This window comes from Cololabis saira, chromosome 8 (genome assembly GCF_033807715.1).
Source record: "Cololabis saira isolate AMF1-May2022 chromosome 8, fColSai1.1, whole genome shotgun sequence".
In the NCBI taxonomy this organism is placed as follows: domain Eukaryota; kingdom Metazoa; phylum Chordata; class Actinopteri; order Beloniformes; family Belonidae; genus Cololabis; species Cololabis saira.
Window position 1 is genome coordinate 26,893,376 of NC_084594.1, and position 70,857 is coordinate 26,964,232.

The window sequence follows — 70,857 nt, forward strand, 5'->3', positions numbered from 1 at the left end:
GGCATTGAATGGATTTGTTGTGGTACCTCGACTCTGGGAACCAGCTGATACCACCCACAGATCCAATACTAGTATTATCTTTAAAAAGTTATTTTCCTTTTTAACTGATATTTAGCACCAACCTTGTGTGATTGTTAATATTATCATCATTCCCCTTTGGCTTAATAAAATCTTGTGCTCTTCACATGATGGCTACTTAAAAACCTGATGAGGTTGCTGGTGTTAGATTTAACAACATTTGTGCCACCTGTGGAAACCGCAGCCTTGCACAATGAACGCGTCACAGTTTTGCTGGTAGGATTTTCCAGTAAAATAACTGTGTTGACGACATAATACAAATACTGTACTACACACCTAGCTCAGTCCAACAACTCATGTGCCCCTGCATCGGTACTGGGCAACTCAAAACAGGAAATTGAAAGGCAGTATTATGTAACTCTTTTAGCATTCTGTTTATAAGTATTAAATATTTTGGATGGCGCAGAGATTTAAATGGTTGCAGATACCAATACCCTTATTTTCTGCAGAACTGCTAAGTATTGCTGATGTTGGTATCAGAATGGGAACAACTCTAATTTTGAGAATGAAAACTGTATCAGGCAACATAAATTAACATAATTTTGATGAGGTTGAGGTCAGCTCTTATTGAATACATTTTAATAATCCACCATACTTTGGGTAGGCTTGTTTTTGTTTTTTTTTCTCTTCTTTTTTAAAAGCTGTCACAGAGGTTTCCTTTCTAGGTGAACAAAAATAAAGAAAAATGCAAGGTTGTCAGAGATGTGCAAAAAAGCCCCAAAAAACTATTATTATAAAGAAACCACAATGAAAGTGATGACAATAGTTCTAAAACGTCCATCCATAGGCTACATATAGTACTTTAAACATTGGTTAGATGAGAGGGAGTTGAGTTTGCCTGGGAAATGAAGAACATATGATATTTTAGGTTTGTGAGATTGCTGTAGGGGGTACAATTATAGCAGGCTGGAATTTTACAAACAGGGCTGAGTAGCTCCTCTAAATGATAGAGCTTGTGTGGTAGCTCTGCAGACGTACAATATATGGGCACTGGAGGTCGGAACCACCACAGCGTGTCTGCCTGACTCTTTACTGTAACATATATGCATGCGTGGGTATGCACTACCGGTTAAAAGTTTCACAACACCGCAATTTTCCCTTTTTTTAATTGAAATAGTCTCATAGAGTATAAACAGCTGACTTTAAATAAGAAAAAATATACGGAATCAATTTGTAAACCAAAAGGTTTTTTTTTTGTAAATGCTTGACACATCAAAGTATCTGCCGTTGTCAGAGATAACAGCTGAACCCACTCATTATTTGGCTTTCTTTCTACATTAGAAATCAAATATGCGTCAGAAAGTTTTTCCCAACTTCATTGCTGAAGTTTCTCATTAATGCGTCACACTTTTAGGTTGCTTTTCTTTCCCTCTGCTGTCCAGTTCATCCTAAACCGGCTCAGATTAAGCTTAATATCTTGTTCTTTTTTCCTAACGTAGATCTGGCATAGCTTGGACGTATGTTTTGGGTCATGATCTTGTTGCAGGATGAACCCCTGACCAACTACACACCAGAGGGTACTGCATACAGAATGCATGGTGGCCGTTTTTGTTCAGGGTGCCTCTCAGTCTGTACAAGTCACCGACCCTCCAGCAAAAACAACAGCCCTAGACCATCACACTTGGTTGACAGTCGATGTCACACACTGATGTATAACACTGAAATGTACATTGTTTTTCAGTTGTGGGTACCCAAACCCTTTTTTATTCTTTACCTTCTGGCAGTTCAGCACTGATTCCAATGTAGATTGTGATTTATTATTGTGTGATTATATAGAAAAGAGACAATAAACATACTAGTATCTAATCCAAGGACACTTCCACATAATTAGTGCTTACATTGAAGTGTTTTTCATATGATGACAAACACTGTCTGGACTGTCACTCTCACTAACATATGGACATCGCCTACTAAATGCCCCTCACAGCCACAGACTTCATAGCTGCCCCTCCTTACCACACACGTTGCACTCCTCCCACTTCTGCAACATGCTGCAGCTCAGTATGTGGATGGACTTCACCGTGTTAATGAGCATGTGTATGGTACATACCAGCATTACAAGTGTGAATCTTTTCTTATTGCTTATCTGATTTAAAAAAAAAAAAAAAAACTTTTTTATCATGTCTCTTTATAAGTAGCTTTCTGAAGTCTGAAGTTGTTGACTTCTTTTGTTTGTTGGTTATATGCATTTAATCGGAAATGTCTGATTTCATGGTTTGCCCTGGCGTTTTGGAAAGTCAAGAGAGTCTGTGTCAAAATGAAGGAGTGATTTTTCCAGTTCAGGTTTGCGCAGGGGATATATTTTTTATTGATGAGGTTGTAGCTCAAAACTGGCTCAGAAAAATACATTTTAAGTGTTGCAGTAATATATCAGAACTTATTCAGTCCAGCAGTATTAAACTTGTGCTGAGCCTGAGTCTGATCTGGAGTCCATTCAGAGTATGTGCTGTAAAGTATCTCACGGGCCCTGTAGTCAGTCATACATAATTTTCATAGTACAGTAATTTATCATATGAAACCTTTTTAAAGCAGCATAACATAGTGTTTAAATGTTGAAATATCAGTTTCTGTTTCATTTCTGTTTCTTACTTTCACGAGCATTGTCTAGCTGTCACAATCTCCCATCTCTGCTATCAATAAGAAAACCAGCTAAAGTAACTTTGGAGTCCTGCCCTGGTTGTCTCTTGCAACAAATGCACTTCATAAATTTGGAGTACAATGTAGATGATTATGAAACTAGCTCACAGCGCTACAGTGGACATCATGGCAGAAACAACTAAGAGAACAAAATGAGAGGGTAAAAACAAGACAAGTGACTGGTAAGACCAAACAAGAGTAAATCTTGCACAATGTCTTAAACATACTGACATGGACTCGCTGAGCTAGACAAAAAAAAAGAAGAAGCAAAAGTGCCTTAAAAAAGTAAATGGTAGTGTTTTTTGCTGTATTTATTTATATATGCACATTTAGTTTTCCAGCAGCTAAGTAGGAAATCATACATTGAAAAAGGGTTATCTGAATGGATAAGGTTCAGAACTTGTGTTATAGCCACTGTGTGACTTGTGTGTGAAGTAGATTGAGCGTGGTGTAAATCTATCCCATATGCCAAGTATACAGTTTTTAGTAATAGGAGGAAGCAAATAGCCTTTATATTGCTGAAATGTTAGCGACGGTAGACGACTCATTCTGAAGCTTCAAGATTGTCAGTTCCGATTTAGTTTCATTATTGCTATGAATTAGTTTTGATACTCCCTTGATGAGGCTCAAATTCAGAGAAAGTGTTGAAGGGAATCAAAGTATTTGAACATTTCAAAGTGTGTCGAGAGTAAGAACTTGTTGTCATGTGGTATTTTGTTCATTATGCAAGTTGTTACAGCACAAACACAGCAGTAGCTACCGTGCACAAATCCCCTCTCAGTCACACAAGAGCAAACCCTTGTGACACAGTGGTGAGTGTTAGATGTAGATTAGCATGAGAGCCACGCAGAGTTCAGAAAGTTATTTCTTTATATTTTGGTCACTTTTTCTTTCTCGTCGAAAGCTCTCTCCTGAAATCTTCTGAATGTATTTTGTTCATCGTCAGTGTTGATAATCAAACTCTTTGATTCTGTCTCTGCTCCGTGTCACAAACACACGAGTCAGTTCCTGCTCAAACGTTTTGTTCCACTTCCTCATCTGGTCCTGAGCTTCCTGCTATGGAAGGACAGGAAGCTTAGCAGTGGGACACTTGATGTTTTGCTTAATATAGAGTGAAGGCCAGTGTTGATGAGTTCAGGAAGATTGGTGTGTATGTAACACTCCTCATTCTTTACACAGTAAGGCATCGATTGCAGAGCCCCCGCTGGGACAATTAATGTTATTCTCATGGTAGCTGTATTAGTGGATCATTTAGCTGGTGTTGTTGTTCAGGTTAAGATGGCATGATTTATATCCACAAGTGTTGGGACCTCAGTGCGTCTCACATTCTTGTCTTGAAAGGTATGTTGTCAAAAATGTAAAGCCATAACACAGCAGGTTTTCTGTTTCTCAGCTGGTCATGGCTGTCAAGTCGACGCAGAATCTACAGCTGTGATTGCACATACCCAGCCTTTGATTAAACACACCCAAATTAGCTATGTGGAGAACTTGCAGTCCGTCTTGCCTATTCCCCAGCAGCTGAGCGCTCAAAATCTGCAGAACCCCCACCCCCATGAGTCAAGCGAAGTTTACTCAAAGCCAACGTAATATTCACCATTTCATCTGCAGCTGGCTTGCTTTTAATCTCTCAGTTCCTGTCTGTCTGTTATTCAGCGAGAGCGAGTTAAATTTTATTACTTGTTTGTGACATTTGAAATTTAGTGATTGAAACATTTTACAGGGAAATGGGTGTGGAACCTTAGGCTTCAAACTTTCTGAATTGTCTGAATTAGAAGCAACAAAGATGTTTTGAATGAAAATGTTTTCATCTTTAATAGTGTGTCATTTTGTGGTGATTCATAAATGACATCATTGAGATAAGAAACGTGGGAATGGAGACGTGTGAAGCGTAAATGCGTAAATGCTCCTGTTATGTACTAATATGAAAAGGCAAAACATTTAAGGTAAAATATTAGCAGTGGAGATGCACCGATTGCAATTTTTGTTGCTGATTATGATTTTCTTTAAGGTCCAACCAGCTGATACAGATCTTGGTTGATGCCAGATTTCTTTCTTTGAATTATAACCAACTATTTATCACAGATGAAAGATCAGAGGCTGCAGGCTGTACTCTATTGGCTTTGTTTGTAATCTTTTAATGTTTATTGGCTTCAGAGAAATGCCAATGCTGGATTAAATTTGACATCTAAAACGTTTTGAGGGGAGGGGGAAACGGTGCGTGATTGTATGTCTGTGTCGGTGAGAATGCGGTATGGAAGGGTCCTGCCATGGAGGATTTGAGCCTCCATTGGCAGGACATCAAAAACTTAATAATTTATCAATATTATATTATACAAAGATGGTTATTATTATTATTATTATTATTATTATTATTATTATTATTATTATTATTATTATTATTATTATTATTATTATTATTATTATTATTATTATTATGTATAGTATATTATATTATTATTAGTATAGGTATCGGATAGGTGAATGGATGAATGAATGGGATGCCTGGGTCTGGGGCCCTCCGTTGTCGGGCCTGCGCGGGTGTCGCCTTGTTGGGGGGTTCCCTCTCTCCGGGCCCGTCTCCGGTCCCCCCCGCTGCCTCTACGGCGGGGCGCCCCTCTGGTCTTGGAGGGCCACTTTCGTGGGGGACGGGTGCGCCTGCCCGCGTCGGCGGCCGGGGCGGCTCTGTCTCTCCGGGCAGGCTGGCCCCCTGCCGGGTGGGGGTCGTTGGCCTGAAGGGTGAGGGCCTCCTGGCCGCGTGTCCGGCCCGGACCGGGTGGCCGGGGATTGCCTGGGTCGCGGTCCGCCGCCGCAGGATCCCTGGCTGCTTCTTTCCGCGCCGTGGGGGCCCCGCCCGCGGGCCCCCTCGGCCGCCGCCGGGCGGGGGGGGGGCCTCGCAGGCGGTGGGTTGCCTCCCTCCTACTTCTCCCCTCTGTGGGGTTTGCCGGTGGCCTGGGTTCCGGGCTCTTCCTTGTCGGCCTCTGGTCTCGCGGGTGGCGGGGTCGCTCCCCCCCCTCCCCCACTATAGATACACTTCAGGTGGAGCTTTGTTTGGTTTATTACACACACACACACACACACACACACACACACACACACACACACACACACACACACACACATACACACACACACACACACATACACACATATAGTCATTTAGTCACATGCACACACACACACACACACACACACACACACACACACACACACACACACACACACGCATGATCATATACATACACACACACACACATAGACATACACACTGGCTTGTTCACCTGCATGCTGGCTCTCTAGTTTTTGGGTTTAGGTAGCGGTAGCGATAGCTTAGCTCAGACTGCGATCAGATCTCAAGATTTAGGTCGATTGCTGTTCGTGTTTTGGTTGGCTCCGTGCCGGTTTCGTGCTTTGTTTGTGGTTTTTTGTTGCAGATTTCCAGTGCTTGACGTGTGCCTCCGTGTGTTCCTGCTTCCTGGATTGGCAGTGGATGTCGTCACCCCCCCCCCCCACCCCCTCCCCCCCCCAAAAAACAAAAAAAAAAACAAAAAAAAAAAACACTGGGTTTGTATGTGTATATTTATGTATGTGTACGCATATGTGTGCGTATATATATGTATATATTACATATAGTAATAATGCACATATATACACTTTTGGTTTCTACCGTCATGGTATCAATCAATAATATGTGTGCAGACAAGGTAAAAAAAAAAAAATAAATAAAAAATAAAAAATAAAACGTTTTGATTGTTACAAATCCTAGAGTTACTTTTTTCCCCAGGCTGTACACATTGTATTCTATTGTAATTCTGCATTCACTGGGAAAATCTACTCTCCAGCGACTGAGTATTCATTATGTGCTTAGTAATGGGGAAATAAGTTGGTAATTTCTTAGTATTCTGTGCTTCTAAGTCTGCTGCAGTATCGGCCGGTATTGAAGGATTCCTGTCAAATACCATCAGACAAAAATTGGCTGATGGAAAAAACACCAGCCAATCTACTGATGCAATAATATGCAGGTTAACAAGTAAGCATGAACATGTTTAGGTTCTCATTTTTTCAGGTTGGGTTATGTAAAGTATTTCTGAGTAGTTAGCATCTTGTAGTTGTAGTAGTAGTAGTTAGTTCAGCAGCAGTCGCAGGTCTCATTTTGGAGGAATCAAGGAGGACTTCTAATGAGGAGCCATAACAGCTACTTGTTGATAGAGGAACCAATAGACTAGAGCACCAAACGTTACCATCTATAACAGCTCAGACCTAATAGGTTTTATTGTAGTTCAGACAAACATTGTATTATGGATTTTAGACACCATGTCACTTTTTTACCAGATTGTTTTATAGATTGGGTTCACAAAACAGACATTCTGCATCAAAGGAGCTGTGGCTTGTGAGGTAGATCATAATTCTGCAACTAGAGGTTCAGTAGATCAGTTCCCAGCCTTGCTATCAAAATGTCAAAATATCCCTGGGAACTGGCCTGAACCCCACTGGCCTTGATATATTCCCTGGGGTACGACTGGAGAAGCAAAGCACTACATACTGTATACAGAGTTGTAGAAGTGTGAATGAGAAACGCATTCTAAAGCACAAACGTGTACAAGATTAAAAAGTGTAGTCTCGTGTAGAGCATTGAAAGAAAGTTTAGTTACGAAATAAAAAAGCACTAAGGTTTGAGTGAACACTGTGACTGCTGCCCTATTCAGGTAAGACATTAATCACTTATGAGTACTTCACATAATCCTAAACGTGAAAAGGTAATATTCCTTTAACTCAAAGTAGTGTTAAGACATAGTGCTGGACAGCCTTCCTAGTATTCCTCCTGTAGTTGTTCAGATCCAGTTAAGCATTGAGAGGTTTTGGGAGCCTCCAGAGAGTTCTTTCAGATAAACCGGCCTCTTCTCAGGACCCCGACACTCGTCACTCACCAGCTCACCGATGGCAGATACTTGGCATCCAACTTAAAGCAAACAACTGGGGATGTAGCAGCTTCCTTGCTGCTCTCAGCCATCTTTATGCGATCTCCTTTTTAGTCCGCATGGTTTCCTCCGAGTGCCGCTAGGGGTCACAGCACAGGCCCCGGAGTCTTTGTCTTGCCCCATAATGGCTCCATTCTCCCTCAGAAGCATTGACTCCCAAGCCCGCCAAACACTGGACACCATTGTGATGAAGGGATGCAACATGAGGCAGAGACATGGGAGTGTGTAGAGTTAAGCTGGAGTACGGTCACAATCATTCTGAAATATTAATTAGTTCACACTCGCGAACATAACTTCACCACTATTTAAACTGTAGTTTTACAACTGGGATTTAAGATCTAACTATGATTCAATACGTGGACTTAATCGTTTTCTGTTCATGCCGCTGACTCATTCATTCTGTCAGGGTTTAATTTAATAATGTAAGCTAACCACAAAGTTTCATTCAGCTTCTTGGATCAGTATCGGCAAAACAGTTGTGGTGTTTTTTTATTTATTTTTGGTCTAATTGTTTAATAGTCTAATGCAATGTTTATAGTTTATTATATGTTTAATCATAGAAACACATAGATTTCAATCATTTTTACTTTTTTTGGCCTACCCACGAGTCTTATTTTCAGTATCATTATTAGCTTTTCAGCACTTTCAACTGTGTAAACTAAGATTAAAAGTGGTCAGGAAAAGAAAGAAAGAAAGAAAAGGAAAAAAACGTAGAAAAAAAGCACACATCATTTTCCACTCACACAACGTTGCTGGTTCAGGAAGATCATCAGTGTCTGCTTTAAATGCACAAGTGTCAAATCAGATGAAAGCCAACTGGAGCAAAATGCATGAAGACAAACTAGCACCAGCAGCCTTAACATGACAACATCATTATTTATTTTGGTCCAGTTTGAAGTTTTTAACTTCCACATTTAAACGTGAAGAAATCCCTCCTTTTTCTTCCCTTGTGGCTAAAACTATGGTAACAGGGTGAAGCAGATCAGCAAACAAATCAGAGGAACCAAAACAAAAAGGGGGAAAAAACGAAACCTCTCATCCTCTGTGAGATCTCAGTGGGCTGGAGTCATTGCTTACACAATTACAGTCATATCCACATCTGCCACATCTGTAAGAAATTTAGAGTTTACTCTGAATCTCGTAGAAGTTACGAAGAGAGACACATCGACACACCCGCCAGCTGTCGTACATGCCCTTTTCTTGCTGCTCAAAGCACTATGTATAGTTTTCTTTTGTCCCACAGCACATGTTGCTTTCATTACATCACTTGTATATGTTTTTGAACCCCTCCTTTTTGTTTTTATGAGATCATTTTGCAACAATAATTCACTCAGCAGATTTATAGGACATTCTACAAGTTCATTGCCATTTCAGTTTTAGTCGTACTGTGAAGTTATAAGCATTTCCTGAGTTCTGTCTTGTCTTTCGGTGCAGGGCTGCAGCATCACAATTGTCACTGATAGGCACTGAAGGTTTGTGAGCTACTTAAGAAAAAGAAAATAAAGGGAGAACTTTCCGATGGTCTCATTTTTTCCACGTAAAGTAATTCACGGGTAGGACACGGATTGCAAAGTCTCTTCCCTGAGAAAGAGGCACAACAATTTTGTCACTTTTTAGCATAAACAAGAACATTCAAGTTTGAAAAATGTGCAAGGCATACAAGGTGGGACAAAGGGAAAAGAGAGAAGTTGTTAAGCACAAAAGGCAGGACTGACTGTTCTTGGATTGTTTGTCTCAAGCAGACAACGTGAACAAGTTGTAATCTGATCCCAACAATGGTGAGCTCATACCGAGGGCCTGCCGGCAGTCTCAGAAACAGCATACCACCCATACGCCTTAAGCTCTGCTGCAGCCCTCTGTGGGTCCCCATAGGCCTGTTATCTGCAATATCATATCATCTTTAAAGTCTACGAGAGGCTCAAACACAAATCATAAAGGACAAGGAAATAAATGTAAAGTGCGGGGAAAATGTTATATACCTTGTGTGTCCATTTTATACTGTAGTGAAGGATGTGTACCATTGTTGTGGGCAAGTTATCAAACCTCATATCTGAGTCCAGTCCCCAGCGTTTAAATGAAGCCCAGCTCATTAAAGATAATCTGAGTCGAGGCCGAGTCCACTTCTCAAAATACACGTTGAGTTTGAGTCTAAATGACACAGCTGTCAGCTTTTTAAAGACATGTAGTTTGTAAAACTAATTTCACAGATTTCCAAGTATGCACGTTACATATTTTTTCCCAAGTATCTACATATATATGGTAGGTTTGTGCCAAGTTTGGTAAAAAATAAATCCTTTTTATGTGCAATTAGTTTTCTAGTTGTATATGTAAGAGTGAGGGTGAACGTGTCCTTCAGTAGTCCTCTTATATTTCAAAACAATGTTTACAAACCCTTGCAGCACTTCCTTTCTGATTACCAGATCGCTAAATTAACTACCCCAATTGCACGTTTATAGCCTAAGCTTAGCAGCTTGTCCAAAAGTAACTTGCAGTGAAATCAACTGAATTTGAATTACAAATGAGCAGTTTATCTGAAAGGATGACAGCAGGGAAGCAACCTGGGGAAAATTATGGCAAAAATAATCTGCATCTTGCACAAAAGTAGTATTGAACTTAATTTAGATATTATATTATTCAAAATCATTATGACATAAAATGACTTGACTGGACTTGAGTACTACAAACCTGACTTGTACACGGTTTCTTTTTTTAACCAAAGTATTAATTTCAATTGAGGTCAAAATACATTTTATCTAAATGAGCTTTTAACACACATTAAACTGAAAATGAGTTGGAGACGGATGGTCTTTCACTTGATTGTAAATAAATGTAATTAAAAAAGGGTGAAAGCAAAGCTTCACAATTAATACAATAATAGTTTGACTGAAATTAATAAAATTGTGTGGAAAAACAGATAAAGGAAACCCATGCTTCTCAGAGGACTTCTCTCTGGTTTCATGACCCTAAAGTTTTCTGAAGGAACAACACTTGCATATGGGTTGTACCGGGGGCAGGCTGGATGTTTTCAGGTTGCCTTGACATCAGCACATACAGAGCAGCCTGAAAGAAGAGTTCACATTCCCCTCCATGTTGAAGTTAATGGTTTCTCTGTATTACACAAAGATATTTGAAATGTTACTTTCTTATTTTTGATCAGTGTTTTCTTTTTTCTTACAGCCACTAATTCTTTACAGATGGACTTGAGATAATTACAATTGAAGCCCTACTCTTTTCCTGAACTCCAGCCAGTCCCAGAGCCCCCATCATTCATCAGAATGACTGATCCCACTGGGCTGCGATCTGAACTGGAGGGGACAGGCATGGCGGAGGTCGACACCTGTAGTTTGGAAATAGAGAGAAAGTATGACATCATCCCTGCCGTCATCTGCTCCATGTGTTGCCTTTTTGGTATAATCTACTGCTTTTTTGGTGAGAACCCCTTCCAGCTCACGCACATTGATACAAAGTGCTGCAAGTTGTCACATATTCTCACTGTGGACACCTGCCAACACGTGTAGTGCATGTGTCCCATTTTGATCAGCAGAGGTGTCAAAAGTATTCACATTCATTACTCAGGTAGAAGTATAGATACTAGAGTTTAAAAATACTCCTGTAGAAGTTGAAGTATCATCTCAAGTTTTTTACTCAAGTAAAAGTATAAAAGTACTGGTTTCAAAACTACTTAAAGTATAAAAGTAAAAGTAATGTAAGGGGGAAAAAAGCCATTAAGGACAAAAGCCATTGAAAATGAATGCATCTTAGTATAATGCAAATATATTAAAGAACCATATATGTGTACTATTGAGCATTAACATGTGTTTCAGAGAGCAGCAGATATGATGACTAGTTGCCCATAAGTATTGTAGTGGTGCAAAAAGTCAAACTTCAGAGGCATTTTATCATTTATCCTAACCTTTATTGGAATGTACATCCAAGTTTAGTTGCAGGAATCTGAGGGAACGGATGTAAGAACAAAACTGGACAAGAACATCTGAGCCACAACCACAACCAAATTCACTCTATCCGGATGGAGCAATTTAACTGGATACTTTTTTTTTAAAGGCCGAAATGAAGTAGAGTAACGAGGCTGTTTTTAAAATGTAAGGAGTAAAAAGTACAGATAATTGCGTGAAAATGTAAGAAGTAAAAGTAAAAAGTCGTCTGAAAAATAATTACTCCAGTGAAGTATAGATAACCAAAATTTCTACTTAAGTAAGGTAACAAAGTATTTGTACTTCGTTACTTGACACCTCTGTTGATCATACAACTGTTCATACTCCTATTCTTTCCTAATCCTGATTCTCCGCCTGTGTCTCTCCCCCTGTAGGTTACCGCTGCTTCAAGGCTGTCATGTTTCTGTCTGGTCTGATGTTTGGCTCGGTCATCATCTTTCTGTTATGTCATAAGGAGCACGTGCTGGACACCCAGCTGAGCGTGGAGGCCAGTGCAGGCATCGGCCTCGGCATAGGCCTCCTATGTGGCCTAGTCACGATGCTGGTGCGGAGTGTGGGCCTCTTCATGACGGGCCTGCTGTTGGGACTCCTCCTGGCCCTCGCCGCCCTGCTGGTCACCCACCAGTTCTACACGCCGACCACAGTCTGGGTGCCCCTGGGTGCTTTACTGGGAACAGGCATGCTGTTTGCCGTGCTCACACTGCAGTGGCAGAAAATGTTCACCATGCTCTCCACTGCTGTGTTCGGAGCCGCGATCATGACAGTGTGTGCAGATTACTTTGTGGAGATGCTGGCTTTGGGCAACCATGTATATGACACGTTGCGCCTCACGCCTGGGCCGGCGCTGTGCTGGTATAGCTGGGTCATTCTGGGCATCTGGCCTGCTCTCAGCCTAATAGGAGTACTGGTGCAGTGGAAACTGACAGACGACAGCTTCTCACACACTGAGGGTGAGGAAGAACTACACTTCCCACAATTCTTGACTTTAACTGTTTGGGGAAAACACATTCAACCTTCAGTTATATCTAGGGCTGGGCGATTTTGGACAAAAATAAAATCCCGATTTTTTTTTTTTTTTTTTTCTCTGAAAATCCGATTTTCGATTTCGATTTTTTTGGTAAAACTACAAAAGACAATGGAATAAATTGTTTGTTTCAAATATTTTATCTTTATTTTTAAAGAAAAATAGCCAACAAATGTCCCTATTGGGAATGAAGTGTAATTGAAAGATACTGTAAATCCTCCTTGAGTTTAGTAAAGTGACAACATTTACAATTTTCTTGACCAAACAAAGATGACTAGACGAGCTCTGTCTGTAATGCAGCCAGCTGCAAAAAAGGAAAATCGATTTTCCGATTTTCCTTTTTTTAACATCGTCTTGATTAATAAATCCGATTTAGATTTAAAATCGATTAATCGCACAGCCTATATCCTAATTCCAAATATAAAGTACAGTTTCATAGTTAATCACATCTTTATGACAGGAGGGTCCCAGTGTTCATTGACGATACGACACTTGTGGTCTAATGAAGACCACAAGTGTCGTATCGTCAATAAGGTTCTACATATCAAGGAGCAGAAGTTACTAAATGCCTTCTCCAATTTTTTTATGTGTTTTGTTGAATTAAAGGCTGGATTTTACACTTCAAGCCCATATTCATTATATAAGCGCACATTGAATATGTTTTAAGCAACTAATGAAACAAAAAGTTGTGATTAAATATTTCTGGATGTATGAACTCTGCTGGACCAATCTTTATCCAACCTCAACCTCTGAAAAACAAGTTGACCTCGCTCAATTATTTATGTTTAATTCAATTTATAAACTATAATTTATCATTTGATAATTTACATTTGTGGTAAAAGTGTTTTTAACCAAGATTTTGAACTAATGAGGTTCTAAATACTTCTTTTTAAATCCTCTTGGTCCTGCAGTTGTCATCAGCCGAAGGCAGAAGAGAGTCCAGCTGATGCGGATCCGAGAGAAGGACGCCAAGAAGCGACAGCAGGCAGGTGGGCAGGAAGGCACGTACCGCCGTAAACCCACCCCAGTGAAACGTTACGCTGGGGATCTACTGGCACCGGTCAGTCACCCAACATGGCGTGTGCTGTAGTGATTTAGTTTTTTTTGTCTTTTCCTTAATAACACAAGTTACGCTTAAAAGTAAAACCAAAATCTCAAAAAGTGTTTTTTGTAGGATGTAATCAAGTGGAACATTTCCTTTTTATACCTCACCGATCTCTCCTTATGTTGTTCTTCTGCTCAGAGTTACCTGCAAAGTCTGCGGGACAGACAGATGGGCACAGGCACTTCCCTTAGCAGCCAAGGCACCATGAACCAGACCATGATCGACATAGACTACGATACTGGATCCACGGCCCCCCTCACAGCCACTACGCCCGTCGTCAGGGTCTGAACCTCACAGAGACGGGACATGGGACTTTGTTGCGCTCTCTGGTTATCTTAACTGTGTCTTCCTAATGTAGAGTAGAACCAAGAACCTGCTCCACTAGACTGAGGCTTTTATTACCGTGAAACGGATGTGGAGCAAGGACGGTTATTCTCCTTTAGTGAATCCTGAGTGTTCAGTGGAATAAAATGCTGCTCGCCGGTGGGAAGAGACAGGTGTCCAACTCCTGTTTGATGATGCTAAAACCACTGTGACCTCTGTTTTTCTCAGAGAAACAATGAAAACGGATACTAACAAAATAAAGACGTTTCTACTCCCCTTATATTAACTAGGAAAGCACAAGTACGAGCCTTAGAAACATTTATTTCTGTTCTGGTGTTTTACATTACGTGTACTGTACTTCAGAAGTTAGTCGTGGCCATCAACTGTTAAGTTACTGTCCGTCTCACTATCTTATTGGTTGAGGATTTGATTGAGTTTGTCATTAAAGTGAATTTTTTTGCATATTATTTTCTTCCTAGAGGAATTCTTTTGACAGAGTAAAACATGTGGACACAAGGAGTTTGACAAAATGAGGCATGTGTCCCAGCTGCACTTCAGACCAGTTTTTGTTTTGCAGTGTTTGCTCATCAGAATGCAACCGCGGAAGAGTCTGTTGTGTAAGCTTGTGGAGTAACCTTTTTTTTTATAAATATAATTTATGTAATGATTAATTACCTGGTAGTGTTTCTTAAAAAAGGACAAAAAACAAAGCATGTTTGTTAATGTGTAGGATTTTCAATAATTCTCCATTTGTTCTTGGGATTTTACAGGAAGAGTACGCTGGTTTCCTATTTGTGTAAATACGTGTTGATAGAAATTTCACAGTTAAATAAATCTGTTTGATAAAAATGGTTTCAGCTCCTGTTTGTCCGCTCAGACTCTAAGCAACACTGGCAACATCACTCATTAGCTGTTTTCTTTTTTTCAGAGGGCACATTGCAGGACAGACTACACTTTTATCACTGAATGTTGAATATTTTATCTCCTTTTGTGGTTAAGTGAGCAGCTATTCAATTCATTGAAAAAAAATCAGTTTTATTGTTGGGACTATGTATCATTTCACTGTATAAAATGTTCACTTAAAATCCATATACAAATCCACATCACATGATCGCTCACAAATTAGTGTGAATAATGACATAATTCAAGCATGCACTGAGAATACAAAACTTTAAGTGTATAAAGCCATCATCATATTACATCTTGTGAAAGTATTTTGACGTGTATGCAAAAGAAACGAGCAGAAGCTTTGATTTCTCCTCCAAAACAATGATCAGTTAAAAGAGCGACACACAATACAGTATAAATCATCCTGCTCTAAAGGGTTAGCTTGATTACAACTGGATCCAGTGAAATAAAATTAGTTCTCACACTAGTTTTTGCTAATGTGGTCAGTGATAATTCTGCAACTGATGTTGCATGTTTGTCAATGCCCTGGGAGTGGAGCCAGCACTTCTGCGCCGGACCTTTTGGTACCTGCTGCCTCCTGATGGTTGAGCCCTAGCATCGCATCCAGCGCTCCCTCTTGCTCAACGGGTATCCTCTGTCAGCTTTGAGCTGCTCATTCACTCTCCAGTACTCATCGCCCTTGAAGAAGAAGACCTTGCCATTGGTCCAGGTGAAGGCTGCGTCAGGACTGGAGGGCACTCCGCTGAAGAGCATGCTGAGCGGCTTGGGGTAGACAGTCAAATCATTGTACTTCAGCTCATCAAACTGCCAGTGCTCTGAGCCCTTCATGTAATAGCAGCAAAGAAAAAAAGGACAAAAAAAGGACAAAAAAAGCATTTATAAAAAATAAATAAATGGATAAAGACATGTTTGAATTCTACCTCTCCCCAGTGGCGTCAATTCAGTGGAAGCTAAGGTACGGCAAGGTTACGAGTCACAGAACTTAACTAGAGTATCAATCAACACGTCCAGCAAATACTCATCACAGAAGTCTGCTATGTAGCTTATCTGTGTGGTCAAGAAAATTGGAACTTTTTCAAATGCAGTCTCGCTCACTGCAAAAACTCAAAATCTTACCAGGAATATTTGTCTTATTTCTAGTTAAAATGTCTCATTTTTAGTCAAAAAATCTCATTACACTTAAAACAAGAGTCATTACCAGAAAATACTTGTTATTTGACCATTTTCACCTGTTTCAAGTAAATTTTCACTTGAAATAAGTAGAAAAATCTGCCAGTGGAACAAGATTTATCTTCTCATTACAAGCAAAACAATCTTGTTCCATTGGCAGATTTTTCTACTTATTTTAAGTGAAAATCTACTTGAAACAGGTGAAAATGGTTGTTTTTGAGTCTTGTCTTAAATGTAATGAGATTTAAAAAAAAAAATTAGACTAAAAATGAGACATTTTAACTAGAAATAAGACAAATATTCTTGTTAAGATTTTGAGTTTTTGCAGTGTATAATAACTAGTGAAATCGATCATGTTGTTCTTATTTGCATTTGTAGTTATTCCATAAATGTATTTAAAAAAACAAACATTTACATTTAACCCTTGAAGCAAAGGTGTGGCGGCTGCCATACCTTGCCATACCCAATTGGCGCCCCTGCCTCTCCCCATAGATACCTTGATGAAGACCAGCTTCTTGTTCACCTTCAGGTACAAGGCTGCGTCGATGTTGGGAGGGATCTTTTTCACCTGTTTAGGGTAGCCGTAGTCAAGCATGAACCTTGTATATCTCCACACTTTATTGCCTGGGGCCAGAAAGAATTCAGAGCTTTAATATTTGGAGGGGACAGCTGCAGAGAAGAAAGAGCCCTGAATGAGCCCGGCTTTGGCAAACAAAAGTTACTCTACCTTTAAGGAAGTATGTCTTGTTGGTCCTTTGAGAGTGGACGGCAGCATTCAGGTTTCCAGGGAGTTCCCTCCACAGTCTGCTGGTCTTCATCGGCGTGTTATAGCCCAGATCAGAGATGGTCCACACATACTCACCACTGAAAGCAAAGGTTTTCTCCCATGGACCTGATTGAGCATATATTGATATGGTGATGCCCCAAATTTTGACCTTTTTTTATAACAAATAAATCATGTTAATGTAAAAAGAAAAAGGCTTTGTCAAACTTGATCTCTGTGTAATCTGTTGCAGTTTTTGGACTCTTGATTTATTCACTTTAAAATGTCATAAAATGTCAAATGTCATAAAATTATAACATGCCTTTATTCATCTTGATAGGCTCATCCAGGCCAGCTGACAGTCTTGCCTGGGCCCCGGACAAAATAATCTAAGATGGGCCCCCTGCGCCCGGATATTCTCCTCTTCCTCTCCTCTCCCTCTGCTCTTCAGGTTTTTATACAGGCTAATGGACGTTAACATTAGAGATAGCCACTTAGGTTAAGTTACAAGGTTGGTAAACGTTGGCTGCGCTGTTTCTTACCTTGCTCTAACCTGACTTTATTAATTCCAGCTTCACCGTCACCACCTTTTTAAAATATTTGTGTAGAGAATCTCTGAGGCCTCTATTTTCTTCTTCTCTTCTTCTCTTTTCTCTTCTTTTCTGAGCCCCGGACTTGTGCTGACTGGACATTTTGACCATTCTAATGGTTGAATTAAATGATAACATCAAATTTTGATCAGCGGCCAAACCATTTTTGTGTTGGGGGTTCTTGACCACAAGGATAATTAGGAATAAAACAAATAACAAGTTTTTATGTAACTCAAATACTACATATTCTTTCCACAAATAGGCATATTTTGAAAAATTTTGAAAAATGATTCCATAATTTAATGAGAAAAAAATAAATAAATAAATTATTTTTTTTTTTCAGTTCTGGCCCCCCCCCTCTACCCTGGGCCCGGGACAACAGACCCGTTTGTCCCCCCCCTATCGGCGGGCGTGGGCTCATCTATAACTTACCTAACATGACGGCATCAAGCACGGCGGTGCACGGATCAGGTACAGTCTCAGCTCCGTTGCTGCTTTCGGTGGGGAACGGGCTGTCTGGAGTGGTTGGACTGGCTAAAGTGCTGGTGACCCGTTTGCCTTCAACAAAGAAGAAATGACAAATCTTAAGAATATTCTCCTTGTGTTGACATGATTAATGTTTTCAGGGCAAACGAGTACAGTTTTATCATCATACTGTCAGGTGAAGTTAAATGTGCACTGACTGACTTCAGGCATTTGGTCTAAACAAGTAAACAACTCTGCAGCGGACATCACTATTACCAATTAAAGGCAGGGTAAGGGATTTCTGGATGAATTCACAGCTCCTCCCTCTCACTTTCTCCGGTGATCCCAGTATCCCCCATCATGAACTCTCCCATGCGTCTCTGTTCTACGCTACTTCATGTGTGGGAGCACAAGTACTAACACTCCCCCTGTCTGTGATTGGTTGAAGTAATATTTGTTATGGTTTGGGGGGAAGGCTGCTTCCTGCACTTTATTTCCCTTTTACAGAGCCAGGCCTGTCTAAGGGCTGACATAAAAAAAAAAGAGTGAATTCCTGAGTTGAGCTAGCAGATGGTGAGATCTTTAATGAATGTGATTGAAGTGGGTTAGAAATTGTAATAAATTACTTATACCTTTAACAAAGAGTAATATATATTGAAACACTTTATAACCACTTTTGTAATGTATTTCTGCTCACCGTATAGTGCCTGGATGCCCCTCACATCATCTGAATGCAGTCTGAAGTTGGTACGGTAACCAGCGTACACCGGCGCCATCAGAGCGCTTCTGAATTCAGAGTGGCCCAAACCGAGGGCATGGCCTATTTCGTGGGCTGCTACAATACGCAGATTAGTACCATAATATGACCCCTCAGTCCAGAACTCGTCCTCATCAAAGTGGACAATACCAGATTCTGGTGACTCAGCGTGAGCCAGTACGTGACCTGCAGGGATGCACATACACAGCAATGATTTCACAATCCAAGAGCTGAGTGACGGATCTCTGTGGATGATTCACTGGTTTGTGTGGAAATAAACAATAAATGCCTTTAAACTGAAAATTTACCGCGGCCATCAAAGGGGACGGGACAGTAGCCGTCTTTTTTATGAAAGGAGATTCTTATGTCTGCTCTGCCGTAGTCGACCTCTCTGAAAGTCAAAGCTGCCACTTCAGTCCAGTACTTGAAGGCGGACCGAATGGCTGTCCTGACCTCAAGCTTCAACATGTCAGGCGTGTAGTTATAGATGCGGTAGGTCAGGCTCCTCTTTCTCCAGCGACCTGTAAAAGACCAGAATCTTTAAGAAAATTTGATTCTTTTTTTATTTACTGATAAATCAAACATCAAGAATTCATGGACTTTTACACTTCTCTGATCACTTATCTCTGTCTTGATCAAACAATGGATCATTAATCTTCACTGTAATTACAACAATACAGTGTCTGGCAGAGCGTTACCTAGAAACTGTTTGTGTCAGCTTGTCCCATTGATTTCACTTTCAAAAATACAATTTTTCTCAGCTTGAAAACTGAAAATAAAAACATATTTCTCATTACTAGAAAAGCAGTAACATTTCTTTTTTTGTCACTTTGTGTTTATTAGATTTTCCGTTTATTACAACTGCACATTTTTACCAGATCACAAAAAATATCTGTATATTCACCGTACAACAAACAAACAAATAAAAATAAAAAGTAGAAAAACAAACATAAATTTGTGGGTTAGCACATTAATAATCTATCCAAAAAAAGAAAAGAGGAAGAAAAAAAGAGGTTCGCATCCTTATGCTTTCTGTAGATAAAATGTCCACTTTTGCCATCTCTTCTCAAATAGCCCTTCCCTCAAACTCAAAAGTATAATCAAACCATCTAAATACCACAAAAACACAAGACTAGAAAATTATATTTTCAACCAAGTTATGTTTATGTTGTTAAAAGACAAAGACGAAGGTCATAACCACAAATGTGTGCATGTGCAGCTCACCCATAACTCTGTACTTGTGGAACTTTTTGTTGAAAGGGTCCTCCATGCCGCAGCGGGGCTGTCTCATCACCTCCATGGTAGCTTCATCCAACTCTCCAGTAGGTGGCAGGTCGTTCACCCTCTGGAAGACTCTGACAGGGCAAGAAGTAGTCAAACATCTGGAAACCAATAATGAGATGTAACAAAACAAAAAGAAAAAAAAAAAGAAAAAAAGGACAACCTGAGAGCTTCAATGACCTCCTCCAGATAATGAGGGTCTGGTGGATCAGCAGGCTCACTCAGGTAACCGTACTGCCTCAAATATGCCTGTACAGGTGCACACAGGCAAATGTTTAGTGTGTATATATATGAAAACTTGAACTTTTTTTGTCTTTTTTGAATAAAAATACATACATTAAATGGAATGACTGTTGGGGGAAAAAAAAAAAAAAAATCTTACCTTTGCTTCATCTAATTCTGTCCACTGCACCACTGCACTTAATGCTCCTCTGAGGCTGAGCAGCAGCAACAGCAGTCCTGAATAGTCCATCATCAAATTTTCATCAACAGATTTGTGTCCCAGATAGCCACGGCTGCTGCTCTCAAGCCCTGGGAAGTGTTCAGCAGAGCCTCGCAGCAGAATCTTTGTTTTCCTGGCGCTCGGGGCAGTTTTAACTCTGTCGTGCATGAGTCAGCCCTGTGGCTGGGATGATCCACCTCTGAAGAATGAGAATTACAAAAGCAGCCACTTGAACTCAGCCGGCACGTCTGTCTGCTGTTAAACTGTACAGCTGTTCAGGGAGGACTTGCGGTTGCGGCTGTGCTCCACGCACTTTTAATCCATTTATAGAGTCAAGTTGACATTAGTGAGCTGTCGTTCACCTTTGTTAGAAGCTACAGGCGTGAACACACTCTTGATAAAACTGTACTCGTCCCATACTGCTCACTGGTGTTTTGTTCAATCCCGGGTCTTAATACATACTGTAACTGAATGTCCTGTGTATCACAGTTTAATTATAGCTTTAAATCACAGGAGTGGCCTCACCTACTCTGTTCACATTCCTGTCTTCTTCACAAAAACCTTTATTTTCAGTTGGGCTGGAACATTTATACGATCAATAGAGAGTTTACACGTCTCACAAGTCTCTTCCTCAACATTTTTATGTATTGATCATATAAATGTTCCAGGCCAACGGAAAGAAAAGGTTTTGTGAAGAGAGTTAACATGTCTCACGAGTCTCTTCCTCAACATTTTTATTTGAGACTGAAGAGATACATTACAACCCCCGTCATACCAGTGATGGTTTGATGCGGAGAGAAATGTTTATCTTATACAATCTGATCATTAGTTACCATACAAATAATCTTACTATATTTTACAATTCCACTATTGTAAATAGTTTAAGTAAGAAACAGTTGATAATATAATGTATAATAACCCCAAGACATGCTCTCTGGTCCAACATCAAAGAAAAAGGCAATTTTTGAAACTGCATACAAAGTACTGCAGTTGCAGTTTAGTACACAGGATGTTCTGTGTCCTGGTCGTTGGTGTGTATTATGCCACCGTAAAAAAAACAATCATGGTACAACACAAACAAAAACAAGTGGTATGCTTGCTCCAAAAGGCTTCTGTTGTAGTGGTGCATTATGGGATGCAGTACGTGTGGCAGACACATAATATCAGTCCTTCATAATATCAAGTAAATGGACAAAATCCTGCAAGAACTGAATATCGAAGCTCCACCAATGACCACCAGGGGTTGGCTCCAAAAGCAAATCAATCAATTTCACTGACCTCAAAGTTAAATTATCCAGTTTTACAGCAGGATAAAACATATTCACAAGCAGAGACAAATACGGTTTTAGCTTCTTGCCGTAGGTTTCAGATCCATGACAACTCTCTGGGGGAGGATATTAATGTGCTTCATAAATAATAAAACGCCACAATTGTATCCATAATTAGGGGGTTGGTTTTGAGCTGACAGCAGTCTGTGGTGGTAATGGTTAGCTGTCATCATTTTAGCCACGTAACACTTTTCAGTGAATTTGACATCTGAGATATGAATTTATGTACAATCATATCACTCTTATTCTCAATAGACAGTATGGCCGGTGCTGCTAATTGTGCCAGGAGATTTCTGCCACTGACTCCGAGTACCCCTCGAAAAGTGGACCAGTGAAGGCGCTGAACTTATCTAAGGTGAGGTGGCCGCCTCAACCAAGACATTTTTTCAGAGATAGCGAACCACCTGGGTACTTTTCACATTACTGCAGACCATGCAGTACAGTAATGTAGTACATTGTACTAACTGCTACCATGAAAAATACAAAAACGTCCAAAAAAAGAAGTTTGCAGCGGTTTATAACTAGAAGAGGTGGTATAGCATTAAGTGAAGGACTCATGTAATTTTCCTGTAGGTGTTTCTGTTACTTAACAGGTAAGCTAAGTAAGTATTTTCATTTGATTCTGAAAAATCAATAATTCTTGTGGCTTTTATCCAGGTAATTATGCAGTAATGCCATCCCATGTGCACTTTATATTTAGGTATTTGCCAATATATAATCAGACTGGTTTTGTTCATAGATTGTCAATGGTTTTGTCTTACTTAAGAAATTAGTTGATGTATCATCTATCTTTAAAGAACCGCACGTGGGTGTTTATTCCAATACAGAAAGTTTATTAGCACTTGTCTACTTCAACAGCAAATTGTGTTACTATTTCTATCTAGGAGCTCATTTTGGCATTGATATTGTCAGACAAATTTTTTTATTACATTTGGTGTTTATTTAAAGGGATAGGAAGTCAGGGCCACATTTATGCCCAATTTATAAAACCATGTTTAGTGGGCATAAATCGTAAATGTTAATTTGCTGATGACTCAGTGGTATTCAGACATAAAGACCTCACAAAATACATAAAGAGCCATGTACGGTGCTGGTGCAAATGTTGGCGACGCGCTAGCAACTCAAACAACTGGCCTCAAGATGTGACTTCATGTCTGGCATCATGTAAACTCACAGGTACCACACTCTGTCTTTGAACACAAAAGACCAACAACTTCCTTTTTACATCCTGCAATAACGTAAGTGCATAATGTCCAGTTAGTTAGGATTATACCTAAACTAGGACTTAGAATTTAAATATATTTAACCAAAAAGCTTTTTACATTCTTCTTTTAATACGCTCACATAAAACCCTTTTAGAGCTTACACCTCGTTCCTGCATATTTCCCAATGTGTTAAAACTATAAATACAAAAAAACTGACTGTGCCCGTTTGCATTTCTTATCTAGTGACTTGGAGAATCGTCATCTTCAAATTTCCTGTATTTAACCCTGCTGTGAGTGTGCCGAGCATTCAAAGAGAGAAAGAAATGACAAAACAGGAACAAAGAAGTGGGAGTTTAGTAAACTCTTCCTTTTTTTCGGGGGGTGGGGGGGTGCTCTTGGAGCTATTACACATACTTTGAAATACAGTGTCAAAATATTGTTCAGATTTGATGCAAGTTAACATTTTTCACATTTTGGTCATCCTATACTCCACTGCATGCAGATAAACCGAACAAACTGACTCACAGAGCCGGAGTATCCGCAGAACCGTTCTGCTTACCCCAGTGGTCGTGTGTTTATGAGTCACAGGCACGTCACATTTTTCCTGAAGTAAATATTACTAAGAAAAGAAAAAAATATCCCAGGAAACATGGAACATCTGGACTGAATCCTATCCAGGCCGAGAAGGAAGCCCATTTATCAAAAAGCCAACATAACGCCCAGTTCATTAAAAACCGGAAAAATCATTTACATCTGCATTGTATGTTGCTCTAGTTTTATACTTACATAACTCCTTTTCTATCAAGCTAAAATGCTCAGTCAAACATTGTGCAGGTAGTTTTGAGTTAAAATACATCTCATTTTCCCCAAATACAGATACTGTATGTGAAAAACTATTTATGAAAAATATATGCTTGCTAAAACAATAAATGACATTTTGAATGCTTTTAGTGTTATTTTTGTTATAAATTACCTGTAATAGTAAGATTTTATTAGAATACATTTTTAAAAAGTTTTTTTTTTTGGGTTAATTGGCCCGGTTAAACCTAATTTCTGTATTTGAGTCTAATGTTTAGATCTCACATCAATGTCAGCATACAAACACGCGAGTATGATATTTCAGGTTACCTTCGGTTTTTCAGTGTTTATTTTAGGAAATACACACGTTCACAATGAAAGAAAAAAAGGGGTCTCTGTCATCAGTTTTCTGTCATATTTATTTTGACATGAACAATTTTAATATGCAGCTGTTCACAGAGCAAAAGCTTTGCTGCGTGTCATTATTTCCTGCAGAGCAACATTCACTGTGTGCATTGGTCTCCGTCTCTAAAAATGGCTCAAAACCTGGATGGGATATAACAATTCAGCTTGAATAAACTGTTTAAATCTGTCTCTTCATTCATTTTTGAAAAAAAAGAGCTTTTCAATATAGCACAAAAAGTCTGTAAAATTAGAAAACTTTAATTTGTCATTAACAATATGTACTTTTTCATAGGAGACACATGTAAACCATGTGTCTCCCAGAAGTGTGCTCGACATGATGACACTTCAACTGGCACCTGCCAGGCCAGAGATGTGGTAGCAGAGCTCAGATCTCTCTGCACCAGCGAAAGACAGTTTTATTTTTTATAAAAATCACCAACACAGAGATGCAAGCTTCACCTTCAACAAGCTGACTGCTGAAGACAAACCCTCTCAGTTACAGCTACTGTGTTTTGTTTAAGACACCCAAACCTCTCTAGTGAAAAGTTTGTTTATAAGTTGTAACTTGCACAGGTTACGTCACAAGGACAAACCTGCAGAGAAGATGAAAAAGCAGCCTTACTGAATCCAGTTGTTAGAAGAAGCTCAAATATTTCAATACTGACCTTCATTTAAAGCGATAACGCGTCCTACGTTGCAGCTTAACGGCATTTAAGTTAGATTCAAAATCAGTCCATGAAATGTATCTTCAAAATATTCCTGCATGTTTTCCTTTCAAGAAATTAGCTTAAATAAACTCATTTAACTACTAAAACATTTACAAAAATAAATGCTTTCTTCATACAAAGATACATAATCAAATAAATCATATATATTCAGTCTTCCCATGACTCCAGACTGCAAGCAGGCATGATTTGGTAGTCATTTACAATCTCCAACTTTGTTTAAAGTAAGTACCTGATTGAATCCTTCAAATCTCACAGACGAGGTTGCATACTGTTTATCCTCAAATAAAAACTTGGATTCAAGTAAAGTCCAGGCTTTTGATCCAGTTTAGGAACAGCCTGTCAAGCTAGTGTTTCCTTTCGCCTGTTCAGTACTTTGTTTATTCAACTTCTTGGCACATAGTATAGTTACTCTGGATCTACTGCAGAACCTGTAATGCTTTTGAAGCAAATTCAAGTGAAATAAAAAAGGAAGGTTCTGCACGTGTCAGAGACTACAGGATTACCACAGGACTGCATGGACTTGCAGATGCATATGACTGCATACGTGGATGGAAACAAGACCTAAGTCCGTGTGAGGATGTGCCGATATTGTTTTGGGGGCAGAAAAAGGGCATTATAGAAAAATATGGCATATTAAAAATGGGATGGCCTTTCATGAAGGTCTTGCATCTTCAGAAGTTGAAGGAAAAAAGCCCTTGGTCTTTATTTGAGGACATAAAGTCAAATCTTCAAAAAGACTTCAACAATACTGAGTAATTCCTTATGTAAACTGTTTCCTGTTTAAAACTAAGTTTGCTCAACTCAGGGTCAGTTTAAGGCGTAAATATTAGTCAGTATGAAGCTGGAGTCTGTGTTTCTCTTCAATCCTCTCTGACGCTCACCTTCACTCGGTGCCAGGCGTTGCTCAGCACGCCCCTCAGATTCCAGATTGGGGGAACTGTGTCTGGCTGCATGTTGTAGCTGCTGTCAACGGCTTTGCAAATGATCTCCAGCTCCTGAGCGTGATGAGGGAGAGGAGCAGTCACCTCCCACAGCTTCCAGGCCCAGGCCCGGCCCGGTGGAGGTGAAGCCTCGGCAGCCTGTCCCGTCTCACTGCTCTTCAGCTGGGCAACCTGCCACGTCTTCCCTCCATCCAGAGAAACATCTACGCGCACCACCTCTCTACCCCCGCCGCTCCACGCGTAACCCTTCACAGTCAGCGTTTCATCGCTCCGATCAACCACGCCGCCGTCTGCCGGTGCGGTGATGGCAGACTGAATGGGCAGCTCCTGGATGGCCGGAGCAGATTTGAAGTCCACGGTGTCCCAGTCGGTGCCGGGGGAGAAACCTTTGTAGTCGTTCTGCTGCCAGTGGCTGCTGCTCTCCTCTGAACTGACGATTATCTTTCCCAGCCATTTCACATTGCGTGCGCCCACTACGCCCGGTACCACAACCCGCACTGGGAAGCCGTGGTCCTGCGGAATATCAGCACCATTCATTTCATAAGCCAGAAGCACATCTCCTTCCTCACTGACTGCCTTATTTAAGGGGATCGATGCACCGTAGCTAGTCCCTGTGGCGTCTTTATCCAGCCCCTCAAACTGAACGTGGCGAGCACGTTGGACCACGTCTGGCCCGTAACCAGCAGCCAGCAGCACATCCTTGAGCCGAGCACCGCTCCATTTAGCATTACTGATGGCAGCGATGCCCCAGTTCAGTCCCTTCACCTGCTTCACCTTATTCATCTCGCTTCGGCGGTTGCCTGCACACTGCAGCGTAGCAGTAACGGTGTGTTTGGGGAATCTGGTCTTCAAGTCTTCTAAAGACAGTGTCAGCACTCCGCCTGGCAGTCCCTCCACACGGAGCTGATATGTGGCCGGGTCCACCTGAGGAACTGGTAAATGGTTTCTTTTGAAGAAGAGTGCAGATGGGGTGATGTAGCTGTCTGAGAGAATTTCAGGAGGCGGTTCGGCATTGAAGGGTTTGAGGCTGTTGACGCGCAGCGCTGGGTGGCGCTCGGGGTCAGAGGAGTACGGGTCAGACGACTTCACGGCCTGCTGCTTCTTCAGGTCTTCTTTGCTGAGCAGGCCAACCTTATATTTACCACAAAGATATAGACTTTATTAAACAACGTGCAACTAACATCACACCAAGAGATCGCGTTTTTGCTGACATTGGTAAACTTAACCAATTAAATATCTCTGTCTATAAATGAAACCTAAAGTCTAGTGTTTTTTTTTTTTCATTGACCACGTGAGGGAGTGCCGGTTTGCAACCTCCAGATGTTTTTCCTTAGTATACAGGATGCAGTAGACCTTTTCATCTGTGTATGCAGCAGCCAAGACAAGGCAAACAGTGCTAAGGGAAGTTTCATTTAACCCCTTATAACCTCACTAAATCTTATTTTTGTGCTTCTAAGGAAAAATGAACTAAAAAAAAAAAACATTTGACAAATTAAAGTTTCTGTTTTTTTGTTTTTCAAATCACTGACTGACTTTGTATTATGCTTTATCAATATAAAAAAGATATATTTGAAAAGGTTTATGCAAAGTTTGCATCAATCCAGGTTTGACAGGTAAAAGCATGAATATGTCTTTATGGAACCTTTTAATACAAATTAATAAAATGTAATACAAACTTGGTGCAAGGCAAGGCAAGGTTATTTGTATAGCACAATTCAACAACGAAGTGGTTCAAAGTTCAACAGAAATTAAATAAAAGTGTCTGACCTTGTACTCGGAGAGGAGTTCCAGCACGTGTTCCTGGTTGTGGACAGCATACAGTGCCCAAAAGGGTTCGAGGGCACCACCTGCTGCCAGCAAGATTTTATCCCCACCAGGGTGCATTGCCACAAACTCAGTGATGTCGTAGACATTGCCTTGGTAGGTGACCCACACGCCATCGTCCAGAGAGCGGTGCTTTGCCACCTCCGCCTGGCTGAAGACAGGAAGAGTGGAGCCCTTCCCTATGGTCTGCCCACTCACATTTGCCTGCTCGGCCTGCAGAGAGAGAAGGGAATTATACATTTATAGTATATATATATATATATATATATATATATATATATATATATATATATATATATATATATATATATATATCTCAATAAGGTAGCAATTATTGAAAAAAAGAGAGCATGGGAGAAATGTCAAGCATTCTCTGTTTCTGAACTGAACTCTCACCTACTACTATGTAACACATCATATATAAATGGTTGAAAGGTTTACCTACATTTTTTTATTAATTTTTTTTATTTATAAGATTTTTTCCAGTATAAAACACATACAAAACAGCAGAGACAGAATATAATGAAAAAAAAAAAAAAAAAAACAGAACAGGACAAAACGAAAAACTGCCAGAAGGGATATAGTCACATAATAGTAACACTTATGCATGTCAGCTCACATACAGAGTCAGGGTACACAGGTAGAAAAAAAAAGTCCAGGACAGAGTCCGCAGTGTCCAAAGAGCAAGGTCCAAGTGTAGACAAGGGGGCAGAAACTTGACTGTGTAAAACTTAACGTGGACATAACAAGACAACATGGGATGGAATAGAAGAATCCAACATCACTGGTCCAGAGGACCACCATGTCTACCATTTTTAATATACTCAATAAAGGGTCCCCAGACATCTAGGAACTTGTAGCGGGTGTCTGACAGAGTATAACGAATTTCTTCCAGGTAGATACAAGATAGATACCATGTCGTTCAACCACTTCTTGAAACAGAGGGGAGAAACTGATTTCCAATCTCTAAGAATAACTCTTTTTGCTACCACCATGCCGAACATAAGGGCTTGCTGCAATGATGAGGGAAGAGTGAGAGAGAAAATGGAGCAGCCAAATAATATCAGATGATTGTCAGGGGTCAACTGTTTACCATATAGGTTAACCTACATTTAAGATAAATTTTCACCAGCTCAAATTCAACCCAGCTATGAGAGCAAAGGCTCTTCCAGCAAGTAGTAGCTGCACATTCCTTATCAGTGTATCTTTTATTTCATTTTACATAAAGCTTATTACTTGTTAGACACTTTGAGACCAAACACAAAAAAACAGCTCTAACAACCTAAATGAGATCATCTGAATTCAATAGATTCACAGCTATGGGTGTCTTTCAAGGCACATCTGGAAACACAAGGGTCTTGTTACAGGATACCATCAATAATATAAAAAGGAATCCACCAAGACAACATAAATAGATTCATAGACCTTCAAGTGTCTGGTTCATCCTTGGGTACAATATCCAGACCTCTGAAGGTCCCAATTTCATCTGTTCAAACAGTAATATGCAAAGAGAAAACCTCATGGGAGCACACGGCCATCCCAGCACTCAGGAAGGAGAATGCTTACGTGTCCCTGGGATGAAAGTGCTTTGATATGAAATCTGCACCTTAACCTTAGAACAATAATAAAAGACCTTGCAAAAATGCTGAGTGAAATTGGGAATACAGCATCGTTAATATTCACAGCAAAATGCCCTCAGTACCGACATGAAAGAGGTAAAGTGAGAGAAAGTCACCGTCTTAAAACTACCATAAAAAACCAAAGGAGTGTTTGCAGCTGCAATCCTGCTGGGGATAGTGGAATTACATTTTGGAGATGTGTGCTATTATGGTCTAATGAGACTAAACTGAACTATTTCATCATTGTTTTTTTTTTTTTTCCAATTTGGAAGAAAAAGGGGTGAAACTTCCCAAATATGCATCAGACTGTAGTGCTGCTTTGTTGGAGGAGGAACTGATGCACTCCACAAAATAGACTGCATAAGAGGGAAATAAGGTTATGTAGATGTATATAGGGCTGGGCGATATATCGAGATTTTAATATATATCGATATATTTTCAAACACGATATGGTACGAGACAATATCGTTTATATCAATTTAAAAAAAAAAAAAAAAAAAAAAAAAAATTACATTTTTTTTTTATTTTGATATAGCTTATTTTGTGACAAATTGACTTGAATGTTTTATTTGAGATTTGCACAAATGTTTTGTCACTGTCAACCTCAGTAGAAAAGTCTGCCTGTTACTGTCTACATTGTATTAATTGCACAGTGTATTTTAATTTAATTGTTATGCAGGAAAGAGATATTTGTTTTATTTTATTCAAGAAGCATTTTTATTCTATATATGCAGGCAGTTTATTTTTATTTCATTTGTTTTATACATTTTGATATTGTGCAGATCTCTGTTAATAAAGGACCCTGTGTGACATTCGGCACGAGGCTTTGTATTAAAACTGACTTTTTTTTTAAGGGTTTGCCTCAGAAAAAAATGAAGCTAACAGAGATGCTATGCTATAATGCTTTGGGGGAAACCCCAATTAAGGCACAGAAAAAATATCGAGATATATATAGAGTATCGCCATTCAGCTAGAAAATATTGAGATATGACTTTTGGTCCATATCGCCCAGCCCTAGATGTATAGAAGCAACATTTCAAGACATCAGCCAAAAATGTTAACGTGTGGACATGGGAAAGTCTTCCAAATGGACAATGACCCCAGGCACACTTCCAAATCAGCTGGACAACAAAATGAAGGGAATTAGAGCGGCCATCACAAAGGCCTGACCTCAGTTCCCCTCAGAGTCAAGGTTTAAAGATAGTCCTGTTAAATATTAGACTAGTGCTTGTAAATCTCTGAAGCATCAAAGGTACTCCCTAATAAAATACATGATTTTTTCTGACATTTTATGAAAAGTGAAGGAAAAGTTTACTTTCAGATATTGTGAAATAAAATAACATTTGTGTATTTTTCTAAACTGTGTGTAAATGTCTCATTTCAACTGGACATGATGGGCGATCTTAACTGCTGTGAACACAGAAGCTACACCTCACATTGTTCCTGCAAAGGATTAATAAAGTATCTTATCTATCTTGCAGACTCACCATGTTAATTATTCAACTATTATTACAGGAGCATCACACATTTCCGTGCAAAGTTTATTCTTGAAATGGGTAAGAGCCTCCCACTGGATAATTACCACATGGATTATGTTTCCCGCTGGCCACGTGTTATTTAACCCTAATTGATGCAGTGAGTGGCTTCTCCTTTCTTAACCAACTATGTTGGAAGACACATCCTGTGGTCGTTGAAAGGGTTAAGGGTTAAATTATTGGCATCAAGCAAAAAAAACATCTAAGGAGATTGCTAAAACTACTAAAATTGGGTTAAGAACTGTCCAACGCATTATTAAAAATTGGAAGGATAGTGAGGAACCATCATCTTCATGGAAGAAATGTGGTCAGAAAAAATCTTGATTGATTGTTTGGTGAAATCAAAATCATTAAAAAAAAACAAAAAAAACAACAACAGTAGAAATCACGGCTTTGTTTAATCGAATCAAGAAGAATCAAAGCGTTTATTGTCATATGTACAGTAATTTTCCCTGTACAATGAAATTCTTTCTTTATTCTCCACGCTGAATCGTGAAAGTAAGAGCATTTCCACATTCACAATGTGTAGCGAACTCAATGAATTGGGACTATATTTCTGTATCGCCTTCAGAAAACCAGGCTAATTATAAAAAAATGCTTAAATTTGCTAGAGAGCATAAAGATTGGACTCTCAAACATTGGAAAAAGGTCATGTGGTGTGACTCCAGATTTACCCAGAGTCCCAGAGTTATGGACGCATCAGGGTAAGACGAGAGGTGGATGAGCCTAGTCCAAGCCTGTAGGGGCCGTGCTATGATCTGGGGTTGGTGAAACGTGATGTGCCCAAAGAATAAGATCAGCTGACCAAATGGATATACTGAATGACCATTCTTCCATCAATGGATTTTTTTCTTCCCTGATGTCAAGGGGCACAATCCAAGATGACAATGCCAGAATTAATCAAACTCAAATTGTGAAGGGTTGGGAATCTTTGGGATGTGCTGGAGAAGATTTTGCACAGCGGTCTGACTCTCCCATCGTTTGGACGGAAATAAATGTGACAGTGCAGAAGCTTATCCGAACGATGCCACAGTGAACGCGTGCAGTAATCAGAGCTAAAGGTGGTCCAATGAAATATAATGGTGCGTGTGTTTTTTTTGGACTGGCAGTTAGGAATGGGCGACATTTTACCGTTCATGATAAACCGTCATAAAAATTCCCCACGGTAAGAATTTGTCATCTCAGGATAAAAACGATAAATTGAGGAAATGAGAAAAAAAGACAGAAAGAAAGAAATGAGCCTGAAAGAAACAAAGAAGGAAAGAAAGAAAGAAAGAAATGAGCCTGAAAGAAACAAAGAAGGAAAGAAAGAAAGAAAGAAATGAGCCTGAAAGAAAGAAAGAAGGAAAGAAAGAAAGAAAGAAAGAAATGAGCCTGAAAGAAAGAAAGAAGGAAAGAAAGAAAGAAAGAAAGAAAGAAAGAAAGAAAGAAAGAAAGAAAGAAAGAAAGAAAGAAAGAAAGAAAGAAATGAGCCTGAAAGAAAGAAAGAAGGAAAGAAAGAAAGAAAGAAAGAAATGAGCCTGAAAGAAAGAAAGAAATAAATGAGCCTGAAAGAAAGAAAAAGGAAAGAAAGAAAGAAAGAAAGAAAGAAAGAAAGAAAGAAAGAAAGAAAGAAAGAAAGAAAGAAAGAAAGAAAGATTCCCTTTGATGACACTTTTTGTATTGGTATTTTTTTTATCGTCATTTTTATCGTTATCGGGATAAATGCAGGAAATTATCGTGATACATTTTTTAGTCCGTACCGCCCATCCCTACTGGCAGTGTATGATATAATATTACATAATAATATTCCAGATTAAACAACAAAAATAAAGAATGGGAAGTTTTTGAGACGTAACCTCTACCTAACCTTATGATGATGTAGGCTATATGCCAATACAGCCCCTGCACCAGCCAGTAGCCCTGCCAGGCCATGTCTCCAGATGGGACTGCGAGTATGTTGGTATGATCTTTGATCCTCCCTGCTGCCACTTCCGCTGCTGCTGCTGGAAAGACGCAACGTCCACAATGCTACAGCAGGTGCCACCTCATTCCTGAGAAAAAAGGGAAAAAAATTTACCTACCTGCACAGAGAAAACTGAAAACTGAACTGAAAACTGAACAATTCTGATGTATTCACAAAGGGAAAAAATAAAATCTGCAAAGCTAAAAAGGGAACAGAAACAATTCAGACCATCTTCTGGACATATCTAGCTGTACTTCAAGTAATCCACATAAAAAAGTGTTACAGCACTATACCTTTGAGGGCTGAGGGGGCCGAATCGAGTCAGGCTGGGACAGCGTCTGAGAAACTGCATTGCATTGATTTTCTGAGAAGATATAATTGAGCAGTCGGGAAAATGAAAATATTGCTCAAAAACAATAATAAAAAACCAAACAAACAAAAAAAAAAACAGTGAAACTATTCTCCCGTGAGCTCAAACTGATTTTTCAACTCTGCCTCCAACAATGTAATCCTGTTGTAAAAACACCATCCATGAAACATTTTTCTCCCATTCAGCCTTTTGAAAACAGTTAAAAATTATAAACGCAACGTGTTTTCAAGGGAAAAAGGGGACATGATACTCATAAACTGAACCTTTATACCTTCCACTCCTACGTGACCGACCAACCAGATGTTCTATTTGTAAAAACAGCCAACCGGCTGAGGGGGAGTTTACAGGAAAGAGGAGCAGGCTCCAGCTTCAGCAGTCTGCCTTACGTGTAAGAGCATTTGCAGTAAACACTGACAGGCCTACCAGCCTAACGGAAGGAACCAATAACCACCCAATAAAAAAAATATCAAGTAATTTCATAGGACTTTGTCCTCACTGCACCCTCAGTAAGTTATTATGACTATATAAAGTTTCCATCCTTCAACGAACTTAAACCTTCAAACTTTAACAAAAGGTATATTTGTGTATGGTTTCTTTATGGGAAAAGATCTGTGAAAAAGCGAAAAATTGTAATCTTGAAGATATCTCCTGTTAACTGAGGGAGATAACTAAAATTAGAAGCACAAACTTTGGAAAAAGCTTTACTTTCAGATCGCACATAAAACGACGGTAGATAAACAGGAGCTGTTTTATCAGTCAATTGCAGTTGTTTTATCTCTGCCTGCATGGGCTATAAAGATTAGCCTGGGTTATGTTGAAGCGGCTTCCTCTGAGGCAGCAGGCCTGTCTGCAGCTGCACCAGCTCACATCCCCCATTTGAACCTTGAAATAGCTGTTTAACAAGTTTCCTGGAAGGAAACCATGATACCATGCAGCAATGAGTGACCATAACTCAAATCAAAACAAGATCATAATTACAATCAGTAGTACAAAACGTTATGTACAGACAAAAAGATGCAATTTTTTCAATTAATTATACTGTATGTGACTTACTGACTCATAATAACACATTATTCTAACGTCAATCCGATTAAGATACTGGCACATAATCAAAATATTTTCACATTCTTTACATTTGTTTACATTGACAGAGACTTTCTGAAGTTTGAGATTCCCGATGTGGAGTCTGTCGTGAAAATAAGCTTGAAACCTAAACTTAATTATTAAGTGTGTGGAGCAAATATCAATAATACCAATACCCATCTTGCTACACCATAATATTCTCAAATACTGAGAAGATATTTCACGTATCTTCTGGCTTATGGAAAGTGTGACAAAATTATCCCCACAGAAACGTTAAATCATCACAAAAAGACACGTATACTTAAAACTAATGTATTGAATGAGTTGTGCTTTAAAACTCTGAGAGGTTCAGTGTCGCCTCGTAATTTTGCAGATTTGTTGTTGACATTAGCTAAACCCCTCAGTCTGGTACACATGCCAAACATTGTCAAACATTTCGCCAACTACAGCTGTCAAAAGCCTATTTTAAAATAATAATGATCATAATAATAATAATAATTTGCTGTCATTTTAAAAGTGTGTTCAATATTCACGCATTTAGTTCAAGCCTCGTTTTTGCTCTTCGTTACTGTTTACAGTAATGAAGGCTCGCTGAAGCCCTTTAATCCTTTAGTCCATCATTACTCACCGGGCTACCGCAGCTACAATTAAGGTTCACTCTTCACCCGACACCTGAAGGAGCAGAGGAAACTCACCTGTGTCGCGTCTGTCCGCTTGAACCCAGATGTTCTGCACGGCAGCGACCTGAGCGACACGTTGCGCAGCTGGGAGGCCCTGAACGCCGCACGAACACTGGGGTGCGTTCACGACCACTCCTGCTGCTGGCCCCGGTCACGTGGTTTTGACACGTGAAATAAGGCAAGTTCCTTTTTATAAAACTATTCCCTCAGATATCGTGGTGTACAGATATTGAACTCCAAATCTCACATTATCAAAAGCTCTGTTTCTCTAGAGATTTTTAAAAGAAATGTATCATCTCATTTAATTCACATTTAAGTTTTCTTTGTTGATTTTTTTTTTAATTTATTTTATTTTTTATTTTTTGTGTGTTGATGATCTGTAACTATGTATCTAACCTTCTTTGTTTTTGGTTCATAGTTTACGTCTTGTTGTGTTTTTTTGTTTTTGTTTTTTGTAATTACTGTTTTACTTCCTGAATTGAGGGGAGGTCCGCTGCATAAGCCTGTTGGCTTTTTGACCTCTCCTGTCACATTTGTTTTACTATTTTGATTGTAAGTGTTACTTTTATTGCTTGCAAACTGATAAAATAAAAATAAAAAAAGTTTATTTATATAGCACAATTCAACACAAGGTAATTCAAAGTGCTTTACATCATCATTAAAAGTGGCAAGACATAATTAGACAGTAAAGAAATACAATTATGAGAAAAGAAGGTAAAATAATAAAAAGCACACATTGCTGAAAACTAAGGGCAGTAGAGTACTGCAGGTACACATCTCATTCACGGTTTTCAGAAAGTATTTAATTTAAAGGAGCTTGAGGCAGGATTTATGAAAAAAATGCGTATACGTTTTAAGTTTTCTAGTAATAATGTCAGATGAAGTGTTCCAAACCAAAAAGAATGAGCCCTCTAGTCTAGTGTATCTCTCCGTTGCCTTGAACAGGCAAAATGCGCTGCAATTCTGGGCCGAATTTCCCGCGATGTCCTGCAGATGTGACGTCAAATGACGCTGCATGCGCGTTCTCCCGTGCCGGCTTCGCTGTTGGCTGCAGTACCCCCGACGGCCGTCGTGGGTAGACCTCAGGTCTACAGGAAGTTTGTTCCACCGGTGAGGAGCAGAATAACTGAATGCTGCCTCACCTTGCTTGGTTCTGGTTCTTGGGACACACAACAAACCAGATCCAGATGAACCTCAGGGGTCTGGGAGCTTCATAGGGAACTAACAGGTCCTGCATGTAGGCTTGCCACCCGTCCCTTGAAATACAGAATTGTTACGTAATTGGGAATTAAAAGTTGCGTTCCGTATTGAACCAATACGGACATATATTAATCTCTTATTTATTGATGTCATAATATACAAGTAAAGGTCGGAAAATTTGAATATACTTATATTTGAATAAAACTTAATTCGAAGTAAATTCAACTAAAGGTGAAACAAATATATTATTTCCCACTACATTCAACGTGAGATATTTCAAGCCTTTATTTGTTTTAATTTTGGTGATTATGGCTTATGAAAACCCTAAATAAAAAATCTCTATATTATGAAATCAATAAACAATTCAATCATCAAATTATAACAAATAAAGGTGTAACACATCTTGCTTTGCATGTAATGAGACTATGTAATGTATTAGTTTCCCATTTTAAATTGAATTATTGAAATAAATTAGCTTTTACACCATATTCTAATTTTCCCGACCTTCACCTGTAGGCCTATCTATATTCTACATCTGGCCTGATGTGGACATACATAGCATAGGAGGCTATTTCAGTTGCTAGCATGGTTGTCTGTCTGTACAGTCATGCAAGTTCAATGCTATTAAGGCACTTTAAACTTTAAATCAAAGCATTTTTTTTTAATATAAAATAAATACATTTCTATGCAGTTTAGAAGTTTTGGGGACGTCCCTTTTTTTGGTGCCTGCACTGCTGAAACGGGGCATCCCTTATTTCTATTTCTGAAAGGTGGCAACCCTACCTGCATGTATTTTGGTCCAAGACCATTCCGTGATTTGTAAACCAGCAGTAAGATTTGAAACTCTATCCTTTGACTCACTGGAAGCCAGTGTAGTGATTTCATGACCGGTGTAATATGGTCCAGTTTCCTGGTGTTTGTAAGGACTCTGGCGGCAGCGTTCTGGATCAGCTGCAGCTGCCTGATAGATTTCTTGTTAAGGCCTGTAAAGATGCCATTGCAATAATCCAACCTACTGAAAATGAATGCATGAATACGTTTTTCCATGTCTTAAAGACAGAATCCCCTCAATTCTAACAATGTTTTTAGGTGGTAATAGGCAGATTTATTGATAAACTTTAGATGGCTGTTGAAGTTCAGGTCTGAGTCAATAATTACACCAAGATTTCTGGCTTGATTTGTAGCTGTCAATGACATGGAGCCAAGGTGAGCGCTGATCTTTTCCCTTTCATTTTTAGGGTAAAAAATTATCACCTCTGTCTTTTCTGCATTTAGCTGGAGAAAATTCTGGCACATCCACTCATTGATTTGGTGAATACAGTTACTCAATGAGATCAGGGGACTGTAGTCATGTGGTGAAATATAGAGCTGTGTGTCATCGGCATAAGTATGGTAGGAAATGTTATGATGTTCCATAATCTGAGCTAGGGGTAGCATATAGATGTTGAATAGAAGCGGTCCGAGAATGGACCCTTGAGGAACCCCACATGTGATCTTGGTTCTCTCAGACTCATGGTTTCCAATTGACACAAAAAAGGCCCTATCTTGCAAGTAAGATTTGAACCATTGAAGCACAGTGCCGGTAAGTCCCACCCACTTTTCCAGTCTGCTGAGAAGAATGTTATGATTAACTGTGTCAAATGCAGCACTGAGATCCAGTAATACCAGAACAGAGGATTTGCCTGCATCAATTAAGCCTGTTTACATGAGGGACGAGACGCATACGTCCAAAATAATGAAGTATATCAACTGTTTTGGATTAATTGTAATTTAGAAATTCATTTTTTAATCACAACTTTAGTGCGTTATAGCTCCTGTAATGTTAAGGAATAGTGTTCACAATTACACAGCCCTTAATCGGACAATAAATACATGGATGGGTGGATTTTAAGTTTATGGACAAGCAATTTATTTGTTCTGGCTGTTTTAATACTAAAGTGCTCTGCATAGCTGCTATTTCTTTTCATCAAGAGGCAGCGAGGAAGCTTTTTCTACATCCCCCTGCAACATATGGTTCAAAATCACCATGTTTTTTTTATTCCCATTTTAATTCCATTACACTATAAATAAAAACTAATGATGACATTATTTTTTTAAACATTTTGATAAATTAATGACAAAACCTTGAAGAATAAAAAGCCTCTATATTATATAATAATATATTAACCACATAGATTAAAAAAGGAGCATAATTATTGGTCTCATAATTCTGATACTATACAGCAACACAGTCAGCTGCAATTTGACTCTTTATGTGTTTCATTGAAGCAATTTGACAGTTATCGACTTTACAGTTTTAGTTGCTTCAAGACCAAGCATGATGCCAAGAGTCACTGCAAATACAGAGATAATAAATAAGAGGGATAAAGCAACATTTTTCTTGCTAGAGCTCTTTAGGTGTACAAGAATACATCTGGCAACAATTTCACTTGCAGCTGTTTCTCCCAAAACACGGGGCATGAATGACATTCTCTTTTCTACAGTTACAGTAAGTGAGCTGCAAATATATTTTAAAATGTTCTTTGGTAGTTTTTTCAATACATCTTTGGGAATGTCAAAATATTGTCAGTTTATTTTACCCCAGACTTTCACAAAGAACCGATCAGAAATGTCAAGTTTGCCATATGACGGATCTGACATTGAAAGGATCAGTGCAATCAGGTTCTCAACAACTTGTTTGACCGATGTTTTGAATTTTTCCTGGACCTGGACCTGTTGAGGTCATGTTGAGGTCAAGTCTTGTTCACAACAGTGACAACATGACAGGAGAGAAGTAAAAGGCGTAAGCAAACTATCCATCCATCCATTATCTATACCTGCTACCGTATATCCTTTCAAAGCATAGTAGTATATCAAAGTATATCCTTTCCATCGCAGGGTCACATATACAGACAACCAGACAAACTCACACTCACACCTACGGGCAATTTAGAATCATCAATTAACCTACTACACATGCAAACTCCACACAGAAAGATGTTCAGATGTTCAGTCAGATCTACAAGATAGTAAAACTTGAGGAGCCACTCACTGTTGTCTAGCTCAGGATGCTCGATGCCTTTCATTTTAAGGAAAGTCCGGATTTCGTTCAGGTAAGCTGCAAAACGGCTAAGCACCTTCCCTCTTGATAACCAACGCACATTGCTGTGCAAAATCAGACCAGGATAGTTATTTCCAACTTCATCCAGCAGTGTTTTAAACTGGCGATCATTTAAGGCTCGGGCAACAATAAAGTTGATCACACGAATGACCAGCGACATCACTTCGCCAAACTGCCTGTCACACATCTGAGCACAAAGTGCCTCCTGGTGTAGAATGCAATGGAAACTTAGGATGGGTCTATTTTCATGTTCACAGAGAAGCGCCACAAATCCTTTGTTTTTCCCCACCATACACGGTATCTGCGTCAGAATTTGGCCACTGCTGCGTAAACCACAGCTCACCATTTCCCTGTTGCCACTATTTAACTTAGCCAGTATGAGCTGTGCTGTGTTTGATGAGTCCAGTCAAAACAGATCTGTTGCTATGGCAACATTATATCATTAGACTGCACTGTATGTGTCTTTATATAATAATCTTAACTACAATGAGATTTTTTTCTGTGCCCCCTTTTGAATTTTAACAGTAAGACACCCTTTGTGTTCTGCTTGAATCACATGCAGTGAAATTTTAGTTTTCGTGGACATACACGGGATAAGTATACTGTCTTTTGTCCTAACTAAATTAGATCTTTGCAAACTTGTATCCCTCGGACCAGGAATTTATATTTCTCTGTTTTCCATTACACCTATGGGAGCCATTTCCATTGGTAGGAAAAAAAGAGAAAAGTGTCAACAAGGGCATTATCTATCTGTAATAAGTTAAATGTTTTCAACTGTGTGTGCACAACTCCTCCTTTAGGGGTCCTCCACCAGCCGACTGCAGATAAACTCACTGAAAAGAAACATTTATCAAATATCCATTTACCTTTTTCCTGTGTTTAAGTTTAAACTAACATGCATGTAACTTTCTCTTTTCTTTTCTTTTTTAAATCTCCAGCAGGAATATTTTAGTTTTTAAATTTCACTACTCATCCTCTTTCTGAGAATGCCATTAAGAATAAGATTCTTGTAAAAATAGCTAACATCCATTGAAAAGTGATCAAATATCAAGTGGTAAATTGATATCTTACCACTTGTTGTTCCAGTTACGAGCTGCGTGAGTGAATATAATTTGAAGAATGCAATCGAAACAATTTACACTGTATAGCTGTAGTATTTTTCTAACAGAGATACAGTTGTCTTTGAAGGCTCACTGGCATGCAGGCATAAATGTCTAGAGGTTAAACTAGGAAGCACTAATTTATACATTTTCTTAATGTGTACTTTGACCTTTTTATGGGAAACTCACCCATTTATGTATAAAAACTGGAATTATAACTTTGATTTGTATTACTGATTATCTTTGAAACAATGTCGACAAGTAATATGTACAATATCAACAGCAAGGCCTCAAATAACTTCCCCAATCCTTACACATGAGCAACTTAATCGCAGTGCTATTGTCTTGAAATAAGAAAAATTATGGATTAAAGTACGGATTAACATTTATCTGGAACAAGTCAGGACAACAAGTACTTACGCCCAAATATTTGCAAACTTATTTGTAATTTGTTGAAACACCTGGTTATTATGTATGTCTTAACGGCTACTTAAGCGCCCTCTGGGAAGAAACTTAAGACTTTTCCCCTGTCATCACTTGTGGTCAAACCATATTCACTGGTAACATCTGTTTAGCAATGAAAAGATGTGGAAACAGTGAAAACATTGTGGAGCAAAAACATTGCAGAGCAAATAAGGATTCAGGAATACACTTAAAATGAAACTTCTGTCCATGAATCTCTTGCTTTAGTGCTAAATGCAATCATACGATCAGAACTCCACCAGTCATGTGATCATGTTTTCAGCTCCTCTTATTTTGCCTTTGCCATGCGGGATAACAAGTGAAAAATACTTTCTAAGAACAACTTTGACAGCATGTGGAAGTAGGTCAGAGGGGAGAGTGGTGAAATAGGTAATTTAATTACCATCTTCTTTGACAATTTACATCATATTCCTATAACAAGATAAAGAACTCAACACCAGGGCTAATGTGTGGATTTCGGTTGTGGTGTTATGCAGCTGAGACATAGGCCACAAAAAGTTGTCAGAATCATGTAGCTGCATATTGGGTCTTAGTGAGTCTTACTGATGTGTAACACAATAAAAATCTAGATTCAGGGAAATGCTCAATAAAATCAAATTCACTTATATTAGACAAATGAAGTCCATTCTTAAATATTTTATCTGAAAAGATAATCAGGAAAATACTTGAATGTCGTGTGTTGCAACAATAAACAGTGGTTGGTTAATAACAGGCTCTGCTTTTTCTTGATTTATCACAAATCTGAGCTACTCCTGGTACACTTCTACTAATCATCGCAAAGATATGGCTGCAATATTATACATCCTGATAAAACTCAAAATCTGAAAAAGAGCGATATGGAAAGAAAATGAGTATCCAAGCAAAAAAAAAAAAACTGAAAAAAAAAGTGGTTCTTACCTTTAATTTCTGGATTTTAAGGTTACAACACATTTCAAAACAATCAGGAAGAACAAGAAAATCCTTCTATTTCAAACAGATGCCGTCAACAAATGACAGGAATGATTTTTTTTTGATAAAAGGATCTTTGATGTGCAAGAATGACCAGAGGATCTCCAGTTTAATACATGCATAAGGAAATCATTGAAAAGTTTAAAAATATATATATTTCTCAAAAGAAGATTGGAAATAATTTGCATAATATTACTAAATGATTCAAAGTATTAGGACATAGGGAAAAAGGTGTCAGCTCTCAAACTTCAGACACTGCATCAAACACAATCGTTCTTCAATTCAACAATACTTTATTGATCACCAGTGGATGAGAGATGTTGCAGTAACTTCCGTTATTCAAGTTTCTATGTGAGAGTGATCATGGATGACTATGGGTGTGGACAAGAAGGATTTCCTGCAGCAGGTTGTGTTGCAGCCGATCCACAGAAGCTTTTAACTAAAGACACTGTTGTTGAATTACTGTCCTGTGAAGAAGATGCACAGTTGTTCAGCTGCAGCGGCTGCAGGACAGATCCCAGAGCAGAGCCAGCCTTCTTTATCAAATTATTCAACATTTCAAGTCCCTGGCTCTGATGCTGCTATCCCAACAGACAGCTGATATAACATCACAGACAACAGAGGCACAAAAAAAAGGATTCTTAGATGGGCCATCACAAAGTGGAACCATGTGCTATCTTTTTTTTTTTTTTTTAAATGAAGAAGGAATGCTCTAGATCAAAGACATAAAAGGATAAGCTACAGACTGTTATGAGTAAGTCAGAAAGTCATAGTCAATTATGGTATGGAGTTGTTTCAGGTGCTGTTGGCTAAGGTTGTACACACTTCTGAGATGCACAAATGTCCTTTTTCTTTTCTTTTTTTTTTTAAGATCAACTTATGATACCTTCAAGACCACGTTTTCTCAAGGAACATCCTTGCACTGTTAAAGAAGTTACGCAACCACACTTTAAACACATTAGGAAAACTAAAATACTGGCTTGGCCCGTTTGAAGTACTAAAGAAAAAATGGGTGGGACATTTTGAAACCGATGTGACAGCAGCAACCCCGTCCTTTTGTGCACCTTAAGACAAAACAGCAGAAATCCTTTATCACGTTAAATCCTTAATGCCAGTTTTGTGATCAAAGCTTCACCGTCCCAACTTTTTTTGGAAGAAGTTTTAGGCTTGAAACCCAAAAATAACTATATATTATTAGATCTACTCAATATCACTTCTGCTCTCACATCAAACTGTCATATTGATAAAAGAGCCACTGACAATACTGTGCTGATGAGTGGAGATGTCGGGCAAGACGTGCAACACCCATTGGTGTGACAAGAAGTGCACTTCGTTGGGTCTTATGCAAGTGCCAACCTATCTGGCTCCAAAAGCAAGTCCAACTCCAGTGACTCTCATGTTTAAATTTTCAACTGTACAGCAGAAATAAACACATTTTCAGCCTGGTTAAAAAAAAATAAGTTTTGTTTTTGGGGGGGGGGGGGGGGGGGGGTTGATTAACTGACTATCGGCTCAGCCAATGGCTGGCCGCTATCGCTTCCTCATCCATAGTCATTATTGTGCCGCACTTAGCACAGCAACCAGCTATTTGCTGAGCGTTGGCTAAAAGCGAGAGTAACTTTTGATTTCTCCTCCAAGAATATATTGAACAATATATTCTGCTGTAAACATCTGGCCATTATACAGATATTTCAGCAGGGATCTGCTAAAGGAAGTAGTAGATAGCTAACTTTGATCTTGTACCTGAGGCTGTCAGATGAACTTTCTTGTGATATGCTGCCCCCATGTGCTCAGAAGTGGTAATGCTACACGAAGTGACTAAAATAAACTGAAGTTGATGTCTGCAAAGACATAATAATAAATTAAATGTAAGAATGACTCACTTTTGATACTATCTGACCTTTTTTCTAGGTTGAGGAAATAACTGATCTCAAGTTGGCATTCATTATGAGTAACCACACATTTTAGATAAATAAATCTGCCCCCGAATGCTTATAACAAACTACGGTATACTTGATTAAAACAAAAAACAGAACCAAAAATACATCAGCATATTCTGTATACAAGTTTAATATTGTGAAAAAGCTTTGCCAGAGAATTTAAATAACATGTTCTATAAAACTGGAAAAAACAAGGCTCTACTATAAGAGTGTTACCTATGTTACAACTTGAACTATCTACACGTGACACAAAAGCAAAAACCATTTTGCTGAAGAATTTGGCTGTAGTCAGTATGTAAGGTTCACATTTCAAGTTCTTAAGTAGCAAGGCTAATACCAGTCCAGTTCAGTCCAGTGCTGTGCCACTGCTTACACAGGCTGTGTGGATGTACACAAACACACACACACACACACACACACCTGCCGCAAACGGATTCTTCTGCTTGACGGCTGACATTCACTGCTGTGTCATCTTAGCAGCTTCAGCTTTTATTAGTGAGATGAGCTCCAGATTTATTAGAAACACAAAACGAAGACCTGCAATCTGAAAAAAGAAACAAAAACAAATTCTGAGTGTAATTTTGATTTGGCTTTTGGAAAGTATGGCAATGTTGTTTAACCTGATTAACATTTGTCACACACCTCCACCACTGAGTTGTTGTTTAATTTCCACTTGTTGCCCGATAGCACCGGTCTGCCATCGATGTAAATAGGCCGCCGGCCCTCATTAGCGATGAAGAAGTCTCCATTATTCTTCAGTTTGATGATTCCTGTCAAGGAAAATAGTGATTTGATTTATATAATAATGATGATGATGATGATGATGATGATAATAATAATAATAATAACAATAATAATAATAATAATAATAATAATAATAATAATAATAATAATAAACAATATGACAACATTATCAATTTGCTCACATGGAAATGCAAAGATCATATAATATAGACTGTAATATACAGTCTATGAAATGGATGCTCCACTACTTGAAACAAAAGGATTTTTGAGCCTCTTAAAAAGTAACACAAGTTACTGCTGACAAACATGTTTTTTTTGTTTGAGTTGCAATAATGTATGTTTTCTTTATGCAAGCCTGGATAATTAAAATCTAATATATAAATATTGATTTGTTGATAAGGTCTAAAACAAATGCAAATGTTTTGACTGACAGTGTTTTCTTTGATAAGAATAAAAGCAATCTCAAAAATGTTTTCACAAAAACACTGGAAGTTGCAAAAACAGTTGGGAAAATAATTCTTTAATCTCTGTTCTGCTCTTTCAATCCTCCCAGGTGCCATTAGTGATTAAGATCAAACTATGCATGTTTAGGGTGTCAAGACAAGTTAAAATCACCTTGTTTTCTAGATATTTTCCAGGCGGGTCCCTCTAGTGCCAGATCTACATCGACCTGCCGGTCCTTAGTTGCTCTCCCCAACGTAATCTGTATAATCATAGTTGTAAACATAATCAGCAACACAGTGGAAATACATTCTTACAGTTAAATTCTCTTCAACGCCTTTGTAAAAATAGTTTTTCTCACCTCTCTTGATCGCATGAGGTAGCGCACCATTCTTCCTCGCAGCGCTGCTAGCGTCTGGCTGTCAAAGTCTGGCATACTCATCCCTGGAGGCAAAGGAACATGTGGCCATTTATAAGTTGGAAATATATACACGTGGGGAAGAAAACTAAGTAAAAACCACAGGAGAAGTGGTAAAAAAAAAAAATCCAAGTAAAATTCCATAATTTGATATCTTGCAGAACCGCCTATGAGGTAATCATTTCCTGCATGACACCATCGGTCTATCACATCATTTTGTTAGAATTAGATAAAGCCTATGTATATGGCAATACCATTTCTGACCACATGGGGCATATAGAGCTGCTGCACATTTTGGACAAACATCTCCACTCATCTCTATAATCATTTTCACAGTAGAATGATCGTTAGTAAAAATTGCTACTCTAAGATGATCACTGATGTCTTTCCTCCTTAACATTATGTTCACACACACACACACCTGTTTTGGGAAGGACTTTTAAATGTGCTATATAGTAAAGTTGATTTAACTTGAATGCTCCAGAACAGCGAGCTGAAAAAATGCCTTATTCTATAGAGTTCATACTTGCTGATAATTAATTTTATTAGCAGGATCTGGGTGCCTTTGGTCACTTCTTAGGTTTTATTATAAATTGACAGTGTAATATCTGATGTTTGTCATCTGAAGCTGCATTTACCACCCTTTAAGATCTGGTAAGGACCTGGAGATATTTCTTTATGTTTTGATATATAAAACCATGTTCATATCTGCGTCTGGATTCCTCATATATAATATAGTTGTAAAGACTATTTTCTGGTCTGTTATGAGTGCAAGTTTACATACCTGTAATACTGTCCACTAAAACCTGCCACCGAGGCAATTCCTGCTCCAACTGTCTGATCTCCTTTTTCTGGTGACGATCTGAAATCATCATTTCTGAAAAGAGAAAGTCAGTAGATCAGAACTCAGTTTTCTCACCCTCAGTTTGGTCATTTATACAGTCAATGGTGAAGTACAAATCAGAGCAAATTAATGCCAAACTCATAAATATGGCAGGGAATTTGCCTAATAACAAATAAAAACAGCTGTATTAAGCTTTGACTTTTATTCTGCAGAAGAAGAGAAACATCTGAGCTTTATCCGCCATTTACATTATACATGACCATTTTCTACTATTTGCTATGCAAACAAAGCAGAGTAATTCAAAATAAAATGTCTTACCATGTTCCAAGACCTCATCTCTACTGTCCCTGAGTGAAAGAAACAAAATATCAGGACAAACAACTCCTGCGAGCAGGTGCAAAACAGTGTGCTTTATACAGAGCTGTCAGGGGCAGTAAAACAATAATTCTGCCAAATCAAATGAGTAAATCACCCTTACTTTAACTTTGCATCATCAACCATCTGCTCAGCATCAGAGAAGTTGAGTACTTGGTCACCTTTAGGTAGGGGTTGTACTGTAACACACAACCAGTCATTGTTTTTAAATAAAGAATTTTTGAACTTTTTGAACTTAAAAATCTATAGTAGCCACATTTGAAATGAATAAAAAAAAAAAGTTGTATCGAAAGTCATCCTAAAACAAAAGTGGATATTGTTTACAATTCTGGAACGCAAGAAAAAGCAAATAAGAAGGAAAAGAGGTTCCAGAGAAGGGATATGAAATTGACTAATAAAAATCAGCTGCTATCTATCTGACTATCTGTCTTTATCTTTCGTGGATGCTTTGGCAGTTTGCCTCCTGTCTATTGCTTTTAAAGAAAAAATAACAAAAAGGTAAAATTCAGGCCCAGTTAAAAACAGTTTGATTTAATTAAATCAAATCTATATTTATTCAACACGGCTCAATAACTATGAGGAGGAGATTGTTTAGAGAAGTATTGAATTCAACTGCCAAAAAATTCAGTTTGTTTTAATAAATTATCCTGATCAGTGTGAATGTATGAGAACTCAACTCACCACTCTGGTCATCCAGTAGGTAGTATTGCTTTAGCAGCTGCCAGTGAACCAGCAGACTCTTAGGCGTGCGACAAGGATGAAAGACATCAGGGTGTTTGCTCAGAAGGTCCTGAAATATGTCCAGTTTGGGCTGACTAGTCTGTTTAGTGGAGGTGGAAGACAAAAAGAAACAACCTGTAAATTAAACGACCCAATGGCTAATAAAAAAATCTATGCTCCAGTAAAACTATGCATAACCTAATAAAACAGATTATGTTAAAGAACCTCTGCACACCACTTTAATAACAAGTCATTTGCAATGAGTGACTGACCCCCTCTAAAAGAAATATTCCCTTAACCACAGTCCCTCATACATTAAAAACTCAACTAGTCTTATAGCTCTACAAATAAAAGATCCTTAAAGCATTATGTCACTCACTGAACCAATCTTGGCCAACAACTCCTGCTCAGCCTGGCTGAAGAGCGCTTTGCTTTGGATTGCTGCGATCGCTTCGGGATGAAGCTGCCGCATGGCCTGCCACGCCAGCCTGTGCAAATGGACCAGACAAAGTCAGCAATGTGTCAACAAGAAAATGGATGTGCAAACGAGGTATGATTCAGTGGTCTCTTACTTTGAGATGATAGGATCATACAGCAAAGAGTACCATCTCTCTTTAATTTCTCGCAAAGTGAAGCGACAGCTAAACTTGACTCCCAGATGAACAGAGGTTAGGTCAGTAGTCTGGAAGCAAATACAGAATAAAACACACAGGTTAATGGTCTATTTGAGTCACACTGATGTCATAGAGGGACAGTCCTAAGAGTAAACTCAATAATCAATCTTAATTGTTGCACTGCTCACCTGTAACACAGCATTTATTAACAGCAAGTCATCTGTGGGTTTCCATCTTCCCAGATCCTTTGTAATATGTAAAGGTTGCTTGCTTTTCTTCACTCTTTTAGCCATTGGAGCAGGGTTTAACATCATCGTAAGAGGTGGTGTGAACGCAGTTCCTGATTTTGTCAGCTGACAGAAAAACAAAAAAATATCAGTACCACCCAGGGAATGTCAAATTTTGTCTTGAGATGGTCTTGGTAGTAGGTTACTTGTCTTTTGTCCTGCATACCTTTTTCCTCTCACTAGATGAAGGCTCACTTCCTGAACAGCGGACAGGTTCTATGACTGGAGGGCCTTTGACTCTACTGGATGACTTCACGAGACTGCTCTCCACCAGCTCATCGTCAAACTTCTTTCTCTTTATAGACCTTATTGTGCAGGGATATTGATGTGTTGACATAGATACAGGAACCACAGATAAACAGCAGCACTGGAAGAGGCATCCAGTAACTTGACAATTAAGTTTATTTATTTCGACAACCTATTCTATAGTGTAAATAGTTCCAATTATAGAAATTCATAAACGTCAAACCTGGATGAACTTCTCCGTTTTGGAACTCCACCGCCAAATGCTTGTGTTGTCGTCCTTTTCATGTCTTTTACACTGAGTGACTCCTCATCCTCTGACCGACTGTGAGCCCCAGCTACCCCCATTGCTGCTCCAACCACAGACTCACCAGACTGCATCTCTTCATTCACACCAAGAGGCAAATCAGGAAATAATTAGTTTCACCAAGTGGAGAGATTGTAGACATCGTGAAACTTGGATTGCAATTTATACTGACTTCAACAGTTATTTATCTGTAGGTCCGGACACATACTTATTCGCATAAAAAATGTAAGTGTGTCCAATCATTGGATTTATGATGACGCAGAATTGTGAAACTGGACTACGGGTAAAATAATAAAGTCTGGATTTGGGTGAAATGTGGTTGCTTGTGAGGTCTGACAATCTCTATTCTCTATCCCCTCATGTCACTGTGCAAAAACTCAAAATCTTACCAGGAATATTTGTCTTATTTCTAGTTAAAATGTCTCATTTTTAATTTAAAAAATCTCATTACACTTAAAACAAGAGTCATTACCAGAAAAATAACTTATTTGACAATTTTCACCTGTTTCAAGTACATTTTCACTTGAAATAAGTAGAAAAATCTGCCAGTGGGACAAGATTTATCTTCTTATTACAAGCAAAAAAATCTTGTTCCACTGACAGATTTTTCTACTTATTTTAAGTGAAAATCTACTTGAAACAGGTGATTTTTTTTTCCAGTGATGAGTCTTGTTTTAAGTGTAATGAGATTTTTTTGACTAAAAATGAGACATTTTAACTAGAAATAAGAGAAATATTCTTGTTAAGATTTTGCAGTTTTTGCCTAAATGTTTGGCAATATGTGAACACATTCAAGCTGTGCTGCAACACACAACATAATTAATTAAAGCAGAAGAAATACATCTCATTTAGGATGATTTTATGTGCAATGTTACATTTTAACACTGACTATTTCCACTAATGTGAGTGTTTATTCTCCCTGGTCAACGTGGTCGCTGGGCCAACTACATACATGAATACAGCTGAACCTTTTATTAGGTACATTTCAATAGCACTCTACTGTACTAAAGTCTGCGTGGCTATAAAACATACATGTTTCAAAATAATGTAGATTTACGTGTGTCCGTTGTTGTTAGCATTTAGCAAATATCTTACGATACCTGCCGTAAAACGATCTCCGTCCAGACACTCACCTGCACTCGTTTCTCTCCGTTGTGATATAAAACGCGTTAACTTGAATTAATATGATCCAAATATGCCTTTAAGAAACACTTAACTACCTCGGAAACATGTCTTACTTGGGCATTTAATGTGTGTGTTGGTAGCATTAGCCGCTCGGCTACATTGTTGTTTTCTTCCTGTGTGACGCTCCTGGCTGACAGCGCTGCGGCCGCTACCGCCCCCTGCTGGCCGGGAATAACACTGCACTCACTGCTGTAGAGACGTGCGTAGAGAAGAGAAGAGAAGAGAAGAGAAGATAATGGAATGGAATGGAATGGAATAGAATAGAATAGAATAGAATAGAATAGAGTAGAATAGAATAGAATAGAATGGAATGGAATGGAATGGAATGGAATGGAATGGAATAGAATAGAATGGAATGGAATGGAATGGAATGGAATGGAATAGAATAGAATAGAATAGAATGGAATGGAATGGAATGGAATGGAATAGAATAGAATAGAATAGAATAGAATGGAATGGAATGGAATGGAATGGAATGGAATAGAATAAAATAGAATAGAATAGAATAGAACGGAATGGAATGGAATGGAATGGAATAGAATATAATAGAATAGCATGGAATAGAATAGAATATAATAGAATAGCATGGAATAGAATAGAATGGAATGGAATAGAATAGAATGGAATGGAATAGAATAGAATAGAATAGAATGGAATGGAATGGAATAGAATAGAATAGAATAGAATAGAATAGAATGGAATAGAATAGAATAGAATGGAATAGAATATAATAGAATAGCATGGAATAGAATAGAATATAATAGAATAGCATGGAATAGAATAGAATGGAATGGAATAGAATAGAATGGAATGGAATAGAATAGAATAGAATGGAATAGAATGGAATAGAATAGAATGGAATGGAATAGAATAGAATAGAATGGAATGGAATGGAATGGAATAGAATAGAATAGGATAAGATAAGATAGTCCTTTATTACTCGCTCAATGGGGAGCCTCACGTGTTAGCAGCAGTACACTTAACATACACACACACACACACACACATGCGGGGAAGGGGGTAAAAAGGTAGAAAAGTAAAAGATATATATAATTACAAAATATGGACAATATATACATTGTGGTGGAGATAAAAAGATCAAAAATATAAAATAAAAAAAAAATAGTGCGAAGGAAAGAAAAACAGTGCAAAAAAAAGCAGGTAGAATGAGTGTGAGGTAGACAGGTATTGCATGGATATTGCACATATGATTATTGCACATCTTTTATTGCACATGTTATTATTATTGTCCGTTAACTACTGAGAGCAGTCCTGGTTATACAGTCTGATGGCAGCGGGGAGGAAGGACCTGCGATGCCTCTCAGTGGTGCATCGCGGGTGACGGAGCCGGTCACTGATGGAGCTCTCCAGGGCTCTGACAGTCTCATGAAGAGACATTGTGCATGATGGAGGACAGCTTAGCCACCATCCTCCTCTCCCCCACCACCTCCACTGGGTCCAGACTGCAGCCCAGGACAGAGCCCGCTTTCCTCACCACCTTGTCCAGTCTCTTCCTCTCTGCTGCAGTGATGCTGCTGCTCCAGCAGACCACCCCAGAAAAAATGGCCAACGCCACCACAGAGTCATAGAATGTCCTCAGGAGGAGGTCCCTCACTCCGAAGGACCTCAGTTTGCGCAGCAGGTGGAGTCTGCTTTGGCCCTTCTTGTATAGAGCCTGAGTGTTAACAGTCCGGTCCAGTTTTTTGTTGAGGTAAACACCCAGGTACTTGTAAGAGTTCACAATCTCAATGTCTGAGTCTCTTGAGTCTCAGAGAAACCAATCACTGTGCAATAACAATAATAACAGTAATTATAATAACACTATCACATGCTGTAACAATGCACCTTCCAACAATAATCATGTCTATCTCATACTGCTGCACTTTTTAGTTTTTTAATTGTATATATGTTAATAAGTGCCACATTTGTTTATTTACTGTTTGTTAAATCTGGGTACAGTGAGCGAAATAACCAGAGTCAAATTCCTTGTCGGGCAATGTTCGAACTTGGCCAATAAAGCTGATTCTGATTCTTTTTTTTTTTTCACCTTGTCTGCACACGTATTAATGGTTGATACCATGCCGGTAAAAACCTAAGGCATATATATGTGCATTATTACTATATTTAATATATATACGCATACATACGCATACACATACATATATATACACATACATATATATACACATACATACCCAGTGATTTTTTTTTTTTTTTTCACACGGAGGCACACGTTAAGCACTGGAAATCTGCAACAAAAACCACAGCTGATTCTGATTCTTCTGATTCTGAAGTCCACTGTCCTCTCCACAGTCATACCCACATATACTGTATATAGATTAGATTAGATGTCTTTATTATCGCTGAACAAATTCAGTGAAATTGGCCTTACAGCCCTTGTGTGCAAAGAAAATGAAGAAAAAGAACAAATAAAATACAATAAAATACTTTCAAATACAATATAATATTCTAAAATGTGCATGTGAGTGCTCTTGTGTGGCTTTGAAGGGATGGGTGTACTGTATGTGTATTGCTGTCGGGGGGGTGAGTGCCTGTTTATTGTTTCTGTACTGTTTGCCTGATGGAAGCAGTACCAACAGTCTGTGGCCCGGGTGGCTGGGGTCGGTGGCAATGGATCTGGGCCTCTTCGTGACCCGGCCTGCATATATAGAGTCCAGGTCTGGGAGGGGGCAGCCCACAATGCCCTGAGCAGTTCTCGTCACCCGTGCCAGTTGTTTCCTCTCCTGTGCCATGCAACTGTCATACCACACTGTCATACAACGCCTGCATAACGATATTACTTTGTCTGGGTTTGCGATAAATCTGAAATCTGTAATCCAACAACCAGTAGAGAGTTGCTGGGTACTGTGATGCCACACCCTCAAATCAGAGTAGAATTGTTTAGATTCCACATCTTCATCTTCACCCAGTTTAATATCATTCTGCATTTGCTGTACCTCAGAAGTGCGTAGTGTGAAGCTGTAACATCAATTTTAAAAGAGGCACAGTCACCTCCCATGCTGTTACCAGCAATGAACAGCTGTGTAATGGTGTATCCACAAGGTATGTCACAAACACTTAGTTAAGTTATGAAATTTTGCCAACTTAAATGAAATAAATGGCTACATCTCACTTAAACATCCTACCAGTGGAGAAAGTTTACTCAAATAAGTGACCCACAGCAGCACAGTTTGCAACAGACATGTCCCACAGGAGCTCTGATCCTCAGCAGTGTATTTTTAGCAAATGTTGGTTAAAAAAAATAAATAAAATGCTGCTTACATGCCACGCACCTGTTAATTTGTATTGCACAACGGTGAACTGAAACATGTTTGATCAGTTTAGGACCTAATCCGATGCAGGTGATGTTGTAAAAGTTGTGTGGCTGAGGATAATCCTTTTCTTAACCAGGCAGGAGGGCATCAGATAAGGAAACAGGTGATATTGGTAATACAAAGATTCTTAACAAATGGACAGAGAATCAACTTTAAAGTTTTTTATTATCATTTATAATACCAACTTCAAATAAATACAATGCTTAAGATTTTGCTAAATATTGTAATATCATTAACAATAAGTTTCAGTGTAAAAAATATGCAGATGATCCTGCACTGTGCTGTATTGTTGAGCCAAAGTCAACATATATGAATTTATTCAGCCTGAATGCCTGTACATCTGGAATTTCATTGGCACCATGTACTCCCACATAGGAATATCAACAGCTGCCTTTTATTCTTTTTTGTATTTGAATATTCCACCTGAAAGCATCTGATAAAACATACCCGCATCAGTATATTCAGCATCATATCAACTCAGCAGCTGATATTACAAAACAGAATCACTATGGAGCAGCTGAGTCTCTCATATTACTCTGTGCATCCTCTTATACCAGATATGTTTTCCAATGAAGCATTTCAATTGTCAGGGGACATAGGAAATTGCAGATACTGCATATTTAAGAGTGCAAACAGATCACTGTTAATAAGATGTATAACCTGATTCAGTGAAAATCTGACAACTGCTGTGTTGTGGCAAATTCCAAGAAATGTCTCTCGGTTTGTTACAATGCAAGTCCAAAACTACAGTCTGATGATTTGTCCACTGACAGAAAAAAAAAAAAAAACAGGAGTGAAAGACTTTGGTGCTTTGGGCCTCTGTGCTAAACGATTTGAAGATTCTTTCGTTCCATTGCTTCTGTGATGTGCCATCAGCCTTCATCCTTCTTTCATTTGCGCTCCTCCACGTGTCTACCTGCAGGAACTGGGCTGCAGCTGAGGAGGGCTTTGGTCGTTACTGTGCCAAAGGTTGAAGGCCGGCTCTGACATGAACCACTGCACGCAGCTGGCTCACAGTGCTTATGATAACGCCGCCTGCTAGATCTCGTCACAGCGGGTGGGGGACTCGTGTTCGCTCGTGTCAAGAGACTAGGTCATCGTGCATTAAACTGGAGGCTAATGACATTTTCAGGAACTAGAAGGGTCCGTGTCATCGGCTTCACAGAAACTCCCTCTGGGTCCGGCTTCACATCAAACTCTGTTAGGATCTAGTGAGACAGGAAACAGAAGAAACAGATTAGGAACAAAGCCACTGGAAATAAATAAACTGAACAAGCGCAGGGCAGTGTCTGTGAAATCCCTGCACTATATAATCCAATTAATTAATTAGGAAGTGGATTTCCATAAATACTTAAATCGTATTCTTTCTGTTTCTTACATTATTCCAACAAAAGCACAGCAAGAGTATTTTTATCAGTGCTGCAGAAACTGAGTGAACTCTTACAAAATGCTGCATATTATTAATTTCAAATTACCTATGTACATGTAGTCCTAAACTGAAATTCAAGCTTGGCTGAATAAAAAGGAATTACATATTAAACTGTTATCTTTCTTTTAAATAAACTCTGAACCAAATGTAGGGGCAATGTGTGAAAAACTAAGAACTCCATCACTGTAGCAGGCAGGTGCTTCTAATCAATACACTTCATTTACAGGTGTGAGCACCACTGTAAAAGCAGAGGTTTGGGCATTTGCTGGTCTGGAGCATTCAGGACTCTAATTACGTAATGCCAAGGAGGAAAGACACCAGCAAAGATTTTAGAAAATTCTGCAGCATCAATATGGGAAGGGCCATTTTCAGTCCATTATTCTGCAGTTACAGATGGCAGTCTTCTCAGAGGTAGACTTTCAAGCAATATCACCCCCAAGGTCAGAAAAAAACCCAAGAGCTACATCTCAGGCGCTATAGGTTTTCAGTTAGCAATAAATGTTTAAATTCATGAAGGTGCGATTAGGGAAGAAAGTGTAACCAAGAAAAGGTTTCTTCTGCCAAAGAACATGGCAGGGGGGCTTATGTTTTTCAAAGTTGCATCCGAACAAATGATTCAACTTTTGTCATACTCTCCATTAGACAGACGAGATGAAAATGGATATGTTAGGCCATGTTTGTTCACAGAGCCATCGTAAGTGAAGAAAACCCACTAAGCATATTCACAGAAACTCCACATAACACCTGCCAGGCATGGTGGTGGGGGGGTGGTGATCTGGGTTTATTTTCATTTTCCTGCCATTGAGTCATTGAATTGATCATCACCTCTTCTGAATATCAGTGTGCAGAGTAAGAGTCTCTAACGGTTAATGCTTAGCTGAAATTGGGTCATGCAACAGGCCAATGATCTCAAACCCAACTGTAAATCTATCACAGAATGGCTAAAAAAAAAGAAAAAAGAGGAGGGTCAGTTTGTTTCAAAAACCCACTCAATGTCCAGACCTCAACCCAACTGATTACTGATGTGATGAGATCCTTAAGAAAGGTGAGCATCAACGATCGCTTACAAACCTTTGTTGTGTAGAAAGACTGATCATTTCATTTAGAAAATGATTGGTTCTAGTTCTTGCGGCTAAACTTTGCTCTGGAAACTACTGAATCATGGTGTGAAATTTTTGTTTTAGCTTTTGTTAAATAAATAATAAAGCAGTGTAATATGTTATGCTTTATCTGAGGTTTTACTTACCTAATTTTGAAAAAATTGAATTTTTTTTTTTTATGATGTCCTAACTTTTTCATGACTCAATTATATGACAGATTTCTGATTAGGTGAAAATATTTAAACTGCTTTTATACCAGACTTTTTTTTTAAAGAAGTGGTGATATCTCAAATGACTACCCAATGAAGTTTGAATATAATTAGGCAAAAGTGATGCCAACTCACCCGGGCTAGAGCGAGGTAGAGTTCCAGTTCAGCAATACGGCGACCTATGCAGCTGCGTTTTCCCACGCCGAATGGTAACGAGGCGTACGGGTGATGAGCCTGGTCCTTGTTAAACCAGCGATGGGGCTGGAACTCATGTGGATTTGGAAACACTGCTGGGTCCCGTGACGTTGCAAAGTGGCATAAGGTAATCAGAGTCTAGAAGAGAGAATTTATGGTTAGATTTGTGCTGAAACTAAAAAACAAAAAGTGTAGTGTGGAGGAGGACTAGTACAAACACTCACATTTTTAGGAATTAGGTAGCCTCCAACCTGGATGTCTCTTTCTGTAATGACCCTCGCATTAGCAGGAATAACTGGGTACAACCTGACAAGAAAAAAAAAAAGAAACGATGATTATCAAAGCTAGATTTGGAGAACATAAATTTCCTTAAATATCCTAACCCTTTTTAGTTATACCTGAGCACTTCTTTTACTGTGGCCTTCAGGAGAGGCATCCGGGCCACGTCTGCAGCATCTGGTATCTTTCGACCCCCCAGCACATTTAGCACCTCCTCTCTGAGTGAGGCTTGTACCTCTGGGTGACGGGATAGCTCATATAATGACCAGGACATAGTGCTGGAGATCTGCAACAACACAAGGGGAGTCAGTTTTAACTGGCTCTTTGACTGAAATCAGAATCTACTCAAGAAGCTGATGGAGAGAGGGTTAAATTCTTACTGTGTCGACTCCTGCAAGAAGCAGCTCTGTGACGTTGCTGTAGACAGTTTTCATGGGCAGCCCCATCTGTGCCAGGTAATAGGTGAGATAACGGCCCTCCACCTTCTCTCCTCTGCTAACCTTCTCTGCTTCGGCAGCCACACGCTGGTCAATGTGGCCTTTCGCTGCAGATGCAAGAGGAGATCAATGTCAGCATGAAAAGAAGCCGTCAGTTCACTCAAGCTAACACACTGCAGTAAATGTTAAGCTTCCCATAGCAGTTTTTTTGTAAAGTCGTCTCTTACAAAGCACATATGCATTAACTGTGACCGTCTGGACGCTACTTTCAGAGAACAGGATCTTGCATTGCGTGAGTGGTTAAGACTTTAATCTCCTTCTTCCTGATGTAAGGTGATTGTTTTAAACATGTTTGATGTTGCAGATTTGCATAAACCTTGTAAGAGTGGGCGGGATGAAAGAGGAGTAAGTGAAAACTAACAAGAGCCAATGAGAAGCGAGCAGCACGGAGGGAAAATACATACAGCAGGATCGACTAAGACTAAAGTGCTTGTTTTTGGTCTATGTTGGAGTGCAAATCTGAGCAGAACCCTCTTAATAATACCCATAAGAGTCAATTCAATATTTATTTACCTATTGTTTTATAAAATTGTAGATATTTCGTGTAGCAGAAAACCTACCAAATTCAAACATGTAGTCCCAGGACTGACAGAAGACTTTCCAGGGTTTGGGGAACAACTGGTGCAACCAGCTTGGCATGGCCATGGTAAGAAGTGTCATCACAAACATGGAGTTGATCGCCTGGATAAAACGCTCCGTCTCTTCAGGAACGACCGGGTCCAGGCAACCAATTCTGGATTCAAATAATACTGAAGAAATACCTGTCAAGAGGGAAATGACAGAGGACATGAGCGAGAGAGGAAATGGGATGAGCAAACTGAAAGCTGTGTATGCTCTTAGGGGGCCTTTACCCTCGAGGCCAAAGCGATAGAACTCGCTGGCGATGTCCGTGACGAGGCCTTGAGGACTTCTGCATTGGTGAAGTTTGGCAATGAGGTCACTGACCACACTGTTCAGGGTTTTATCATAAGCCTCCACAGACTTGGGTCGCAGCATGTGTTTCCCCAGGAGACTTCTCACCGCCTGCCACTCTTCCCCCTCACTAGAAACACAGAATAAATTAACAATGACATATAGCTGTGGATACAGTCCATTACCTTAAGACTTCAAGAGTACTTAAATGCAGATTTATAACAGGTTTTGTCTACTCAATTTCAAATAGACTGAGCAAAGGAGTTGACTGCAACTTGATGTGCGGTCTTTGGTCTGGCTTGTCGTTGTTGCACTGTGTAACATCTTGGGCTCTGATTAGCTTGAGGACTTTACCTGACTGGTCTTTACAGTTTCTGTCATAAAGGAAAATTGCATTTATCTCCGACTACCTCAATTGTGACCTGAAGGAGCAGGATCTACGCTCTCACATTGACCTCAGTTTAACGTGATAGTAGAGTCTGGTGTTTTAATGAGAAACAGAGGGGGGGGGAGTCTGGAAAAAAAATGGTCATAAATCAAATGGTGCATTACTCACGATGTCAAAAGCCCACAGTGATGTCCTCGGAGCTTCCTGTAGTCCTTCCAGGAGGAAAGGTCTGAGCGCATGGGGTGCTGCCCCTCCTGCCTCAGGACCTGCTCTATAAGTGCTGGATCCGCCACATGAACCGTCAGGATGGGGCCAAAGCTTGCTTTCCACATGGGGCCATATTTCTGCACACCCTCCAGCTGTCACAGAAGACAAAAGCTTGTTAAAAAAAAGAAAAGAAAAAAGAATCCCTGCAGGCTAAAAAGGGGACCTGCATAATATTTGGATGCATTCTCTTAAAGCTCAGGGCAGAAAAAAAAAATGCCTGAAGGTTTTTGTAACTGACTTAACCTGACAAAATTTTCATTGAAGCTGCAAAGTGTGTGAGGCTTTGACATTTTAATGAATGGGAGGTGAATTCATGCAAGATGCATGCAAAAATGAAGCTATACGTGCGCACAGCAGGAGGGATTTTTTCTGTAACAAAGATTACAGAAAAATGTATGTATTTATGTATTTTTGCATAATTCTTGTCTGTAGGAATTGTAAATAGTAAAGTCATACTTATTCTCACTACCTCAAACTGCTGCACCTTAAAATGTTTATAATTTTTTATGTTTATAATGTTTATAATTTTTGTACATAGAAATTCCACATTTGTCTATTGTCTATTTGTCTATTGTTCATTTGTTTATTGTTCACCTTATACCATAGAGAGCGAAACTACCGGAGTCAAATTCCTTGTTCGAACCTGGCCAATAAAGATGATTCTGATTCTGATTCTGATTATGTTCAGTAAAAGGAAATATTCCTGTGTTTCAAGAATGCTGAAATAAACTTATTTTAGGTTAAAACATTTTCAAGCAAAATTGTCATTCCTCCCAGATAGATCCCAGATTAATTCATTTGGAAAAAAAGCATTGCTTACACTTTTCTGTGTATTGCGGCTTTTTATGTCGCTTCCTTAAGGCTGATTTATGGTTCCGCGTTACACCAACGCAGAGCCTACGGCGTAGGGTACCGCGGCGACGCACACTGTACGGTGCGCATCGCCGCGTAACCTACGCCGTAGGCTTTGCGTCGATTTAACGCGGAACCATAATTCAGGCTTTATTCTTTACCTGTAACTCGTGCAGACGTGACAGCCCTCCCTTGGCGAATAAGTCCCAAGCGAAGCTGGCCACCGACGGCCCGGGCATGTCGTCCAGGGTGCGCACCGCGGGGCGCGTTGCGCGCACCGGCCGGGCCGCTGCGCCCTCCAGCCACTTCTCCATCCACTTGGCCAGTGGAAACGCGCTCCTCACTCTGAGATGTTGCTGCAGCATCTTTCTCACAAAGATCATGAACCAGCAGCCGGACGCTTGTGTGTCTCGGGATGAAGGTGCTCATATTGTTTCGACGGCTGGAGGGCCGTATTTATAACGCTGGATCTTGCTCCTCGAACTCGCCAAAAAAAAAAAAAAAAAGCTGTGAATTTGTCTTCTTTCTGGGCCAATCGTGTGCGTAAAAAGCTGGCCAGGTCCCGCCCAGCCTTTTGGATGAGGAGAATATACCAAGGCGTGAGCAGGAAAGAAGGTGTGTCCAATCAGAGGGCTTTAGTCGGACCATCCTGCAGAGACAGCGCACGTGGAAATCCTTGATAAATAATACATGACTTCTGGAAAACGCGCGCAGCCTTATCTCTATACCCGAGCGGTACTTTGCTCCCCAATAATCCATTAAATTGGCACTTTTCAGGTGATCCCCCATCCAAGGTCATTGTTATTTTAGGTTCCTTTCACCCAGTTGGAAACTAGGTCCAGTCTGACAGCGATAAGGGGCCCCCGCAGCTTTGTTTAAGCAGACAGTTCATCCCGCAATCACAGCTGCTTCACATAAAAGCTATAAAGCCAGCCTTTTTAAACAAAGATGCATTCAAATGTATAGAGTTGGGCCAATGTATCTAACAGAGCTGATTTCACTTTTATTTGCCCAGCCATGACCAGGATCCTCTGCTGACTTGCTGGATTTCTTGGTGAGAGAGAAAATCCTGACCTGATTTAATTTGAAATGGAATTCGTCCAAAGCACATTCAGCGGACTATGAAGTAACAGCCCCAGGGCTGTACTCAGAATCTGCTCTGACATTTGATCCTACATTTTATTTGCTCTAACAAGAAATTTTAGATCATTTGGTTTCAGAGAAACGTGGAGAAGTGGCTGCCAGTTTCAGATATGGAAGACCACTTAGGTTGGAGGAGATGGGGAAATGATGAGGGCTCATAGGAGACCCCTGCTTTCAGTGGGAGGGATGCCAACTCACAACTCAGCAGTGGATTTATGACTTACATGCATTATTTGAACATGTCAAATGCCGCAACCGGCTTTGTAGTATATGAAGGTTGCACACAAATATATACTGAGAGACAAAAAAGAAACACACTTTTACTTTCATTAATATTGTCAAATGGGTCAAAACTGATTAAAGAGTAATAAATAGGCTAGATGAATATACATTCTTACACAACTGCAACTACTTAAATACACTATTAACACCAAATACTAAAACGTGCATTTAAAGACAATAAATTAAGAGCTTTAACAAGATATTTTATCATAAAATAGCTCGTAATCATGAAGGCATTGCTGTTCAGTGCAAGCTATATGACTAAAACAGTAATAATATAGTTCTGCTGCCGAATAATCATGTTTTCTGCCCCTCAATGCCAGCTTTCAGCCATGTTAAATCATGTGTTAATGAACGCAATGATGCCAGCCAAATGTTCCAATCTGAAAGGAATGTAGATAAAATTATGCATCCTGAAGAAATATGGCTTGATACCTTAAAATGAGCCTCGCAGCTCCCTACAGCTTATTCCAAAAGAGGTGTAGCTTTGAATATAATGATTGCAGCTGCCTGACATTATTCCTGCAGGTGTATCTAGAAGATTTATGACACTGATGCAGGCCTGCTGCCCTGTGTGGAGGAGGAAACCAGATTAAAATGGTAATTTAGAGAAATTGAATCCAGAGGAATTAACGTGTCCACAACAAACCATGCCCTGCAACTCTGCTGCTAGGTTAAAGGGGTCATTTCTTACTTGATCCATGACATTGAGACCTTACTAATAACTTGCTGCTGGAAACATTTTCTCTGGGGGATTTATGCATTAGCAGTCTAAAATAGTCATATTAAAATGGGATCTAGACTGGGACTGGGAGAGGGTTTACTCTTCCTTGATTTTGCGCTACTTTTGCAAAGATTTACAGCCTGTTGATCCAGCAAAGGGGAGAAACAATAAAAACAATATCAAAGGTGCTAACAATATATCTGTTAAATCATGAGGAGAAAGGTAAATTGCAAGCAATCAATATAGCAGTTTTGTTTTTTACTTTTAATCCTGCAGCTGGAAGAAAATTGTAACATGAACAATATGAATAACGGCTATGGGATGATGACATTAAAATATTAGATTAAGTTGCACAATAGCGATTTTGGACACCGGGTTAAGAAAAATGAAATCGATGCGCACACTTGACTGTAGCTTTGACTGTATTGAATGAAGCAGAGAGGGGAACGGGTTAATATAAAATCAAATCAAATCAAATCAAACTTTATTTATAAAGCATCTTTCATAAATAAAATGCAACACAAAGTGCTTTACATAAAACAAATAAACATAAAACGTATTAATGCCCTGCCCCCTCCCACGACACACACAGACAGACACAAGCACACCACAATTCACCCAAGTTACACACACAGACACACATGCAGACACACGGTGCAGACATGGCTGAGCACTGAGGATCCAGGTGAGGAAACGGTAACAGGGAGCCGTCCACGCCAGGAGGTCTTATAGCCCGCAGCTACAAGGGTTTCCTCCACAGAGACCATCCCGGCCCGGACGGATAGAGGAGTCCACACCACAGCGGTGAAGCCGTGGTGCAGAGCTCCACAACCATCCAGGCCAGAACCACCCCCAGCATGGAGGCTCCCCATGAGGAAACACTGGAGCTAGAAGATACAAGAAAGCAGGAGAAGATACACTAAAAGAGTTTAAAAAGTATAACATAACATAAAATCCTAAAAGTACAGTATGTCTAGACAGCAAGACATTAAAAACTAAAATAATAAGACAATAGAATGTATAAAATAGACCATAAATAATGACTAAAACATTTAGATATAACATTGAGATAAAACAATGAAAATAAAATATGATAAAACAGGATAAACTAAAGATTGATATAAAACAGAGTAGTAAGATCCAATAAAAATAGGGGTGAGCATAACAAATTTAAAAGAGTTAAATGAGTCAGTTAAAAGCCTGATTAAAGAGATGGGTCTTGTTTAAAAACATCAACATCAGAAGACTGAGTTCAAGCACCTTGCACGCCTGACCTTGTGTACAGCCTCAGCACGTGAGTCCACCTGCAGCTTTAGAGGCCACAGAAAAATTGATGTTCAATTATATTGTATGAACGTGCAAAACCAGAACATAAATGATACCTGGCATGTCAGAAAACATACTAACAGGACAAGTACACAAGACTCAAAGTCAATCATAAATAGTTATCTCAAAGAATAAGAGATAAATTGTTGACCTCTGAAATTTTCTTGTTAACGTAAACAACTTCTTAAACAGAGTCAGCAATGTGGTGATGGTTTCTGGTCTTACACAACACACATAAGAAAATAAAACCTAATGTCACTTTTTCTAGGATGCAAGAACTTCACCTATAGTTATAAAATGCACCAACACAAGGATGTACTATTATCCATCGGACCACTAGTGACCCAAATAATGACCGAATCACAAGAATTCACTGATCTTGGGTGAAGTTGCACTAGTTACTAGTAGGCTATAACTGCCAAATTTAGTGTTAATAACTGTAGGGATTGAAAATAATACATGCATTGACCAATTTGTTGCTACCCTTCCATTAAAGAAAGAAAATGATCACTGAACTAACTTGAAACTGACAAAATTAGAAATAAAAAATAATTTCTTGTATATTGACAAATTAAAACCAAACATTGCTTGTAAATTGTTTTTCAACAAAAGCATATGAAAAAAAAAAGTTAAAATTAAAGTGGCCTTGTCAATTAACAAAACAATTATCTTTATCTATTTAAAGGGTGAAAAGTCATCATTCTGCTGTTTGGTATCATGGTGTTCGCCAAACTGAGTCATATGCGTATGTTAAAGGTAAAGGTTATCAAACCAACTCCAAACAGCTTGATGTTCCTGTGACTACAATTGCAAATTTAATTCGGAATTTCAGGATCCATGGGACTGTAGCGAAGCTCCCTGGACGTGGTCGGAAGAGGAAAATTAATGACAAATGAAAGAGATGGATAATATGAATGGTAAAGTTATGTTCCGGGGCTGCTTTGATGCATTTGCCTCAGGTGTCTTGAAACTGAGCAGGTACAAGGAAATCTTAAAGATAATGTGTAGTGTTGGCAACTCAATAACAAGGCCGGAGTGTAGAACAAAATGCTGTTTACGTAAACAGACTAACAGTACAGCAAAATATAACTTCACAGCAGATCGTAGTAGTATCGTACATTTCAGTAGTCACCATCTTGATTCTTACTCTCACATTACGTCTCAACAGTGTCTACTTTTCGACACTGCCACCTAGCGTTATAAAGTAGCAATAATCAGGGAACACAACATAATGACTATGGAGAACATTCCTTGTGACCCTAAAAAGGCAGAAGTGGCTATAGATGATGGATGGACAGATGGACGGACGGATGGACGGATGGACGGACGGACGGATGGATGGATTGATTGAAAACATAAAAGGTACATTCTTCAAAAATGAAGGCTTCTGTGCTGTGATATGCTGATGTGACTTGCGTGACTCGGGTGGCGTTAGGTTAGCTCAGAGGAACTTCACCTGTACTGGACCTCTGCTCTACCCAGACGGTACTATACTCTCAGACTAGTATGTTGAAGTACACACCTGCCATTTACCTACTTAAATGGATAGAGTGCCCATGTACACATACAGATGTGTATATTGGCACCCAGGTACACATTAATGACCATATGTCTCGACAGAGTGATGATGGTTTATTTATGGCAGTGGGGCTCTCCTGCGGGACTTCTCTGCACTTGAAAGTTTGTGTTTGACGCACAATCACAATTATTCATCAGATCACAAGTTTCAATTTGTATTCCTTTTAACCAGATGCATATCACACAATACACACTTTCATGGCATTTTGTAAAAAAACAATAAAATATTATCATTTCATTTTGTAGGGGTCAGTTACAGGATTTGGACCATGATACAAGTTTGAGATTAGCTTCAGAGAGAACCAAAACTACTTGGTTAAGTTTAGGAAACATCTACAAATACATTGGAAACTGTTACAAATGGATACTATCTGAATTAATTGTGCACCAATACTACTTGATTTGGGTTAGAACGACACTCTCACTGTAATGGTTCTACACAAGTACACCAGGTTTTAAAATAACACTTGATATTAGATAATTGTCATATCAATAGAAATGTATAATAAATAGTAATTATGACTTACAGCCTTTTGCAGTAATCGTGTACTTTATAATCATTTATTTAGGTATTTTTAAGTGATTAATAACAACTGTGGGGGTGTCTTTGAGAATGGCTGCATTAAGAAAATAGTCCACAATATCTCATTGACGAGGCAATAGATGAATGATTTCCTTCATCCTGTTAGTTGTTTTTTAAAGTTACTCTGAATTTGACTTCATTTCCGTTCTGCTTTTACACTATCAGTTGTCATGCAAGGCTTTGTTTGTTTGTTTTTTTTTAATGGATGGGTGATCATTTTCTTAAACAAAGTACTGAACAAAAGTTATTTTTTTCTTCATAACTGGCAACCTTTCAAAGGTGATAGAAACTCCACTCAGTTTATCTTATGTAGTTAATTCTCAATTGGCTACCCGTAAAATTCAGAATCCAATTTAAAATTTTATTACTTGCGTATAAAGCCCAAAACAGCTTAGCTCCGCATTATTTGCAAGACCTGATAGTGCCTTATGTTCCTGTCAGAGCTCTCCGTTCTCAGAGTGCAGGTTTATTCATAGTTCCTAGAGTATCCAAATGTAGTTTTGGAGGGCGGGCGTTCTGCTATCAGGCACCATTACTATGGAACCAACTTCCAATCTGGGTTAAGGAGGCTGACACCACCTCCACCTTTAAAACTAAACTTAAAACCTTTCTGTTTAGTAAAGCCTATAGTTAGTGTTTAGTAAACCTCTAGCTGGTGTTGGTAAATCTCTAGGTAGTGTAAACTCTAGTGTGTTAGAGTCGCTCCTGTAGTTTCTTGTGCTGGCCCCCCTTTTCTTCTTCTTCCCCCTCTCTTTTTCTCTTTTGTACATGGTGCAGCATCCTCTGCCGGTGGCGAAGAGCATCTCTGAATGCACAACACCGGAACCTGTAGCGTGGGAGTGAGAGGGGCAGGGTAACGGCCCGGGCAGGCGGGGGAGAGATTTGTCCGTCAAGACTCCTCTCCCTGGCCCTGCCCCTTCTCAACCTTCCCCCGACCCTGCACCCTAACCTGGGGCTTGCTGATTGGGCCGGAGCTTCGGGAGCTGCGTGCTGGCCTGCGGTCCCCACCCCGGGTCATCCGGTTGCTGCTTCCACCTGCCTGCTGTGCTGTTGACGTCCCCGACCCCCAGTCTGGCCCTCGGCAGGAGGGTCCCCCCTTATGAGCCTGGTCCTGCTCAAGGTTTCTTCCCTCCTAAAGGGGAGTTTTTCCTTGCCACTGTTTGGCTTAAGGCCTTTCTCCCACTATGGGAGTTTTTACCTGCCATTGTTTATGTAATAATTGCTCGGGGGTCATGTTCTGGGTCTCTGGAAAGCGTCTAGAGACAACTTTTGTTGTATTAGACACTATATAAATAAAATTGAATTGAATTGAATTAATTCTGCCCTCTGCCATCTAAATGTCTCTCTGGGCCATGTTTTGAAGCATGACCAAAATGTATATCTATAGTTTTGTTTCTTCCCTTTTTGTACCAGCTTTTTAACATGGATAAACTCATCTAAACTTATTGAGGTTAAAAGTATATATGGAGATGATCGTTCCATTATTTTCTGCATCAAATACTGTAATGTTCTGTTCACCTGACTTTAACAAAGAAAAAAAGAAAAAAAATATCCTAAACTGCTTACAAGTGGCCCAAGCATCTCGTCTTCTACACATCACGTTTCTTTACTTCACTAAACTTGGACTGGAATCCAGGATTCTTGTGATTACGTTACATCTTGTATCACCAGGTACCTGCTCATACCAAAGATCTGCTGGTGCACTCGGAGAACACACCTCTCATCCTCAAACGTCTGTTGGTTGGTTGTTTTCTTCCTCCAGATTAAAAAATAAATAAAAACTGTGACATAAAATCACCCGACACTTTCAAAAACCTACTCATTTTTATATCTCTTTTACTGTTGCATAACTGCTGCAAAACCTTTAAATGATTTTTTTTTCTTCTCCAAGACATCCACATTAGATGTTTTTTGCTGATTTTTGTGTCTACTCTTAATAAGTGAAACAAAAATAAACTTTCTAATGATCAGGATGTGTTTTGTTACTTTTCAAATTTTTTGTCAATTAGCTAAAAAAACCAACAGAATCTGCCAATAGTCCAACAGCTGTCTTAGAGGTCACAGGATAAGAGGATGTGGTAACAAAGACTAAAAATAGAGCAATAAAATGACTGAATAATGATTGATTTTTTTTGGCATTCGTGTAGGAATGTATGAAGATTGTGCAGATTAAAGGAAAAAAAAGTACTTTCATGTCTTTGATATAAAATAGTTGTTGAATGTGCGGTAAAGGGTATTTGTTAAACTATGAAAACATCTGGACACCAGATGTGGCTGACATATGACACATATGAGAAAAAGGTTTTCATTCCTACTGTATATGATGTATGTCCACTACAGTGACACATATACATATATATATATACATACATACATACATACATCCATACATACATACATACATACATACATACATACATACATACATACATACATACATACATACATACATACATACATACATACATACATACATACATACATACATACATACATACATACATACATACATACATACATACATACATACACATATATAATCCAAGAATAGAGCTAACTCGACACACAATATATATATAACCCCCCCCCCAAAAAAAATCAAAAAATCAGCTAATCTCATACCAACTGTCAAGCACGGCTGTGGAGGGGTGATGATTTGGGCTTGTTTAGTAAATTGCATTCATGGAGTCAAGTACTATAAACATTTCTGCAAACCAATATATTCTAACGTCAAATGTGAGGCAATCTATCAGACAGCTAACATGAAATTGTGTCATGCAGGAGGACAATGATCCCAAACACACCAGCAAATGTACAAGAGAATGGCTGAAAAAGAAAAGACTCAAGGTGTTGCAATCATGCAGTCAAAGTCCAGACCTCAAGCTTATTTAACTGCTGTGTTTGGACTTTAAGAGAGGTGCACATTAATGAACGTGCACATGCCGATGTGAGAGACTGATAACGTCATCCAGAAAACGATCCCTTCAAGTTATTGCTGTTAAAGTTGGTTTGACTAGTTACCTAATCGGAGGGTGTACTTAATTGTTCCCGCAATATTTCTGCACTTTCACCTAGTTTTTGTCTTTGGTATAATGATGTTGAGGGCTATGTTATGCGTTTTGGTTCATCTGCGATTATATTTGTCTACTTTAAACAGGTAAGGACTTCGAATGACATGAATTGTTTCTTAAATATGTTTTGATGAGTAAAACATTAAAAAAGAAGGTGTTGTATTTTAGCTTTCTTTTCCCCACGACTGTAAGTGATAATCATGTTTTTTTCTGAGATTGAGTTGGTATCATTGGAACAGAACTACAGTGGGTGGTGTGTCGCTGGTAATGGTGGCATGCAGGAGCAGGGTCCGTGTGTGTGGTATGTGCTCTGTGACAACCAGCAACTTTAAACTTGGTTTCAATGGGTTTTTACTGTATGCTTGTTTTTTTTTTGTTTTTTTGTTTTATATGTTGGTTTGGATCACACTCTGTCAACAGTAAGAAACAGTAAGAACTGTATGATGAGCAATGTGAAGTTGTGAGGAACATTCTTCGGTGAGAGCCCAAATGATCCCAACAAACTGTACATGGTCAGACCTTTATAGAAGACTCATCTTGTGCTGATCCAAGACATCCTCTGTTTAGTGATTTTATGTTTGCCAAAATGAGGAAAGAACAGATTTTAAATATTCATTTGATGCTTATGCCGTTGGCTTTTTCAATACGTCTTAACCTGTTTTTGTGTCTAGATGTGGTTTGTATGTGATTTTGCTGGCTGTGCAACAAATTACCCCTTGGGGATTATTAAGGTATAGAACCTATGAAAAAAAAAACATCTGCAGGATTTACCTCTCTTAATAATCCATGCAACATGAATTTTGTTTTAGGATGTTTTCCTCCTTGATTTATTTCACATGCATATATATATATATATATATATATATATATATATATATATATATATATATATATATATATATATATATATATAGTTTAAGATTAAGATTCCCAGAATATTCAAATTTTTGAGATAGGATATTTGAGTTTTCTTAAGCTGTAAGCCATGATCAGCAATATTAAAATAATAAAAGGCTTGCAATATTTCAGTTGATTTGTAATGAATCCAGAATGTATGACATATTTGTTTTTATAATTGCATTAAAGAAAATCACAATATTCTAATTTTCTGAGACAGTCCTGTATATACAAAACTTGAGTTTGTGCTTCAGTGTGCAGAGCTTGACCCCAGAAGGCTTTCTACAATTTCGGAGACCCTGAGCTCCAATTAAATGTCACATTAAAGCATTTATGCACATTATTTGTGACGTCAAATGGAGTTTGAGATCAGATTTAGTCAAAAGTGGACAGCGGGCGTTTCAGTGAAGGAGAGGTCTTGTGTCAAGCAGGAAAACTTCTGAAAAGAGTAAATTCAGGAATGTTTTTAACAAGGTAATTGATTTCTCTCTCTCTCTTTAAGTGTGTAAAGCTGTTTTGGATCCAAATCTTTATTTTGTTAAGGGCCGAACAGACATTTCCTTTCCACCCCTATGCCATTCACTGTAAACTCTCTTTCATATCATCATATCTGCTTTTTAAAATTCACATTTTAAAATGCATCATTCCTAAAACTAAGTAAATGCAACCCTGAGCCTTAAACCCCCGTGATTTGAGAATTATATAAAATAAACTCTTCTTATGCTGTGCAGATCATCTACTTACGATGCTTTCAATGTCCAACTTCTCCTCTAATACAATTAAATAGAAGCAATCTTATCAGAAGCCACAGAGCAGAAGGTCAAGATAGCGGTGAGCCATATCAGCAGCTAGCTGTGAAATCAGTGTTACCTCAGTGATCAATTCTTGGGGCCCCATTGTTTATCCTTTACTTAAATAACCCCTCAGCTGTCTGTGAAGAATCAGAGTAATCCATATACAGTGGGGCAAAAAAGTATTTAGACAGCCACCAATTGTTCAAGTTTTCCCACTTAAAAAGATGAGCGAGGCCTGTAATTTTCATCATAGGTAACTTCAACTGAGAGACAGAATAGGGGGAAACAATCCAGGAAATTAAATTTTTTACTTAATAAATTGGTAAATTCCTCGGTAAACTATGTATTTGGTCACCTACAAACAAGCAAGATTTCTGGCTTTCACAGACCTTTAACTTCTTCTTTAAGAGGCTCCTCTGTCCTCCACTCGTACCTGTATTAATGGCACCAGTTTTAACTGGTTATCAGTATAAAAGACACCTATCCACAACCTCAAACAGTCACACTCCAAACTCCACTATGGCCAAGACCAAAGAGCTGTCAAAGGATGTGAAAAACAAAATTGTAGACCTGACAAATCTGCAATAGGTAAGCAGCTTGGTGTGAAGAAATCAACTGTGGGAGAAATTATTAGAAAATAGAAAACATACAAGACAAGCAAGCATTGAAGATGAAATATGGATGGGTCTTACAGCATGACAATGACCCCAAACACATCGCCCGGGCAACGAAGGAGTGGCTCCGTAAGAAACATTTCAAGGTCCAGGAGTGGCCTAGCATTCTCCAGATCTCAACCCCATAGAAAATCTTTGGAGGGAGTTGAAAGTCTGTGTTGCCCAGCGACAGCCCCAAAACATCACTGCTCTAGAGGAGATCTGCATGGAGGAACGGACCAAAATACCAGCAACAGTGTGTGAAAACCTTGTGAAGACTTACAGAAGACGTTTGACTTGTCATTAACATAAAGTATTGAGATGAACTTTTGTTATTGACCAGAACATGCACAACTGGTGTCTGACTAAATATTTTTTGCCCCACTGTATATATGCAGATGTCACTTTCATTTACGCATTGGTTGTTTTTTCTTATTCAACCATTTTGGCATGGGTTTG

General features: G+C 39.0%; 5 protein-coding genes across 11 annotated transcripts in view; 1 reads left to right on the forward strand and 4 right to left on the reverse strand.

Moving 5' to 3' along the window:
- LOC133448708 (transmembrane protein 198-like) overlaps window positions 1-14,938 on the forward strand; it is a 17,666-nt gene extending 2,728 nt beyond the window's left edge. Inside the window, exons 2-5 of one of the 3 annotated variants that reach the window (XM_061727485.1) lie at window positions 10,869-11,120; window positions 12,019-12,594; window positions 13,580-13,728; window positions 13,912-14,938. In XM_061727485.1, coding sequence (XP_061583469.1) covers window positions 10,967-11,120; window positions 12,019-12,594; window positions 13,580-13,728; window positions 13,912-14,061 — 1,029 coding nt within the window. In that variant the 5' untranslated portion in view covers window positions 10,869-10,966 and the 3' untranslated portion in view covers window positions 14,062-14,938. The remainder of the gene's footprint in view (window positions 1-10,868; window positions 11,121-12,018; window positions 12,595-13,579; window positions 13,729-13,911) is intronic. The other 2 variants (XM_061727486.1, XM_061727487.1) reach the window with 2 other exon arrangements.
- On the reverse strand, window positions 14,677-21,058 carry mmp19 (matrix metallopeptidase 19). Its single transcript, XM_061727484.1, has 9 exons — window positions 20,415-21,058; window positions 20,196-20,281; window positions 19,976-20,106; window positions 19,060-19,272; window positions 18,692-18,937; window positions 17,962-18,087; window positions 16,904-17,068; window positions 16,673-16,800; window positions 14,677-15,828 (listed from the first exon to the last, which is right to left on the reverse strand). Exons 1-9 carry the CDS (start codon window positions 20,640-20,642, stop codon window positions 15,598-15,600), a joined length of 1,554 nt encoding a protein of 517 aa, XP_061583468.1. The 5' UTR covers window positions 20,643-21,058; the 3' UTR covers window positions 14,677-15,597.
- Window positions 21,059-24,516: 3,458 nt separating this feature from the next.
- Window positions 24,517-35,071, reverse strand: suox (sulfite oxidase). 3 transcript variants are annotated; one of them, XM_061727488.1, is made up of 5 exons: window positions 34,951-35,071; window positions 33,096-33,166; window positions 32,707-32,890; window positions 27,647-27,916; window positions 24,517-27,010 (listed from the first exon to the last, which is right to left on the reverse strand). In XM_061727488.1, exons 2-5 carry the CDS (start codon window positions 33,152-33,154, stop codon window positions 25,799-25,801), a joined length of 1,725 nt encoding a protein of 574 aa, XP_061583472.1. In that variant the 5' UTR covers window positions 33,155-33,166; window positions 34,951-35,071; the 3' UTR covers window positions 24,517-25,798. The 3 variants fall into 3 exon arrangements, with proteins under 3 accessions (XP_061583472.1, XP_061583473.1, XP_061583474.1); XM_061727489.1 differs by lacking the exon at window positions 34,951-35,071 and adding an exon at window positions 34,884-34,901; XM_061727490.1 differs by lacking the exon at window positions 34,951-35,071 and adding an exon at window positions 33,444-33,542.
- Window positions 35,072-41,830: 6,759 nt separating this feature from the next.
- Window positions 41,831-50,034, reverse strand: mcrs1 (microspherule protein 1). 2 transcript variants are annotated; one of them, XM_061727492.1, is made up of 15 exons: window positions 49,833-50,034; window positions 48,619-48,775; window positions 48,316-48,454; window positions 48,051-48,215; window positions 47,821-47,930; window positions 47,628-47,736; window positions 47,210-47,348; window positions 46,632-46,707; window positions 46,472-46,500; window positions 46,094-46,186; window positions 45,253-45,335; window positions 45,066-45,153; window positions 44,349-44,476; window positions 44,127-44,250; window positions 41,831-42,233 (listed from the first exon to the last, which is right to left on the reverse strand). In XM_061727492.1, the coding sequence occupies exons 2-14, from the start codon at window positions 48,771-48,773 to the stop codon at window positions 44,164-44,166; spliced, it is 1,401 nt and encodes a 466-aa protein (XP_061583476.1). In that variant the 5' UTR covers window positions 48,774-48,775; window positions 49,833-50,034; the 3' UTR covers window positions 41,831-42,233; window positions 44,127-44,163. The 2 variants fall into 2 exon arrangements, with proteins under 2 accessions (XP_061583476.1, XP_061583475.1); XM_061727491.1 differs by lacking the exon at window positions 41,831-42,233 and having other exon boundaries at window positions 43,821-44,250; window positions 49,833-50,033.
- A 3,331-nt stretch (window positions 50,035-53,365) lies between these two features.
- LOC133448712 (25-hydroxyvitamin D-1 alpha hydroxylase, mitochondrial) lies at window positions 53,366-59,851 on the reverse strand. Of its 2 annotated transcripts, XM_061727495.1 has the most exons (9): window positions 59,509-59,843; window positions 58,397-58,587; window positions 57,780-57,970; window positions 57,489-57,689; window positions 56,812-56,975; window positions 56,551-56,717; window positions 56,377-56,458; window positions 56,093-56,290; window positions 53,366-54,427 (listed from the first exon to the last, which is right to left on the reverse strand). In XM_061727495.1, exons 1-9 carry the CDS (start codon window positions 59,728-59,730, stop codon window positions 54,314-54,316), a joined length of 1,530 nt encoding a protein of 509 aa, XP_061583479.1. In that variant the 5' UTR covers window positions 59,731-59,843; the 3' UTR covers window positions 53,366-54,313. The 2 variants fall into 2 exon arrangements, with proteins under 2 accessions (XP_061583479.1, XP_061583478.1); XM_061727494.1 differs by having other exon boundaries at window positions 57,489-57,970; window positions 59,509-59,851.
- Between the last annotated feature and the right edge of the window lie 11,006 nt (window positions 59,852-70,857).

What these genes read in the sequence shown, in the direction of transcription:
- mmp19 (XM_061727484.1), bottom strand. Translation starts at nt 20,642, where the DNA reads ATGCACGACAGAGTTAAAACTGCCCCGAGCGCCAGGAAAACAAAGATT. An exon ending in GAGGTCATTGAAGCTCTCAG is followed by an intron (nt 20,107 to 20,195) that starts GTTGTCCTTTTT and finishes TTGCCCTGTCAG; the next exon opens with AGTCTTCCAGAGGGTGAACG. An exon ending in CCACAAGTACAGAGTTATGG is followed by an intron (nt 19,273 to 19,975) that starts GTGAGCTGCACA and finishes GGTCTTTTACAG; the next exon opens with GTCGCTGGAGAAAGAGGAGC.
- suox (XM_061727488.1), bottom strand. Translation starts at nt 33,154, where the DNA reads ATGCAGTTTCTCAGACGCTGTCCCAGCCTGACTCGATTCGGCCCCCTC. An exon ending in ATAGCCTACATCATCATAAG is followed by an intron (nt 27,917 to 32,706) that starts GTTAGGTAGAGG and finishes CTCTCTCTGCAG; the next exon opens with GCCGAGCAGGCAAATGTGAG. An exon ending in AACTCCTCTCCGAGTACAAG is followed by an intron (nt 27,011 to 27,646) that starts GTCAGACACTTT and finishes GGTAAATATAAG; the next exon opens with GTTGGCCTGCTCAGCAAAGA.
- mcrs1 (XM_061727492.1), bottom strand. Translation starts at nt 48,773, where the DNA reads ATGCAGTCTGGTGAGTCTGTGGTTGGAGCAGCAATGGGGGTAGCTGGG. An exon ending in AAACGGAGAAGTTCATCCAG is followed by an intron (nt 48,455 to 48,618) that starts GTTTGACGTTTA and finishes CTGCACAATAAG; the next exon opens with GTCTATAAAGAGAAAGAAGT. An exon ending in CCTACTGGATGACCAGAGTG is followed by an intron (nt 46,708 to 47,209) that starts GTGAGTTGAGTT and finishes TGTGTGTTACAG; the next exon opens with TACAACCCCTACCTAAAGGT.
- LOC133448712 (XM_061727494.1), bottom strand. Translation starts at nt 59,730, where the DNA reads ATGATCTTTGTGAGAAAGATGCTGCAGCAACATCTCAGAGTGAGGAGC. An exon ending in GGACTACATGTTTGAATTTG is followed by an intron (nt 56,976 to 57,488) that starts GTAGGTTTTCTG and finishes TTGCATCTGCAG; the next exon opens with CGAAAGGCCACATTGACCAG. An exon ending in TTCTTGCAGGAGTCGACACA is followed by an intron (nt 56,718 to 56,811) that starts GTAAGAATTTAA and finishes GTGTTGTTGCAG; the next exon opens with ATCTCCAGCACTATGTCCTG.